At 51.6% G+C, this 69,933-nt stretch overlaps 9 protein-coding genes across 9 annotated transcripts; 2 read left to right on the top strand and 7 right to left on the bottom strand.

Moving 5' to 3' along the window:
- Window positions 1–928: 928 nt before the first annotated feature.
- MIND_01147600 (Integrase/recombinase xerD) lies at window positions 929–1,393 on the bottom strand (the record flags this gene model as incomplete). The annotated part of the gene is made up of 1 exon (XM_037368007.1): window positions 929–1,393. One exon carries the CDS (start codon window positions 1,391–1,393, stop codon window positions 929–931), a length of 465 nt encoding a protein of 154 aa, XP_037215839.1.
- A 22,437-nt stretch (window positions 1,394–23,830) lies between these two features.
- MIND_01147500 (WD40 repeat-like protein) lies at window positions 23,831–25,808 on the bottom strand (the record flags this gene model as incomplete). Its single annotated transcript, XM_037368006.1, has 10 exons — window positions 23,831–24,220; window positions 24,272–24,409; window positions 24,467–24,554; window positions 24,602–24,661; window positions 24,707–24,978; window positions 25,030–25,211; window positions 25,259–25,267; window positions 25,318–25,369; window positions 25,417–25,427; window positions 25,667–25,808. The coding sequence occupies 10 exons, from the start codon at window positions 25,806–25,808 to the stop codon at window positions 23,831–23,833; spliced, it is 1,344 nt and encodes a 447-aa protein (XP_037215838.1).
- Window positions 25,809–30,031: 4,223 nt separating this feature from the next.
- MIND_01147400 (uncharacterized protein) lies at window positions 30,032–31,370 on the bottom strand (the record flags this gene model as incomplete). Its single annotated transcript, XM_037368005.1, has 6 exons — window positions 30,032–30,151; window positions 30,196–30,345; window positions 30,408–30,558; window positions 30,605–30,759; window positions 31,120–31,153; window positions 31,198–31,370. The coding sequence occupies 6 exons, from the start codon at window positions 31,368–31,370 to the stop codon at window positions 30,032–30,034; spliced, it is 783 nt and encodes a 260-aa protein (XP_037215837.1).
- A 156-nt stretch (window positions 31,371–31,526) lies between these two features.
- On the bottom strand, window positions 31,527–32,443 carry MIND_01147300 (uncharacterized protein; the record flags this gene model as incomplete). The annotated part of the gene is made up of 5 exons (XM_037368004.1): window positions 31,527–31,778; window positions 31,824–31,856; window positions 31,905–32,146; window positions 32,205–32,307; window positions 32,357–32,443. 5 exons carry the CDS (start codon window positions 32,441–32,443, stop codon window positions 31,527–31,529), a joined length of 717 nt encoding a protein of 238 aa, XP_037215836.1.
- Window positions 32,444–32,510: 67 nt separating this feature from the next.
- MIND_01147200 (uncharacterized protein) lies at window positions 32,511–35,413 on the bottom strand (the record flags this gene model as incomplete). The annotated part of the gene is made up of 7 exons (XM_037368003.1): window positions 32,511–33,044; window positions 33,094–33,199; window positions 33,247–33,410; window positions 33,458–33,704; window positions 33,754–33,980; window positions 34,027–35,163; window positions 35,213–35,413. 7 exons carry the CDS (start codon window positions 35,411–35,413, stop codon window positions 32,511–32,513), a joined length of 2,616 nt encoding a protein of 871 aa, XP_037215835.1.
- A 546-nt stretch (window positions 35,414–35,959) lies between these two features.
- MIND_01147100 (uncharacterized protein) lies at window positions 35,960–37,858 on the bottom strand (the record flags this gene model as incomplete). Its single annotated transcript, XM_037368002.1, has 4 exons — window positions 35,960–36,425; window positions 36,494–36,859; window positions 36,903–37,042; window positions 37,103–37,858. The coding sequence occupies 4 exons, from the start codon at window positions 37,856–37,858 to the stop codon at window positions 35,960–35,962; spliced, it is 1,728 nt and encodes a 575-aa protein (XP_037215834.1).
- A 3,478-nt stretch (window positions 37,859–41,336) lies between these two features.
- Window positions 41,337–41,833, top strand: MIND_01147000 (uncharacterized protein; the record flags this gene model as incomplete). Its single annotated transcript, XM_037368001.1, has 2 exons — window positions 41,337–41,477; window positions 41,525–41,833. 2 exons carry the CDS (start codon window positions 41,337–41,339, stop codon window positions 41,831–41,833), a joined length of 450 nt encoding a protein of 149 aa, XP_037215833.1.
- Window positions 41,834–42,022: 189 nt separating this feature from the next.
- On the bottom strand, window positions 42,023–42,901 carry MIND_01146900 (uncharacterized protein; the record flags this gene model as incomplete). The annotated part of the gene is made up of 3 exons (XM_037368000.1): window positions 42,023–42,552; window positions 42,611–42,663; window positions 42,714–42,901. The coding sequence occupies 3 exons, from the start codon at window positions 42,899–42,901 to the stop codon at window positions 42,023–42,025; spliced, it is 771 nt and encodes a 256-aa protein (XP_037215832.1).
- Window positions 42,902–44,533: 1,632 nt separating this feature from the next.
- Window positions 44,534–45,088, top strand: MIND_01146800 (uncharacterized protein; the record flags this gene model as incomplete). The annotated part of the gene is made up of 3 exons (XM_037367999.1): window positions 44,534–44,839; window positions 44,895–45,021; window positions 45,072–45,088. 3 exons carry the CDS (start codon window positions 44,534–44,536, stop codon window positions 45,086–45,088), a joined length of 450 nt encoding a protein of 149 aa, XP_037215831.1.
- Window positions 45,089–69,933: the final 24,845 nt, after the last annotated feature.

The raw sequence follows: 69,933 nt of genomic DNA, 5'->3' as shown, positions 1-69,933 counted from the left end.
GCAAGCGACCACTCCAGTGCTCGTTCGGTGAGGGGTCGCGGGACACGGGGTGAGAAGACTTGGAGGAAATCATCCAGGTAGTGGCGGATCGCGGCGGGGAGATGGCGCTGGAGAATCCAGTGTAGCGCCTCGGCGAAGAGGTTGAATATGTATGGCGCAGATCGGCAGCCAAAACCGAGGACGATGTCATAGTAGAATGCATCGTCCCACATGAACCCCAGAAGGTGCCAGTCCTCGGGACGGACAGGAATGTGGCGGAAAGCGGATTCGAGGTCAAGTTTGACCATGAGGCGAGCCGCGGCCGGCTTCTATGACATCGGCGATCGCGCGGTCGATCATGTCGTAGCGGATGTTGGCCTCGGCATCGGGGATGCCATCGTTCACGGAGCGTCCGTGCGGCCACGAGAGGTGGTGGATGCGACGCACCTTCGAGGCGCGCTTGCGGGTGACGGCTCCAAGCGGGGAGCAGCGGAAGTTGTCGAAAGGGGGATCAGCGAACGGGCCGGCTGTCCGCCCGTTGGCGACTTGCGCGGCAATGTCTTCGGAAAGAGCATTCGTGACGAGAGGGGAGCTGAAGGCTGTCTTCAGGTTGGTGCACTGTTGTGCTGCTGACTTGTCACCCGTAAATCCAAGATTGGCACCATGTCGTATTATGTGTAGTAAGGAGCGTACAAACTGTTTGTCTGGATAATCACGTAGGTAAAAAGCCCAGGCTTCCTCGTTGAGGACGGAGGAGATTGTAGGCGTGTCATGATTGCCCGGTGGTGCTGTGTTTGCGCGGATCAGTGTTAGGACGGGCGGGCGGTGGATGTCTAGGAGGGAAGAGATTGCCGTGTGGGAGTGGAGGCAGTGGAGAGTCTGGCGTGGGATCATCTGCGGGGTGGCTGCGACGTGCAACCAACGTGCCGTTGCACGTCGTGCCAGATCCCTATTTGTGTTGTGTGAGTGGGTGCTCCTTGCCACAGCCAGGCGAAGAGCAGATATGGGGCCGGCCCCATGCACATGGAGACGCGCATTTACCCAGGTTGTAGTTGCGGCAAGGATCCGTCGAGCTTGGCGGCTTCTTTGACGTGGCCTTGGCGCTGACCGAGATCGGCTTCCGGTGCGGGTACACGTGGGAGCTGAGAAGTCCAATTTCAGGCTCCGCCCATCCTTCGTATGACCCCTCCAGCATCTCGTTCCGCCGCCGATTGAAGTAGAGCGTATGGTACTCAAGGACCGCCGCCCATTCATACTCTGTTGCCAGCGTGCTGATGTGCGTAAGGTAGCGGTAGAAGTACGCCCGTTGCTCCCACACGCGGGGGGGGTGTGCCGTGAGGATGGCGAAGAAAGTGTGGAGAGGGAAGAGGACGGAGTTGAGGTTTTTGTATGATTTGTGTTTGGAGACATTCATTTCGAATGTTCCTGCCGCGCTGAGACTGTAAGTCGCCTCTGAATCCTTCACTCTGCTATCCAGCTTGTACAGATCCGATGCCTTGAGCTCATGTGAAATGACCGCCGTGATGCATGCCGACTCGATATCGGGGAAGAGGGATCGGAGGGACGGTGACGCACCTGTCGGGCGCGTTGAGCGGCGCGAGGGGTGCGATAAACTGTGGCGCAGGCTGCTGGGCCACGGGAATTACTGGTGGTGGTGGGACCGGGGCCGGGGCCGGGGGCCGGGGCCGGGGCCGGGGCCGGGGCCGGGGCCGGGGCTTGGTCTGGCGGAGCATTCCTCACGGATTGCTGGATTGCCATAAGGACCGCGGCAAGCTGCGCTTCCAGCCCAGATAGCCGCTCCTCGGTTGTGGGGCACTGGTGGGCTGTTTGCGCCACCACTGGGGCCGGCATTACCGCTTCCGGAGGCTTCGCCGTCTGCCATCGTGAGAAGCTGAGTGGGACGCGGGGTAAGGGGGGTCCCAGGAGTCTCGGGTCTTTCGGAGAAGATGGGGGAAGGAGTACGGCTAGGTCGAGTGGCGAATCGTCCTCGGACGCGATAAGGCTCACGTCGGTTAGCCGTGGCAGCGGTTTACGGTTGTAAAGAATTTAAATGACACGAATTGTTCTGCGAGCGCAGTGTGAGACGAGGAGAAAGTATGATAGCTGAGACTGACTTACCTGCGAGCGCAGTGTGAGACGATGAGTCTCGACAGCGCCGCAGGCGGCTTATATACTATGCGGAGGGGGTCCGAGCACTGTGCTTGGGACTCCAAGCGCTGGCGCGCTTGGGCGGCGTCACGCTTGCCTGCTAACCCGGGTCAATCCACCCCACCACTAATTGACCCGCCATCAGCTTTCAATCAACAACCTCGGGACCATCAATCTTCTATTTCTTCTGCTACGTCAACTCTCGGTAAGTGCTGTGCTTTTATTTAGTCAAGGTTGCTGACCAACGAAAAGAACCTATCCAAGAGCAGCCTCCTTTGTTCACTCCTCATGTTATGCAAGACTTCGACAACACCCTTCCTTTGTTTCACCCCCCAGACACGTCTGCCTTGGGGAACTCAGATTCCAAGAGGGACAAGCAGCCTCAGCCGAGAAGTGCGAAAGGAAAGGGCAAACAGAAAGCTGTTGAGCCCGGTAAGCTTGAACTTTCAGCTCTGAATATCGTGTTGAATCTTGCGTAGGTTCTTCAGGGAATGGAGTCATGAGTGTCACAATCTTTCCTCCAAAGCTACCCGCAGACCAAGTTGAACAATTCGTCACGCCTGAGGTATTAAAGCCCTGACATCCTTGTCTTTTCCGCACTGATTTTACTCAGCACGTACTAAGAATCATCTACCAAGAATCGTTGGAGCAATTCATCACCTCTCGTCTGCCCCCACGCGGCCCAGTTCTTCCGCCTGCTTCGTCTCTTGCCTCTTCTTCTTCGCAATCAGCTCCAGAGCCAGGAACATCAAGTGTTCTTTCTGAACAACAACTTCCCAGCCATTCACACTCCTCCCTCGGCACCTCCTGGTCAAGCACTAGGGGCTCTTTGACCGAATCTAGTTATGAAACCAAGTACAGTGGTGACCTGGCAGACGGCGACAATAACCAACTGAAGTCTGAAGACGAAGCCAACAACGCCTTTACCGTTGAGCCAAACCTCTCGTCTCTTGCTGGCATTGAGCAGCGTTTTCCTGCTGTGGTTCCCGCGCTGCGTGATCTCCAACAGACCACTCTCCGGAATTTGTTCAGCTACGGTATATACCCCGCCCAGGAGGATCGTCATGCGAAGATGCTGGCGGACTATTTGATGCGGCTTTGGCAACTGGAGAAGCGCATCAGCCCGTTGGCTCTGGGTGCGTTTATCCCCCGCTGTCAGAGACGCAGCTCCTCAGATCATTGATTAGCGCCTTGGTTGATTGTCAGAGAGCAAATTTTCTCTGAGGTCTGTGCTTCTTCTTGCCAGGCCTTGCATTGACGTTACGTTGCACAGCTTGCCAGATCTGAAGCAGTTGGGCGGGACTTGGGGAGAAGTCGAGTGGCCTCCGAAGTCGACCGCTACTTACTGACCTTGCCGGACCATGCTGTTGATCCAAACACAGGAGAAGAGTACACTCGTAACTCTCGATTCAGTTACGATGCGTCTACGAACGAGGCCATCAACCCCGCAACGTCCGAAGAATACCAGCCCCATGAACTGCAAGAGTGGTGACAGCAAGAAGCTCAAAGACTGCTTCAGAACGACCTCTTCCATTACAGCGCAGAGTCATTGGTGAGTCAACGCTGTTGAACTAACTGGCCAAATTCACAGATTGGCAGGGCAACAACTTGGAGGCAAGCAATCAATTCCGACACCCAGCAGTTGTGGCCTTCATCCTCACCATCCTCGGAACGTTTGGCCTGAATTATGACCCCTTTGGCATTTCATCCCTGATGCTAGCGGCAATCCTAACTCTGGTGCATCCATTGCCTTTGTCCCCTAACTGTTTTGAACCATTGTTGAATAGATGCGCCACCGATTAAGCTGGCATGCAACGAGGGAGCACCCAAGCTTGCACGAAGGGACTCTGGAGGTTTACAGGTATTATCTGCAGCTTGTCAACGCCGTCTATCTGTCTCCCGAGTATGGGCCATACTTTGCTGGTGTATTTCGTTCAATTGTGCAGGACGCCGAGTAAGCAGGTTTAATTTCGCTCCAGGCGTGAATAGTCCTAAACTTTATTCTAGAAAGATGGGCTTGATCTAAGTAGCTTACTCCCAAAACCTGCTTCTCCATGGACCACTCGTTGCTGCCTGTTTGTAGACCAGTTTGCTTTCAATCTAGTATCCCCAGCTATCAATTGTGTTTGTTTTCTGTTGCGAAGTTCGTGCGTTGACTCATCTGACACGTGACTGTCGCGACACGCAATTGCCACTGTGACACAACGCGGCGGTCATGGTGACTGTGACAATCGGCGCGTTGTTGATTCCTCCCACCACCTCAGACCAGCCCACTTCTCCCAGCGGTCAGTCTCCGAGCCCTCAGCTCAACCATCGCTGACGCTGCGCTAGACTGCCAGCGCCCCATGCTTGCCACGTCGCCTTCTTGTGCCCCCTCTGAATCACTCCAGCATTGTAAAATTGGGCCGAACGTTGCAAGTCATCTGTTGTGACGTTGTAGCCTTGAAAAGTTGTCGCAAATCACTGCAATGGTGGGAGGGGTGTAATTAGGACATTGAAGGGAGATCTTGACATTGGGAAGGCGCTGCAATATCCCTGTAACGTCTTACCATCATTGCAAACCATCCAGCCGCTTGAAAGAACCAAACTTCCTTGGAGCTGATTGTTGGTTGTGTTCAGTGTGTTGGCTGCTCGCAAGCTTCTTATTGAGCCCCGCAACTCTGTGACAAACTCACAAGCAGCCAATAGCATCTACAAAACTTCTAAACTATCAGGAGCCTGTTTTGTAGTCGCCACCATCCAGCAAGGCTTGCTTAGTTATGTTGTGGCTTGTAACTGTGTAAGGGCAACCCTGGAGACTCCGACGAAAGCCTAGCAGGGGAGGATCCAAAGCGTGAATAAAAGCTACAGGAAATACACGGAGGGACCGACCTAGCAGGGGAGGATCCAAAGAGAAGAAACTCTAAGGGTCCGCCTGCTAGGGCGCCAACTATATACTGGTCGTCTGTAACTGCCGACGTAGAGCGCAGAAGGCCTGAGCGGCGTCGCAGGCTCTGTCCCAAGGTGATCGTTGGGAGGGTCTTGACGGATCGGTGATTGTGCGGGCGAAGGAGGCTGTGGACGATGGTCGGGGTGGGTCGGAGCGTCCGAGGGGGCGGCCGGTCGGATGCGCCTCAGATGCGCTCGGAAGGTCCGAAGGAGGCCGAAGCGGGGGTTCCCCTGACATCACCCCCCCCTTTGAATGCGGCGTCCCGACGCATAGTTCGGAAGGGCAAGGAGTCGAAGGTCACTGAGGCGATGTGCCGTGGTTTACCTGGGTACCTCCGATAGAAGTCCGCAATTTTGTCTGGCGCAAAGACACGGTCGAACCAAACCCACGAGTCGTGTGAAGCATCGTAGCCTTTCCACCTGACGAAATAGTTAAGACGCTTATACCTTATCCTAGCATCCAAGATTTCCTCAACTTCCCATTCGGGGACTCCGTCCTCTAGTTCGGGGGGCGGTTCGTCGTAACCGGGTTGTCCATTGAAGGGGTCGTCCTGAGCGAGCTCAAGCTTAACAACGGGGAAGACGGGGTAGAGCTTGGAGTAACGCGGGGGGAGGTCGAGCTTGTAGGCACCTTTGCTAACCTCTGCGAGCACCTTGAACGGTCCGAGGCGCTTGTGGGAGAACTTCTCGGAGGGCCGAGTTGTTCTGATGTCAGAGGCATCTAACCAAACCTTATCACCAACTTGAATATTCGGAGCGTCCGATCGTCTCCGATCATAGTACCGTTTATACTCGTCTTTGGCTTTGACGAGTGCGGCCTTCGCTTCGGAGACGCTGTTCGCTATCCGATCGCGAAACTCGTTCACCGACTCCAACTCTGAGCGGGTGCCCGGCTCGAAACCCATTCGGGGGAGCCGGCCAGTGTCCATCATAAAGGGTACCTGTTGAGTGGAGGAGTGAACGTGGTTGTTATAGGCGAACTCAGCGGCAGGAATAAGCTCGTCCCAGTCGTCTTGTTGGTAGTTGGTGAAGATCCGGATGTACTGCTCGAGCTCCTGATTAACGTGTTCAGTTTGTCCGTCGGTCTGCGGGTGGTAAGCCGTAGAGGTAGCCGGCTTGACGCCAATTAAGCGCCAGAGTTCGCGCGTAAAGTCAGCGATGAACTGCGAACCGCGGTCCGAAATGTACTTCTCGGGGGTTCCGTGGTGTCTCCAGACGTTCCGATAGTACAAGCAGGCAGCTCCGACCGCGTCTATTGTCATATGGCACTCAGTGAAGTGGGCGCGCTTCCCGAGGGCGTCAACCACTACCATAACCGCGTCATACCCATAGGCCTCGGGGAGCTCGACGATGAAGTCCACAGTGACGGTGTGCCAGCGCTCTGGGGGGACTTCGGTCGGATGTAGCTCTCCATGCGGAAGCCTTCGGAGGGCCTTCGTACGACAGCATAAGTCGCAGGTCGCGACGTAGCGTCCGATATTGTAAGGGGAGCATGTGATGTGACAGCTGTGACTGATCACGTGACTGGTCCGTGCGCAGATAGCCCTGTACTTAAGTAGTTGGCCATAGGGCTGTTCCCCCGGCTTTGGTATCAACTAGGCACCTGGACCCTCATCCCCTGACAGCATACCAAAGCCTCTATATCGACTCTGGCACTCTTCTAGCCCCAGTTGATCCTCTCTATCTCCTATATTTGTCCTCACCCTACTGTGCTTGCCTTCTCTCCTCCAATGACGACTCCCGGCGTCTCTGTTGACCTGTATTCGTACTGCCTGCTTCTGCAGAGCGAAATTACTCGCCTCACCGACCGTCTCGACCGTCTTGAGTATGGTACGCCTGCTCCACCCCCTGCTCCCCCTTCCCCTGGTCCTACATTCCATGGTGTCTGGGACGGCAGTCGCTGGGTTCTTCCAACGATCCCGGCCCCTACCCCTGCCGTCATTGCTGCAGCCCACACTTCCATACCACTTGCCGAAACCTTCCCCCCTACTGCGCCCAACACTGTCACGCGCGTCTCTTGTACGCTTGTGGTGCCTGACTCGGCTGTCGGGCATATCGTGGGTCGCGGCGGCAAGGGTCTCCACCAAGCTCACGACACTTCCGGTGCTCAGTTGCGCGCGTACTCTGATCGCGCTGCGCCTGGCGAGCGCCGGGTCTCTATCCGGGGAACCGACCAGCAAATCGGTGAAGCGCTTATCGCGCTTGGGAAACGGTTCATGCGCAAGCATGTCCGTGCGAAGAAGCAACGTCAGCCACCGTCTGCTGAGGGACCTGCCCCCCCTCCTCCTGCCGCGCCTGTGCCTGTACCACGTGCCACGAAGATGGATGTCGACCGTGCCCCTCTGCACCGCTCGTCCACTGTGATCCACGCCCAGTCTCAGGTGCCCCGCGCCACCACTGCGGTTCGACCTGCCACTCATCCGAGGGCCTCGGCCGCTGGTGGGCCAGCTGGGCATTCGCGACTGTCTTCCCCCCTCTTCCCGTCTTCTCTACCCCGCCAACCTGCCACCGCCACTACCCCACCTATGCAGGCCGCGGCACCATCTCTTCCTACCCCCCAGCCTTACCCTACTCCCTTCGCACCCTCGGTGGTTATGGCCACTCCGTCGGGCGCTGACCAGCGCGTCACCTACCCCGATCGACTCTCCTATGCAGATCGACGTAGCTCACGCCCCGCCGCAGAACCGGCAGACTGCCCGACGAGGGGGCGTACCTGCGCAGTCATCGCGCGTCATAGGCGACAACCTCTATTTCCCTGGCGATCCCGAATATGAGTTCGCAGAACCCTACACTCCGCCTATCTGTCGAGGCGACGGATCTTGAGGAGGGGTTGGTGTAAGGGGAGCATGTGATGTGACAGCTGTGACTGATCACGTGACTGGTCCGTGCGCAGATAGCCCTGTACTTAAGTAGTTGGCCATAGGGCTGTTCCCCCGGCTTTGGTATCAACTAGGCATCTGGACCCTCATCCCCTGACAGATATGGCAAGACATCTGCGGCCACCAGTAGTTGCGCGAAACCAACTCCAGGGTCTTGAACCGCCCGGCATGTCCGGCGACACGCGTGTCGTGGCAGAGCTCTATAATGCGCCTCCTTAGGTCTTTGTCTTTGGGGACTACAACCTTGCCGCGGAAGTACAGGAGGTCGCCCGAGACGGCCCACTCGTCCGACCGCGATGAGCGGGGGCCCCGAACTTGACCTCGGACCTTCAAGAGTTGCCGGGCCGCAAGTGCGACGGGTTCCTCTAGGTCAGGCTCACCGGATAGCGCTTCCTTGATGTCGCGGACAAGTTCGGAGCCAGGCCCAGAGACAGTGACGGCCTCAAGCGCGCGAACGTGGAACAGTTCGGGGCGTAAGAGGGTGACATCCGAGTTGTCTTCGGAGATTCCGTGGTCAGGCCGGCGGGAGAGAGCATTGGGACGGCCCATTTGGCGACCTGGAACGTGGTGCAGTGTAAAGTCAAACCTAGAAAGGTACAACGACCATTGGGCTTGCCGACGGTTAAGGTGTTGCGCCTTTCGGAAGTATTCCAAATTTTTATGGTCAGTCCAGATCTCGACCGGATGTGCGGCACCCTCAAGGAAATGCCGATACTCCTCGAGTGCGCGGATGATCGCGAGCATCTCCTTGTCGTGAATCTCGTAGTTGCGCTGGACATCATTTAAGCTTTTGGAATAGAACGCTACAGGGTGCCACTTCCCGTCCGGGGCGGATTGTTGTGAAAGAACCGCCCCCGTCGCATAATCTGAGCTGTCTGCTTTAAGTCGGAAAGGCCGGGAGTTGTCCGGGATCGCTAAGACGGGCTCTGATACGACCGCGTCCTTAATGGCTTGAAAGGCGGCGGCTTCAGCGTCCCCCCAGGTCCATTTCTGGTCTTTCTTGGTGAGTGCGAAGAGAGGCTGCGCTAGGGCCGAGAAATCCCGAATGAACCTGCAGTAGAAATTAGCAAACCCCAAGAACTGCTGAACGTCCTTCTTGTTTTCGGGCGGAGGCCATGCGGAAACTCCGGCGACCTTAACGGGATCCATTTCGACGTGGTTGTGCGAGATAATGACCCCCAAGTACTCGATTGACGATTTCTTGAAGTCGCACTTTTCCTTGCGAAGGTACAACTTATGCATTCGGAGTCGCCGAAGGACTTCGCGGACGATCTCGCGGTGCTTGCGGAGGTCCGAATGCGCGATAAGGATGTTGTCAAGGTAGATCATAACGTCGCCTGAAAGAATGAGATCCTGGAAAATGTCATTCATCATTGTCTGGAACGTCGCAGGGGAGTTTGTCAGGCCGAAATATATCACCAAAGGTTCGAACAACCCTCGGTTAGTCCGAAAGGCCGCCTTCCACTCGTCTCCTTCTTTAATCCGGACGTTATTAAACCCCCAGCGAACCTCGAGTTTGGTGAAGTAACGGGCACCCTTGAGCCTGTTGATAAGGTCCACCTGTTTAGCCCAAAACCCACTGTATATTATCAGTGGCAACCTGCAAGCTTGCCACTGATAAGCCCCAGGCTTATCACAAATCTACTGAGGGGTGAATAATTGGTGGTGAAGGGGGTGAATAATTGTGAAGTTCAAGGCAAATTTTTCGCTAAGTCCAGTATATAGGGGGGTGAATAAAGGTGAATAATATAACATAGGCCATCTAGGCCAAGTCTCCCAGAGTCACGCTATGTGACATGTAAAAGGGAACTCTCATCACTAGACACTAGAGCTGGTAGTTTCAGTGCTTATGTGATATGGTTATATACTGTAACATAGAGGTATACATATGACAAAATTTCCAGAAAAGGCAATTATTACCGTGTGAGGATACAATCATCACACAATGTCACAGATCGTCACAAACCAAAGTTGTCTATATTGTCTATATCAACAACCTTCATTAAGTAACCTATAGTGGTAGCTAAATAGTTATGCCAGTACTTGCCTTTTACTATCAGATCTATAACTCATAAGCCCTTATGTCCATAACTACTTAATGGAAATAAATGATTTAAGTACTATTAGGAAGATTATCAAGAGTATAATCAATAGTCTTTGGCTCCTGATCATCATCATATGATAACATCACTGTAATTACTATTTAGTCATATAAAAGGGAATATCTGGTACTCGAACATTATGAGGTAGATGACCTATATTCCCAGAGACTCTAAACTAAGACTTTAGTGTGTCCACTTGCAGTCCCAAGTGAATTTAACACTGAGAAGGCAAGGTATTCCCTCATCAGCGGTATTTGATCTCCATCAACCCTGAAAGATAACCATGGATATTTAGCTAGCCTGGGTGGATAAGGCTGGGAGGGAGCTCATTTGATGGGTATGCCATCCTACCATGATATTGTCCATCTACCCCACTCATCATGTACCATCACATTAATCTATTGACTGCCAAGTATCACTGAATATAGAGTTAAGGAGTATTTTGCTGATATCTTGGGCCCCTATGCATGGAATTGCATGATGCAAGTTGATATACTTCCACCGGATGGTCTACTATAATCCTACCCATTGGCAACCATGCAGCAAGTGTTAGAGTCAGCCAATTCCTAGAGACCCTTGGTGCTATTTAACTCAGGATTGGGATATGCTAGAGGGACAGGGGCACCACTTTCTAAGAGGTGGACCATACCCCTACTGGTCTATATGCTTCGATCTCGCAGATTCATAAAGGCCATGACATGGTAAACTCATCATCTTTGAAATAGATAACACTGATAATGGTACTGTGAGGGATCCAGAATAGCTATGAGGTTGATTTAAGTGCTGGACAGGTTCATTTGAAGGTCCATACCATCCTATGTTCAAGTCTTGTATCATACTTGAAATTAATTTCTGACCAGTTGTAATAGCGAAGACACTCTCTTTTGCTCTATGGGTACCTACCCTCTCTTCAGCTACCTTCGGTAACACATACCAGAACGACAACTAATTACAGTACAGGGTCCTAGTAGATATCCAGACACCCCCATACATGCATCTCAATGTCCAGTACTCAGTCTATAGACCCCACTATTTATGTAAACCAGTTTCACATATAACTGGTCTTTGAATGTCCATCCAAATTCATCCTCCATAAGCATTCAGAGATCAATCAAAGTATGTGGGGATCTGCATATACCTTACTGACTCAACTTGACATATTTTGATCCATAATCAACTAGCAGATCATGACTGTATCCTCAATATCATGTGCAACAGTAGTTATATATATGTATAATGGAGAAGAACAAGCAATTTCACGGATAAAGGATCATGGGGAGCATACCACCTCCTAGGGGGACCCTCTTTATGCTCCCTACCTTCATCTCATCAGTGATCCTGTACCTCTAAGTAAATTATTGGGAGATCGGAACAACAGGATATATGCCATATATACAGGTATGTAGGGTGTCTAAAAATATGTGTGTCTTGCAGAGCTATAATAGATGTCTAACAGACCATAACACAACTTAGATCATGGTTATCCATACATTCCTCACCCAGATATCGAGGCATCATTGTGCTTCATCAAATTTAAAAGAGAAAAACCCACAGAAAAATAATATAACAGTATATTTCAAAGGTATGAGACTATGGTCATATAAGACCATATCAAGACAATATGACCACCTACCTACTAAAGCAACAATCATCTGAATACATACAGAAATAGCAGAAATATAGCTGGATTAAGAAGTCTGATGCACAATCATTAGATAGTATGGATATAGTAATAAGATCATATTGACAGGGATATTGACCCTACCAGTCAGGTATACTTAGTAGAACTTCAATCAGCTCTGTAGCCACTCTAGTTGTTGAGATATCATTTTATCAGTGATAGATCAGCTAGTGATTGGCTAGTCTGGACACAACCAATCAGATGCCACTATAGGTTACTTAATGAAGGTTGTTTATATAGACAATATAGACAACTTTGGTTTTTGTGACGATCTGTGACATTCTGTAATAGTTGCGTTGTCAAATTGCGGAAATTTCCTTTTTGGAAACTTGTCATATATATCAGGTTATGTTACAGTATATAACCGCATGATACGGTCACTGAAACTACCAGCTCTAGTGTCTAGTGATGAGAGTTCCCTTTTACATGTCACATAGCGTGACTCTGGGAGACTTGGCCTAGATGGCCTATGTTATATTATTCACCTTTATTCACCCCCCTATATACTGGACTTAGCGAAAAATTTGCCTTGAACTTCACAATTATTCACCCCCTTCACCAGCAATTATTCACCCCTCAGTAGATTTGTGATAAGCCTGGGGCTTATCAGTGGCAAGCGTGCAGGTTGCCACTGATAATATACAGTGGGTTTTGGGCTAAACAGGTGATAAGGTCGTTAATCAACGGGAGGGGGTACCGGTTCTTAATCGTCATTGCGTTGAGGGCGCAGTAGTCCTGGACAAACCGAAGTCCTCTGTCCTTTTTCTTAACGAAGGAGACGGGGGAGGCCATTGGAGATTTCGAAGGGCGAATACGGCCTGTGGCAAGTCCTTCCTCGATGAACTCGTCGAGTTCGCGCTGTTCGAGGGGAGAGATCGGATACACCTGTGCAATTAGCGGGCTTCGCATCGGGAACGAGTTCAATAGCGTGGTCCCAAGCCCTTCGCTCTGGTAACGTGTCGAAGGACTCCTTGTCGAAGACGTCTTGGAACTCCTTAGCCCAGTCCGGAATCTCCGAAGGCGGGGGGGCCGAAGTTGCGGGCGAAGGCCTCTGCGAGGCGTTGGGACACTGTGCTCCCAGCGCGGATCTCCTCTATTGGGCGGAAGGAGGTGTAGAAGATGCGGTCGCCGTCTTCAAGGTGCTCGTCGTCGTCGAGGTCTGGTGAGGGCTCCGGAGGGTCCGAAGCAGCTCCGAAGTTCGTCGTCAGCATCGTCTGGGCCAGCAATGTCGATAGCGCAAACGGTGGGAAAGGCGCCCGCAAGCAAGCGCGATTTGAGAAGTCGGAGGCGCCGAACCTCAGTGCGTTCGGTCCGTTCCTTGTCGCGGCAAGTGGAGCAGCTTCGGGGGCAGCGACTCATTTTCACCTCTTTCGTTTCCCAGTTGATCTCGGGGTTATGCTTTTTGAGCCAGGAGTATCCGAGTATCAAGTCCTGTTTCCCAAGGTGGGTTACAGCTAGCTGGACGCGTTCGGAGTGTCCGTTGTACCGTAGAACAAGGTCCGCGATTTGGCGAATAGACCCAGCGTCATTGGGAGTGCCGTCGACGTTATAGACCGGAATGGGTACTGAGAGGTTTCGGACCGGCACATTATTACGGTTGACGTATTCTGTGTCGATGAAGTCCGAAGTCGCTCCGCAGTCGACCAGACCCTTGAGGGAGAGCTTGAGCGCGTTCGCGGTGGACTCAAGTTTGAGGGGAAGGTGGAGCCAGGAGCGGCAGAGATGGTATAACTGCCAGGTAGCTTTTTCTCCCAGGCAAGTCGGCAAATCCGAACGGGGGTTTCGGAGGGGGCAGAGGGTGCGTCTTTCGTTTCAGGCTCGTTGTAGGGCGAGGGAGTTGATTCATCATACAAACAAGTGAAACGATTTATGGACGCGAACGAGGGCACACACCAGTCACTCGTCGCGGGGGACAAAATCCTCTGCCGGAGCCTCCGAATGCGCCTCCGCTAAGGCCGCAGTATCAGACAACCGGGCGAGCAGCTCTCCCAGCATCTCGTCGCCAAGTTGCTGGATTACCTCGTCGAGGATGTCCACATGGCGAACATCGGCGGGGAGCGGACAATCCCGAGCCAAATGATTGGGGTCGCCGCATCTGAAGCAGGCTCGACAAGGGGCACCCCGAGCCCTAGTACGATCCAGCTCCATAGGGACGGGAGCCGGAGGTACCGGGACGGGGGCGCGGGCCGCGGGTGGCGCAGGCGGGGCGGGGCCACCGGGCGGATGGGGAACGGAGTTGCCGAACGAGCGATAGGGAAGGCGTCGCGCGGAGCTCCCGAAGCGGTCCGCGGGACAGCCGTTCCCTTGATGAGCTTCGCTCGCACCAGGGCTTCGTATTGGCGGAAAGCCCGAGTGCGCCAACCCAGATAGTCACAGAGGTCTGGGGGGTCGTTCGAAGAGGTGATACCGTTGTTGATCAAGGGGTCAAGTCCGTGGCGGTACTTGGTTACCTTAACCAACGCGTCTTCGAAGCCAGCGAGGTCCATTAAGTCCTCGAAGTCGTCGGTATATCCGTAGACGTCCCGCGTTCCCATGTGATAACCCGCGCTCTCCAGCTTAGCGAGCGCAAGGTCCTGTTCGTTCTCCTCAACGAACTGAAGGCGAAACTCGGAGAGGAACTCACACGGCAAATTGAAAATTTTCTTTCCCAGTAAAAACATGAATTAATTTTACATATTTTTATCTACATTTCTCAGCGAAAGAAATACTGAATTTTAATTGCATGGAAACAGATATGAAAACAATGACTTTTTGCTTGCGTTTCAGACAGAAAGAAAGCTGACCTTTCCCTGGTCATGAAAGATCATTTAAAAGACGGGCTTTCATCGCTTCTTTCTGTTTATATAAAAAGGACACCTTTGTGTAAAAACAAAAAGATCACTTGAAATTGCCCCTTTTTGTGTTCCTTTTTGAGCAGCACAAAGAACTGATTTCAATGATGCAGAAAGACGCTCAGAAAGATGTTCTTTCTCTTTCTCTTTTGTTGCAATGCAAAGATGTTCTTTGTTCCTGGAAAAAAGAGAAAGAGAAAGAGCATCTTTCTGAGCGTCTTTCTAACATCGCAAAAGATAACCTTTTTGGAGATGCAGAAAGTGAGAGAGAAATAAGATATTTATTTTATACCCTAGGGTATACCCTAGGATATACCCTAGGGTATACCCCGAAGCTCAGCTAGGGTTATCTTCTATGTACGTAAAGTGCACTCCCAAATATAGTACTAGTATCTAACTCCTGGTTAACCTTGCCTCAGAATGTCGCTGTTTGGAACGTCCTCCTATCTTGGCCGCCGCTACGCTACTGTTATCAGAGAGCGCATGACCATCAGTCACGTCACACCAATCCCCGTTTTCTTCCCAAGCCTCCACCACCGTTCGGGCGCGCTCTGCGCCTTCGGTGGTAGGCCTTATTTCTGGTCACTTTTGGGCGCGCTCTGCGCCAACAAACCGCTGGCACACATCGTAATGTTGGCTTCTGGTGAGTTGTTTTTAACATTTTGCCGTTTTGTTTTTTCGCTGATGGGGCTTTGCGGGCCCAGCTCGATGAGTCGCCTATTCGAAAACTTGCTGTCAATCGAGAAATTGGGTGAGTTCTCATCTCTCTCGCAAGTTTCAACATGGGAGCTCAATCGTCATATCCCAGCTCCCTAATCTGACGGCCCTGGGTAAACGGCTCGCGCGACGCTGTGGCCGAGAATTGGGAGTAAACTCTGACCTACATCATTATACAACTTGGCTTTACAAAGTGCAAAATGCTCCTGCTGGACCGCTTCTTCTTCGTGTCCTCTATTCTCGCATCATTTGGGATGGCGTTTTTGCTTCTCAGTGCCGCTTAAAATCGTCCATCCTTGTGAAGGTCGAGGAGGAATAAATCAGGTATGCGCTTCAGTTTGAGCATCACACAAAATCTAACCCATCAGCGTCTTCCCCCAAGTCTTCATTGACGGTCATCATCACTGGGTCAGCCAGACACCAGCAAACTGCACCCTACTCCCGCGATTTTCAGACTTCTGGTAATGTATACGTCTACAAGCTTGATGCTGTTCCCATAGCGTCGTTGGGAGGTAGAATGGCCGCCCAGCGCTGTCTTGTCGTCATTAATTGCGATGAAAGATAATAGTCTGTCTTGGATTGCTTATGTCATTCAGTACGATGCCCTAGAATCACGTAATCCACTGTTGATCCTGCGACGGTACTGAACTCAGAACTGTACGTCGACGTCGACCAGGACGAGCCTAGAATCACGTTGCACGTCCTACGAATATCAATAGCTCAATAATATCATCTCTTACTCATCCCATAATCGCACGGGTTCCAACCGGCGCGGAGAAGTCCCAGGGAGATATTAGTCAGGAATTGGTCAGCCGCTCGCGCAGCGCGCCAGCGCTGGCGATTGGGATCTGACAAGCTCCCTCTCGGGCGGACTTGTTCGCATAAATTCATCATATTGCGTTTACAACTGGCAAGCTGAGCGTACATGTTTTCTTACAAACGAAATAACGATCTCGCGATCAAGCGGGATTTCCAAAGATCAAGAGAATCGTAGGCCCGCATCTAGCCAAAGACAACTGATGCGCGACAACTAGATATAATCCGAACTCTACTTGTACTTAAGACATGTGGGGAATGGTCCAGTACCCTCGCACCACTGCTCGAGAATATTTGCACAACGCTTGTTCCACCATAGTATAATGGCCAACACTGTCCTTGTCGTCTATGTGAGCTCCACCAAAGAAACTGAGGTCTGTGGCTAGAGAATCTAATACAATGTTTGGTCAACCAAAAATGAGGTATGAAAATGATCGCACTGTTTTCTGCGTCAGGGCGTTGGGCAGCAGCCACGTTGAGTTGGGTTGTACCGAACGCGTAGTTGCCCTCTGTTGCGTATGATGGGACGTTGAGCAGCGAGGCAGCTTGACGCAAAGGTTCAGTTACGACATCGGGGCCAAGCTCCAGAGAGTACATGGCAGCTGAGGTGAATGCCTTGATGGACTCAGTACATTGGACCAACACAATAACAAGAAAACGAACCCTAACATAATCTTGTTTTTCGAGAGCCGCAGCAACTTGATCACGCGCGTCATTGACTGACTTGGCAATCGGGCTTCGTTCGAAAGCTATACCGCCAACAAGTGTCTGTTGGCCATCGATAATTTGAACCGCTGGGCGCTGCAAGGTGCGTTCGGTGCTAGGTCCCAGAAAATGGTTACGTTGGATAAGTGTAGCGTCGCTGATATCGAGAGGAATGAGCTCTCTGTAGACAGAGGTCAATTAAATGGGTAAAACAGCAAAGCGCGCATTGAAACTTACTTGCCGACGACCCAAGCCATGGGAACGTCATCGCGAGGGAGCTGAGTTCCAGCAGAACTGCGAGACGCAATAAGGTCGCCACTTTTGAGTCTGAGCCATCCTAGAACAGATGAAGAACAGGTAGCCAATGGCAGAAAGCAAAGGCTGACCTGATTCCACCAACTCTGATTCAGTTTTGTTTGGAATGGTGAGAGTACGCTCCCATGCCCAAGTCTTTTCTAGTCCCGCCTGAGACGTGTCTTGATGATAGATGTAGACGTCAGCGAAGGTACCATCCTTGAGCTTGATAGCAAAAGGATGGCCCGGGGGCCAACGACAGATTGGGGTATTCCTTGCCGCGACCAGGGAGGGCCAAGGGAATCAGGGGAGAATGCGGCAGAGAGTTGGCGGAGAAGACGGGCATGGTTGGATGGCGGGCGAATCGAACGAGGGGGCGAATTTAAGTCGTTCTGGCGATGACGTAGGTCAGAATTTAATCGCAACTCTCGGCCCTAGCGTCGCTCCTAAGTGTTCCATGTTTGCGATCGTCAGGAAAGGTCAGGCAGGAAGCGTTGCGCCAATTCAGATGCTTGGCAAGCATTTCGATGTGTTTGTGGTCCATCGGCATTGAAGGGAGCTAGCTTTTCTTTTCTAGCGCGTTGAGCCCAAGTTAGGGTCAGCGGACTGTCTGAGACGGCAAAAAGAGCATCGTACGAGCTCCTGTTACAGCTTGGACGACTTCCGTCTTCCATACCTCGCGTATTTTGTTGACGCAGAGCGCGGTCAACAAAACGCAAGACTTGCCACACCACCGATAGCGCAGAGCGCGCCCAACAGTGGTGGTGGTGGTGGTCTTGGGAAGAAAAAGTGTGACGTGACTGATTTTGTCACCCCGGATCATAAACCGCGGCCATCCTTCGAGTGCGCTTCCATTGCCGCGCTTTCAACTTTCTTCCCTCGTTTGGGGTCGTCCTCAAGGATGCGGCGACCTGCTGGAAATCATTATCGCGAAAACCGAGCTGGGAAGAACGTCCCTCTCAACACACATCCAGGATGCCCGCCATTTCCGCTTCCCTGATTAGCTGTTTAGCTTTGCACGCGTGGTACAACCTGGCGAGTCCCGTCGACAGCTGAGCACAACTGGCACTCGTTATTTAGTGGTACTGCAGTGTAAGATACGGATAATTATCAACGATGCCTTTTTTATAACCCCCAATCATTGCCATCCTTGCTGAATCATCGCCGCCCGCCGAGGGTTCATTTCCGCTGGTAGTGGCAGTTGGCCAGGCAGGGGGGACCCTGGTCGATGCCGCGTCGGTGTCCTCCGAGTGTTGCTGCCTGTTGTGGTCTGCTGGCTTTGCGATTCATAGAGATGGATCAATATCTGGCTGTTCCTCTTCGTTGTCGTCGTGGAAGCGGAATTGCATCTCGTCGTCTCTTTTGTCCTTGCGCTTGATCAGAGGCCACTTCTGCCACCACTTCGGCGCTTGACATGCAATGTCTTGTTCAGAGGAGGAATCTGTCACCTTGAGCCGGGCGTCGACGACGGTCACACAGAGAGCAATACTTTTAGAGCTCCTTCAAGTCCAAAAGATCCCTGGGAGAAGAACCAGAACCAACTAGAAAGAGGTGGTCGCGCCTGTGATGCCAAATGAAGGGTACACTTCAACAGACTCGAACAGCACAGCTTCAACCAGTTACGGGCTGAAAGGGTTGAGTTCGCCATTGGGAGTGTAATAGTCCAAGGCTTTCTTCTTGGAGAAGTTCGTCGGAAGAGAGATGGAGTGTGAGTGTTATGACTGGAGTTTTGGTAGATAACGCGAGTTGTAAACGCTCAGGAGCATCTTTCACGCGAATAAGATCGTCATCTTCTGTTAGGAAGATATTGTCAAGGACCTGAACGAGTAATGGATAATTTTGGGAAATGCAAGCTTGCGCACACCCGTACACGCGGCTTCAGATTTGCCGTATTCGCCTTCGTTACCGTCATCATCCTCCAAAGCATAATCGTAGTCATGCCCATCGCCGAAGACATCGTATATCTCTTGCCATGACTCGGAACTATGTCAACATGAGAAAATGTACAGGAACCTCTAGGTGGAGTAAAAAAACCTTGCATCTATCTATGAGCACGGGCCGTCTTCCTACGGGCTTGTTGTTGCTTTCTTCTGCGCTCGTCGCGTTCTTGGTCATTCATTGCGTCTGCCGGGTCGTCTGTTGGTGAATCGTCATCATCGGTATCTTGCCCACGATTGCCCGCAGGATGAACAGTGGATTACGTGATTCTAGGGCATCGTAGTGAATGACATAAGCAATCCAAGTACACGCGGAGGGAAGACTATCGGACGAGAAAGATTGGAGGCGAATTCGAAATAGAGGAGGACTGGCGACGTGAGACGACAAGAAAATGCATGTGGTCGATATCTTTGGGGGGATTCCTGGGCCAAGTGTGGATGGGATTGCGGAGCATGTTGTAATGTCGTTCAAAGTCGCATTGTTACTAGAAGAGATATGAGCTTATACTTATGGATTAGTTTTAGTTACCTCGGCTTGCTTAGATGACGAGAAGAGAGCAAAGAAAAGAGAGTCCAACACAACACGAGAGAGTGCAAGAACGTGTCGCTGCTGGTTCGTCCAGATCGAAGTTAAGGAGCAGATTAGCCACGAGTTAACACGCTGCGCTATGCGCGCACACGTTTACTTCTATCCCAGACACACAGTAACGAAGCGCAAAGCGCGCTCTCGTTCATCCCAGGTTGGCGGCTGTTATCAGAGAGCGCATGACCATCAGTCACGTCACACCAATCCCCTTTTTCTTCCCAAGCCTCCACCACCGTTGGGCGCGTTCTGCGCCTTCGATGGTAGGCCTTATTTCTGGTCACTGTTGGGCGCGCTCTGCGCCAACAAACCGCTGGCACACATCGTAATGTTGGCTTCTGGTGAGTCGTTCTTGATATTTTGCCGTTTTGTTTTTTTCGCTGATGGTACTTTGCGGGCCCAGCTCGAGTCGCCTATTCGAAAAAACTTGCCGTCGATCGAGACATTTCGTATCTCTCTCTCTCGCAAGATTCAACGCCCAGCTCCCTAATCTGACGGCTAAACGGTCCGCAATAAGGGGCGACGTAGCGGCCGAGAATTGGGAGTAAACTCTAGCCTACGTCATCACGCAAACCTGCGGCCTTACCTGATACTCCCTCGAGGTAGAGCTGGTGAAATGAGGCAAGTTTTCCATTTCTGCCACTCGCTTGTTGCTCATTTCTATGTCCTAGGCTGGCTGAGCTCAGGCGGTTTATTGTTTGACTTAAAGCCTGGTGCTTCTGCAGGATTAGGCGAATCTCGAACTACGCTTGCGTTCCGTTTGCGCCTCGCGATTTCTAGATCTTAAAATTGAAACCGACAGAATCGAAGATCTGCCCGCCAAATCTCCCGCATGGTTCACAACCACTCCACCCACCGTTCCGCCTCCTGCGATGTCCCAACGGTCCATTGGCCGCGGTTCTGAAAAATCGATCTGGAACATTATCCTGCTGCTCAATCACTAGCCGAGCGTTCTCGCAGCGACAACTATCGATTTTTTCCTTCCCGAAGTCGAAGCCTCGTACCTCCGTCGCCTGGTGCTCAACCACATCAAAAGTAGTGCGACCCACCTAATAGTTACGTCCCTCGAAATAGCGAATCCGACGCAGCAGCTGCAGTACGAGAGCGCAGGTCTCAGAAATACAAGGAGCGTCTTGAATGCGCATTCTGCTTGTATCTCGAAAAGGTTTACAAGGGGCTTGTGGAACTGTTGACAATCCCAAATTCGGAGCCCTTCCTTCTGAATGGCGGAGAGATGGTGGAGAGAAGGAAACGTTCAAGACTTTAGGGTTTTTGGCTTGTTAGGACCGCCGACAATGAAGCGTTGCAAGACGTGAATCTTCTTGTAGCGCAGTTGAGGACGTAGGTCAGCGACAGCCCAGATACCCATGAGGCAGTCGGATGCCTTGTTTCGAAAGAGTTGGCTACCCCGCTCATTCGGGCCACCCGTTTCCAACTCTGGTAGTAAGAGAAAATGTCGTCTTCAGGGTGTTGTCTTTTGGCAGCGGTCCGACAGTCATTGTGAACCTCTTCAGCTGCGCGAGCAGTGGCGAGGTAGAGATCGAGTGAATGGTGGAAATGAAGGATCAGAGATGTCGGGAATATCGTGGGGAGGGTAGCGAAGGGCTTCAATGTCGTCGGGAGACATCCCACCGTTGTCAAGAGTTGCAGCTTCGACGGCTGTTTGGAAAGCAACCACGCGTTGGAGCTCTGCTAGCTGCGGCTCGACACCCGGGAACAGATTCATCTTCATCGGTTTGAGGCCCTTCGGCTCTCACAGGCTCGTTCTCGTGCTTGAAATCTTCGTGAGCCAAGCTCCCGGCATCTAGACTGTCGTCTTCTTGCTGGCTTGGATTTCCCATGTCGAAAGCGGGTGAAAGCTACGATGCACGAGATGAGGAAAATAGGTCGTGTGGACACGACTGCAGTTCAATGGAGCTACAAGAGATACTTGCCCAAATGAAGGTATTGGCGCTAGAGTTCGAAGTCTCGAGAATCCACCTGACTTGGACCTCTTATGATCAGGCTTTTGCGTTTACTCACCCCAAGCGCGCATTGGCCCTTCTTCAGCAGCAACCTCAGATTGGCTTTGCCGTCTACGTTGGCTTCGCTGCTAGCGGTATTATTTCCTCAAGCTCATTACAACAACTTCTCGATACCGCGAAAGCACCAGTCGCCTATTCGCCGACGTCGCAGCCTTCTGCATTGAATACTCGACTCATTAATCAGCATCTCATTGCACCGATATCTACTCATCCGGTGTTCTCTCCTCCGACCCTAGCGCTTCCAACGACGGCTTACACTCCCACGTCTCCGTATTATTACAGAACTCCACCGACACAAGGGCTGTATTCATACTTGCCGCCTGCTCAACAATATGGTCAACCTCCGATAATTCTACCAAGTCAGCTGCCAGCTCAGGCCTCCGATTTCACGTTGAAGAGCGGAGACGCCGAGAAGGAGGTCACTCCTGATCTTCTGCTGTCTGAACAGAAATTCTGACTACAATCGTAGCGAGCGTCCCACGTCATCGACTTTTCTGAGTTGAACTCCAGTGCAATTGATGGTTCCAGATCCCTCTCAGCTCACAATCGCGCTGCGATAGAATATTTGGTTGGAGTTTCGATGTCTTGTCAATTATGTTATCTGAAACCTTTCCTTCAGCGAAGCAAGATAGCCTTCTGACGCCCAGATGAGATTTTGTAGCTCAATTGTTTGCCTGTGTATGTAATATGCAAATACTAGTAACTCGTATTATACCAAGTATAAGTCCAACCAACCTTCTTCAGCGCCGATCAAACGCTCTATCCTCTAACTATGCCGCCTCTGAGCTCGGTGAAGGATGCTATCATTTGCTGACAACGAGGAGCCAACTGGGCAAAAATTAGACTCCTCCTCCTTGTTGTGTTCGCAATCTGTTCCTCTTCACTGTCGCCTTTGGCTTATGACTTTGACTCCCCTGCACTCATTCGCATTATCAACCGATACTTTTCTTCTCTGTTCACGAACATTACAAACAACAAATACAAATGTGCTGGATTGTCGAGGTAGCTTGCTGGCAAGAGAAAAACGGTCAAGTTACAGAATGATTTGTCGCGAATGAAAGGTGGTGGCCAACGCCAAATCTTCGGAAGACCCTGGAATAATGCTCCGAGTCGAGGATGGCATTGGGCAAGATACGAGAGCCCGCAGATCGTGTTTTCATCCCCCAATAGAGGCATGTCCCCAAGGCAAACGCAATACCGCATTTGCGGAAAGCCGGCAGTCGCTTGTCACAACTGAAGGTGCCGCGGAGGCCCGGTGCAAGAAATGACGGTAGCTGGAAATCGGAGCAAAGCACTGCGGGTGAAGGGGAGAGGAGGATTGCGTTCCAAAGGACGATATTCTTCGGCGAGGAGTTATGAGATCGCCGCAAATGCAAACGGCGGTCGCAAAAAGGAGGTACGTAAGAGAAAGCGCATAGAATTATCGGCGGACATGTACAGTGTCGTGGCATAGGTAGATGAAAGTCTCGTCGATTTTCAGAACCTGGAAAAGTCTCAGGCTGCAATGGGACAAGTTCACGAGAGCATTGACATGGGCATTTCCCAAGCCCATTCTCATGACTTTCGTCGAGCTCCTTATCCTTAGCCTTAGCTCTTGTAAAGCGTGTAGAACGTTTCGCTGATCAATAGCTTTGCGTGAGCTCCTGTTACAACTTGGGCGAAAGACGACCACTCACCAAAACCCTCTGCCTATCATATCTTCCCTATGTCGCGTAGTTTGTTGACGCAGAGCGCGCCCAACAGTGGTGGTGGTCCGACGGTGGTCTTGGGAAGAAAAGTGCGACGTAGCTGACCTCGTGACCGCGGATCAGAGTATATCTTCACCACAAACGGGAGCGCGCTTTGCGCTTCGTTGCAACTCATTTGGAGGGGATGCGAACGGTTGGTATTGCCTCCCGTAACTGTCGACCGCGCTCTGCGTCCACAAACCGCTGGCGAAGGCAGCAATCCTCTCATCAATGCCGCACTCAAAATGCAGGCTGGAGGAGCTTTTTTACTACGAACTGCAAGGCAACTCTTAACTGGAATCTAAGTTGGTCTCCTGTTCTCGGCCCCGGACCATTCCCAGTTCTACCATCGAGCTCAATGACTGACGAATAAGTGATAATCTACCATTAGAACTTAGTCTCGCCGAGGCTGCCCAGCGTAAAATGGATGAACACTTCAAATCTGATCTAGTTGAATACATCGAGGCTCGCTGATAGCCCTACATGCGGATAACGGTCGCGTACGACTTTCCCCGCACCGGCTCCTTAGCTGCTGTCTGCTTAGGTTGGCTTTCCTTCCTGTATTGTCGGTGGTGTGTGGCGTGCGCCCTTCCCCACACCGTTTGTTCGGCCGCCGTCTCCTTGGCCTGAGTTTCCTTGTATTGTCCGCGGTGTGCTGTCGCCTGGCCTCCGGCTGGCATCAAAGGCATGATGAAGTTCTGCATAAAGAATATCATGAATCCCAACACCATCAGAGGCCAAAATATCCGTTCCATGAACAGATTCCACCCTACTGCCCGTAACCGTTTGTAGACGATAATGTCTTCTTTGCCTTCTGTCATACGACTTTGGGCAGCAAAAATGGTGGAAATCTCTTCAATCTCGGCAACCTTGGGGAGGACGTCAGACAATTGTGGGAGTTCATTGAGATAACTACTCACTGCAACGGCCTGGACCCATTCGCCATCTGTGCTGACTTGAACCTTCTGCTGCCTTTCACCTGTTTGATAGTCAAATATATATATATCACCGTGGTCGCTTCCAGATACGATCGTGGTGCCACGATCGGCCCAACGGAACTGCAAGGGTCGCAGCCACTCGCGTCGGTGAGGAACATCAAGGGTTTGAGTGCGAACGTTATCACGATATCGGTAGATGGCTGGTCCGGATTGCATGTCTCCAAGCCCAAACACGCCCTGGTCCACGTTTGGAGCAAGGAATCCACTAAACGCGGCGCTCCAGTTCTGATCAATTAGCAAGTAACAACTTACATTCCGGCCCCCGCATCCCAACTGCTTCGAACGGTACCATCTTCCCCGTTCAACGTCCAACTATTCAGAAAGTCAGTTGTAGACCATCTTCTGAAATTGGCGTACACGCGGCCAGGGCTTTCAGAGATATAGACGTATATGAGCCGGTCCGGCTCTTGCATGTTCCTGTGGAAATCGATAGCCCCCGGGCTCTCAAGTTCGATGTCGAAAATCAACTCGGCTGTCCAGCGCACTTGCTCTTTCGGCGCGCTGATAGACCAAGATTGAACGCGGTTGCGTCGAGTTCCCAAGGCTAAACGATTGTTGACGGAATCGTAAGCGAGGCAGGTGATTTCGGCGGATAGCTCCAGTGCCATTGTGAATACTTCTTCAAATTTCTGTCAAGGACTCTTGAGTCGGTCAAGTTAATGGAATCACCGCGAACGCACCCCTTGGTAGCAACGCCAAGCACAAACAAAACCTTTCTGGGTCCCAAACCACAGAATTTCCTCAACTTGGTCTTTTTGACGAACCCATAGAAGAGAGGACGTAATACCACGTTCTCCAGGCGGCGCAGGCCGAGAATATTCGGTCCTGGAGGAAGTATCCCACACACGAGTTCCTTCCCACCCTAAGGCACGTCAATTTACCGTTCGAAAGGAGCGCTGCTATCGGCACCTGCAGTTGCTAAGTATTTGCCGTCTCGAGGCCTAGAATCCCTCCGCTATGTTTGATACTGCCGTGTTTGGTGTAAGGCGTGCGGGCGAGGAAAGGCGGAAACATGAGGATCTAGGGACGATGCTTCACGAGTGCACCAGCGCAAGGATGCCTCCTACCTTTTCTTGTGCTGAAAGGCAACTTGAAAGAAACGTCGTCCGGTGTCACCACCACGTGTGAGCACGTGGTGTGAGCACGTGGTGTGAGCACGTGGTGGTGACTTTTTTTTTTTTTTTTTTTGAATCACATTTATATACCGCGTACAAGTATGCGTGTGCTACTAAGGCGCGGTGCTCGGAGAGCAAGGGCCGGGTTGGGTTGAGTGTCATTTGTTGCCCTGCGGGGGTTGATATATTGGTTTCCGTGTACGAATTTGAGCAGCGTCTGATTCGCTGACGTCCCGTGAGTTATTTGGCGAGCGTAGAGCATGAAGGTCATAGGGGGGGCCATAATTGGGCGGGTTGGCAGTGAGGTTCGTGTGTAAGAGGGCTATCCCGCCGCTCTTGAACATCTTCAGGTCGTCCTTCCATCCATCTAACCATGGTCCTCGATGCCGCCCGCATCGTCTTCATCGTCAGATAATTCCGCCTCCGGCTCGTCTTCCAGCGTGGGAAGGGTCGTTTCTTCGCGTGGTCTTCCGGTCTTCGTGAATGCCCCGGATTCCTCGAGGAATTTGGACAGCGCTGCTATCCCCGACGGTGTGCCGAGGATTTCCGTCATTGCTATATCTCTTGATGCCTTCTTTAGATGGTATCGATGTTGGCTGTAGCGCGTGCATTCGCGCAAGATATGTGTACGTGTCTGCAACTCTGCCCCGCAGGGGCAGTGAACGCTCTCGTCCGGGACAAATCGACTGTAGTACTCGCCTGTATATCCATGACCTGTGCGGCATTGGATTAAACGACCAAAGACCTCCCGTTTTCTGGCGAGTGCCTTGAAGTGTTTCGTAGGCTTCAGCGGTGGCCTGATCTTGTCAGCTAGCGCGAACCCGCCCTCTGCTTTCCTGTTCTGTTTCCACTCACCGCGCCAGTCCCTTTGCAGCTTGGCCTTCGACCGTCGGATGGCGTTGGCTCTGGTGCCTCGCAATTCCGTGCCGCGCTCTGTGCCTTCTTTCGCAAGTTCGTCTGCCCTCTCGTTGCCCCGTATGTCTTCATGTCCGGGGGCCCACGCGATCTCTGCCGTTCGGTCCATGTCGTCGTCGAGGAAAGCCGCAACCATTGTGTGGAAACGGTGGGCGACCAACTGTCCGGGTCGTGGTTTGGGATTAAAGATGGTTTTGATGGCTGATGTGTTGTCCGCGAAAAAGTGCAGGTGCTTGATAGAAGCATCTGCTTTGGCCATTGCCGTTGCCTTCGCGGCTCCAAGGAGTAGAGCCGCCATCTCCCCGTCATATACTTCCGCGTGTCCACCTAGTCCTTGCGAGTTCGCAAACATTTCCTCGTTCTCTCGGTATATTACCACTCCCGCGCCAACCCTTCTCATGCGGTGTATCTCCCTAAGTGAGCCGTCCGAATAGATAAGAAGGTGTGATGGGCGTAGTGCCAGGTCCGCCACTCGCTCAACGTGGGCTTTGGCTGCCTCTGCCTTGTTCATTCCTTGTGTTGTCGACACCTTCATCCTACCCCCGAAGGCCGACTCTGTGCGACGCCATGGTGGTGTAAGGAAGGGTGAAATTCTCTCGTCCTGTGGGCTCGTGTGCCGCGCAAGCCTTTCTAGCTGAGTCGTCTTCCGCTGGTCGGCTTTGTTCTTGTTCTGGGGTTTCATGGGCATTGGTGGGGGAGCCAATGGAGGGTTTCCGCTACGCCAAACATCAGGTAGACGTTGGATGACCGGGTTTCGGGTACTCAGCTTGTTGAACCGTATTCCTGCTCGCCGATTTGCCTGATCAAGCGCTAGGTGTATCGGGGGTATTGATGCTTCGATTTCTAGTGCGCGCACAGGAGTGGTGCGAAATGCTGCGCATATCAACCTTAGGGCTCTCCGTTGGACTTTCTCGAGCTCCTTGGCATGGCTCTTCTTGCCTGTCCACCAAACACAGCTTGCATAACACATAACTGGAATGACACATGCCTGGTATAGTTGTCGTAGGTGGCCTTGGGATAGCCCTTTGACTGTATTAGCGAGCATTGTGATCCCGTTGACCGTGTTTGCTGCCCGGGCCGCGAGTGTCTTCACATGGTGGTTGAAGAGGAGTTTGCGGTCAAGGAACACGCCGAGCCACCTCAGTGAGGTTGAGACCAGGACTGTAGTGTCGGTGCCGTCGGCGCCTGGTAGTTTGATTGAGGGGGACTTGTCCTTCCGCCGCCGTGTGTAGTGCATCAGTTCCCGCTTGGTAATATCGATGTCTAGTCCCGCTGCGTGTAGCCAGTCTTGTACTCGAATGTAGGCAAGTCGTAGCATCCTAACGTTAGTATCGAGCGAAAATGATGAGACGTACAGTTTGCCATCGTCTACATACATAATCAGAGACACGTTCGATGGGTCGTCCGGGAGGGGTATGTGTCCCACGATTGAGTTGTTGGGTTCAAATGCTTCAAGGAGCCCGCTGCTGTAGAATGCCGCTAGGATTGGCGAGACCGGTGAGCCTTGTGGGATTCCATTCTCGACTGGCTTCATCTCCCCTCGTACCCCGTCAAGGCATACTGCGGCTTGGCGGTCTTCCAGGAACGCGGCTGTCCACTTGACGTATTCAAGCGGGATTCCTTTTCGTCGTAGTTCGCTAAGTAGTCTCCTGTGGTTGACGCAGTCAAAGTACCCTTTGATGTCAAATGTTAGGGCAGACGTAACTTTACCGTTGTTCCACGCCGCCTGCACATCGTTTGTGAATGTGAGCAAGGCATCTGTGGTTGATGTGTTAGATACACCTCCAAATTGCGTGCCCGGGACCAGGTCATGACGACCAGCAAGGTAAGCCAGTCGTCTTGCAACAATTTTCTCGAGGACCTTGCCTAGGCATTCTAGGAGTTGAATTAGCCTATACGCGCGTGGGTTTGAGTAGTCTGGCTTGTTTGGCTTTCGTAGCGCCACTGCTATTGACTTCCGCCAATGTCGCGGGTGGTAGCCGTTCTTGAGGCATTTCCGCATAAGTGTGGTGATCTCTTCCTGCGTCTCTGGGTCTGCGCCCCAAGCCCACCGGAGGATCTTGTAGGAGACCTGGCTTTCCCCAGGGGCAGATGACGTGCTGGAGTCGAAAATTGCCTCGCGGACCTCTTCTGTGGTAACTTCCTGGTATTCTAAGTCGTCCTCGAGTCTATCACTCAGGTTGACATCAGGTTCTTGTTCTAATACCGGTGGAGGCTGGAACAACTCATCTCTAATTGCGTTGCATTTTTCCGTATGGGTCACCGCTGGATCCTGTCCACGGCGCGTTATTGCAGGTGTCGGGTAGTTGCGTGTCCCTTTCGACCAGTTGCGGAAGCCCCAGATATCTGCCGTCTCCGCCGTTTGTAGTTTCTCTATCGCCCACTTGGCTTTCGAGCGCTTTACGAGCCTCTTGAACACGTGGTGGTGACGCCGGACGCGATCGATGGTTCCCTTTGGACGATGACTCAAAGAACGGCGACTTGATCCCATTGTACTTAGCGTATACTAGTATATATAATGTACGTCGTGTCTCTTTCAGCCTGCAACTTTCCATGCAGCCCAATAAGGTCCTCCGCCGACCGCGACGCGCGCCATCCCCTGTGCTCTTACCCAGAGTACTGACCAACATTCCTCTGGAGTCTACTCGAGCTTCATTCATCGAGACGGGCTACCGTATGTCCCGCCAATCTTCTCGCTCTCGTTCGCCCACTCGCCGCTCGAACGGGCCGGCGCCGCGGGAGCGTTCGCCGCCTCCTCAACCAGCCCGCACCGAGTCAACTCCCCTTCCTGATCCGCCATCTCGGCCCAATGATTCCTATAACAAAGAGATGTATCAAAAGCCCCCGGGAGCACTTAGCATCCTTGGAGTCGATACATTTTGGGCCAAGATGCATCGTAACATCCCTGAAGAAGAACGAAAGACGAAGCTTCAGGAGTTTAAGGTGTGCTCCCATCACTGTTAGGTTTAAGTCACTGACTTGGATTGAGAATTGTGTACTGACCACATCGCTACAATACTTGGACCCCGCGAAAGCCCTCAGCCATCAGACTACCGATTCGCTCGACAAACTCTGGGGTCAACTTGAGAAAGAGTATCCGTGGCTGGTTCGTACGCCTGAGCGCTGGCCGGCGAAAACATTGCTACAACAGAAGTATCATAACACAACGGCGCGCCGCAAAGACGGAGCGACCAAAGCCGCACTCAATCAGTTGAAGACAGTCGTTGGATAGTGGCCAAACGCAATGCGACAAATTGTCAAACCTAGAAGTAGAAGTACATTTGTTAGACTCGATGGGAAAATAGCCTTACGCAGGAGAAACTTAATGATGGAGAAGGATGACGAGACTTTTCTGAACTTGAAGTCCCAAGAAGCTGATTACGTTCGCCACACTAAGAGTCATCACCAAATTCGACCATTTGTTGTGACTCCTTTTGATCCACACAATACCTTGTGACATGCTTACAAGGGGTCCAAAATCCTTTTCATCCAGTGCAAGTAGGTTGTAAATCTGGTAAAAAAATTTTCATACCTCACAAGTACATTGTAGTTTAGAAGAAATGTTTATTGTAATCAACAACAGGCTAGACAATTCGGTGTAATGCCCACCCCTGATACACAATGATAGTATGAAAAGTCGCAATTACATGCTCTAAGGGCCCGCAGCTTTCAGCGTCGAAGTATTCAAAATGTCGTTGGTCGCAAAATTGGCAGTAGACTGCGCCCAGCCAGCTGTGGCAGATGAAATCGAAGTAGTCGTGGATGATTCGTTCTAAGAAGAGTCAGTGAAAAGGAACGAGAGGAAAAGTTGCTTACCAAGCAGAATACGACTGGGGACGGCAAAAGCCAGTAGCAGAGTGAAGGTTTGGCCGTTGCAATGCGATCGGTGCTGGCGCAGACGACGCCAACAGTCAATGGAGTGTCCAATCTTGAGAACGGGCCGGCCCGTGGCCGGATGCGGCAATGCTACGACGTACACCGTCCCGAAGCCTTCTTGGGCGTGTACAGGACGAAGGCATCGAAGAGACCTCATCGCTCGCCGCTGGTGAATGTGGGTGATGGGTGACGGTGACGGTGACAACGGCCATCGTCAACCCGAGTGCTGAGAAAGTGGCGGCGAGTTCTGAAGCAGTCGTTGAAGGCGACCGAGATGCGTTCTTGAGCGTTTGCGGACCCGTTCTTGACATTGTCAGACTTGCCTCGAAGGATAGAGCGCCGACCTGACTTTATGTCACGGTTTAACGGGCGGAAGAGCGGGAGGCGGTTCGGTTTGCAAATCGGAGCTGGGTCGGGGCGGTAGCGAGAGTACAAAAGACGGCCAGGATGCCGGCCAAAGAGATTGTGTCGAAGGTCGGCAAGTTGCCGTTGCCGTTGCCGTTTCTAAGAAGGAGCCGACTCAAATTACAAGTCTGCTTGGATCATTAAGATGGTGTTTGCAATACTCTGCCCTTCCATTGTCCGCAGAGAATCAGTCTGCGAGATGCAGACGATTTCGGACTGCCTCGTCTCCAACCAGCATCTCATCCTGATCCTGATCTTCTTCTCCATCTTCTTCACCATCACTATGCGGTTCCCACCGCGTATTGCCACACCAGTCTGGGTCTTCCTCTTCCTCCTCATTCACCAGTTGATCCCCGAGCAGGACATCTTGCTGATCAGCAGTAGCTTCGTTGGGTACATCAAGCATGGGGACATCTTGATCCACATTCGGTGCAGCACTGCGATGGCCAACCACATTACTGTGGTATCGCATAAGCATGTCTCGATCGACAACCTTGTTTTAGTAAGCATATGCTGAACGCGAATACTTGAACTCACATGTTCACATAATAAAACCGCCAGTCTTGATCCGATGCTGCTTCAGGGCGAGCGATTGATTTCGGTAGATATTCGGTTGTGCGTCCATGGCTGAAGGCAGGAATCAAATGGCACCCACGAACAACAACTTGCGGGTCCAGGAAGCCAAAGGCAATTTCGCTTTGGTGGGGCATGTAACACAATCGAGGTAGCCGTTTCGCCTTGAAACCACACAAATATGTCATATCTCGTTGGAACCATCGCACCCAAAGGAATTCAAGGCGCTTTGGTTTGCCCGGCTGGTCCAGAAGAGACGCATATGCATGAAATATACCCAGGATTTCCCCATATCAAAAGCGGTGGGGGTCTACGGAATCCTGCGCGTGAACCATGAAGAACTTTCGTGTACGTGGGTTCAACATGTCTTGATCCCTTCGAACATCGTATGTCGTATAATTCACCCGCATTGTCGCGTGAGTGTAGAGTAATTCCTTCTCGATGACAACCTTGATTAGATCGTCTTGGCTAAACGGCATGTCATCGCTCTCTTCCAAGTCGAGTAGGCGACAGCGCAAATGAGCCTTCAAATTAAGAACAAAATTCTACTGGATATTAGCGTTGATCCCAAAATTTTCAAGAAACCCTACTTTCAAGGCGGGGTCATCTTGCTTATCAATCTCCTAGCCAGAACTCATTAGATAGGAATAACCTGGGTTATGCAGACGAACCATGCGAGCCAAAAGCAGGCCCGTCACCACCAGAATCAGAGTCTGTATCGAACTCGAGATCGGAAAGACGCCAGAAGGATCTTCGAGAATCCGATATATAATGGTGTTGTTCTGGTGGCACGTAGGCGCCATAGGAAGAATGGGGTTTCGGGCGCAAGCTGGACTGTAGTTTCCGCCGGCGACCAGCTTGTTGATTGGTGTTGGAAGTGCCTTGGTTGGTGTGGACTGTTCCTTCCGTTGCGCTAGTTGTCGTGGTCTTCTCTCGATCCTTGTACCACTTGCGCCGTTCCCACATCGCACGGATCAAACGTCGACGATGCTCATGTTTCGCGATTTGCCGGACATGATCACGTTTATTTGTCCTTCGGTAGAGCAGTTTCACGAGCCGATGAGCTAACTCTCCCTAGAAATGAGAGTAAGTCAACAGTGCTCGGGAAATGTATCATACATACATTTTGGGTTGAGGTGGAGTCTGTGGTTCCGAATCGCAGAATGGAATCCGGGTAGTCGGGCAATGAGTGCAATTTGTAAGTGATCATGTTGAATGGTTTTTCTATTTTTTCTCGAGGTCGCGTAGATGTGGTAACGAGTACGGGACTGGGATCTTCAAGGGATGTTGATGCCGTAGTAGCTGACACGTCTGGTGTAGTGGAGGGTGCGGGTGCAGGCGGGGGTACAGGCGCAGGCGGGGGGGGCAGGCGGGGGTACAGGCAGGGATACAGGCGGGGGTACGGGTGCGGATTTGGTTGTGAATTTGGATGTAGTTTTGGATTTGGGTTTGGGTTTGGGTTTGGGTTTGGGTTTGGGTTTGGGTTTGGACTGGGCGTCGTTGACTGAAGCGGTGGGCTGGGATTCCGGCACAGGAGCCTGCTGGTCAAGTGTTGCCGCTTTCTTGGCTGCTTTCTTTGTTCGTTGCCGCTCCTCTCGAGGCAGCTCGTATGTTTTTACACTTGCAGTTTCACGGGCGAAGCGTCGAATGGAGGTAAGCAAATCCTTAGTAGCAGTTCGGAAGATTTCGACAGTGGAGGTCGTATGCATGCGTAGTTTGGCATATCCATGCCACACTGCTAGCTCGAAGCACAGTTGATCGATAAGACGTTGGTGATCAGGAAATAATCCCTCGATGACGGGGAGTATACACTATCGAGATGTCATTGGTCGTTGGCACCCGGGGAAAAGTCGAAAGCACCTGTAAAACATCCTCGAAGTTTCTCGCAGCTGCATATTTCATTGCAGAAACATTGCTGCCGAAGGAACGTATCACCGACCGCCCAAATGTTCCTACTTGGCGGAATCTAACAAGACTTAGAGAACAGCCCTGCAATAAGGAGATGGCGCTTACCGTGAATCAAATTCTCCGACGTTCTTGAAGGTTTGCAGCATGCAAATCAGATGAGTGAGGATTGCCTTGACCACTCCCAATTCGACTTCATGCAGGAGGTCTGGGACGAACATTGTATAAAAGTTGAAGGTTGTTGTCTCAGTGTTGAGTTTGGAGAACGCATTCTATCACCAGGTGAATGGTAACTCAAGAACAGAATAAAGATACATACCCGAACCGGAACCCAAGACTTGGCTTGGAGCATCCTGTTGATGGAAGAGCCCGCAACAGCAGAACCATTCTCAAAGATAGCTCTGCGCGCATCCTCGATGGTTGATCTCCGAGGGTGGTCATCAACACGAATGACTTCTCGTCGCTTCATATCATTGACTGTGCCAGTCTCGGCGATTTGGTGTTTCTGAATGAAGCAACGAGGGCATGGACAGCCACCCATGCTTCGGATAGTAGCAAGTAGAACTCTGCCAAATATTATTTAGGATCATAAGGGTGTTGTGGTAAGGCACCGACTTTTCAGGATAATCCGCGCCATAGATGAAAAAGCGAGGGAAGACCAGACGGACAATGCCGTCCCAACATTTGATTTTGATACCGTTCTTGTACGCGTCCATGAAGTCGTCATCGAGCAAAAGGTCCCAGATGCGATGCATTAGGTCACGCTTAAGGTGAGTGAAGACCTCGTCGGGCATATCACAGCTGTAATGTTGGCGGTATGCATCATGTATCGCGTCGGGAAGCTGTGCAACCATGAGTAAACAACTGGAGGACAAGATTTTAACGCACACTCGGGAAATACACTTGATGGAAACCTGCGTTCGAAGACGGTTTACCTCTGAAATCTTTGGGATGATTGCCGAAGAATGTATAACCGGGCCAGAGCGAAGCCGTGCCAAATTGAGCGAGATGGGTGGCGTCAGACCATTCCATGAGAGCAACGACAATACTCTCCACAGGATCATCTGGTGATTGAGGGGGTGGAGGTTGCGGGATCGCGTCGTATGCTTCCAGCATCGCCGCTGATGAATAGACCTCTCCAAATACCTCTTCATGACCAGCAGGAAGATTTGGCAGTCCCCAAATATTGGAATCGAGTTCAGCGTCAGCATGAGGGAGCGGGATATCATCTGTTGTGGGGATGAATCGCAAAGAGAATGGGGTCGTATGAAATTTCTGGAAGAGAGGACCTTGAAGAACTTCCTTGATAGGATCGAGAAGTGGACGGTAATGAATATCTGTGATCATGAATTCCGGGGCTGCCGATTCTTTCTGCTCTCGACCCACACAAGGCAGCTTCAGAGCAACACTACCCTGTTTCCATTTCTCAGTTATACCCAAAGGCTCGATCCCTTTCTTATCGAGATCGTCAAGGAACTTTTTTGTTGAAAACGGCATGGGAAGTTCACGCAGATCGACCCCGTCCGATTGAGCCTCCTCGTTAGGCTGTAAAACATTTTGCACAAGTCGGTCAAAGGCGCCGATGGATCCCGCGTGATCTTCCTCGATATGGTACTTGATCATGTGTGCAACTGACGCGTTGGGGAAAGGGTAGAACCACGGCTCTTTCGGCAACGGGAAGTTGTCTAGTCCCACTACAGCTGGGTTTTCGACTTTGTAAAGTTCTTGGGATGTGATGTGCGAGTCAGGGTCATGGGTTGGACGTTGGGGATAAACCTTATAAAGTCCAAAAGCATCGATTTCAGTGCGAATCCACTTCTGCGGCTGGGGCTCTGGATCAGGGATTGACGAGAGTTGGGAATCAATCTCCATCGTGGTCTCCATGGGTAGGGGTCGAATGACCCCGCGAATTCTTGGTGGTGGGGGGGGAGCAGCATCCTTCAACTTGGCTGGAGCACGACGACGACGATTTGGAAGACCACTTGGGCGAAGGACAGGAGCCTCGCTCTCCTGCACTACCATCTGCTGTCCAATTGTCAGTCAAGGTAGTCATACTCAAACTGTCTCCACATACTGGGACTTCGACAGCCCCGACTGGGTCTGCATGTAACGGAGGGGCTTGTGCTGCGTTTCGAAGATGTTGATGGATATGCGCCACAGATTGAATGTGCAAGGCTTTGAAGCCTGGACAGGTTCGGTCATGAACAGCTTTTGCCTCGCCCAGATTGCGAAGCGGTTTGTGGCAAAGTTCGCATGCAAATTTCGATTTGGGCATAGCTCTTTGCCCGCAAAGACAGTAGTAATCCAAAATGAACTTCTTTCTCGCAAGTTAGATGTTACTTCTTCACTCTTGTAGAGACTGCATACCGGAGAACTTGAACTTAGAATGTCAATTTCAAGTAGAATTGACTATTGGTTGCGGAATAATGAGCCAAGTTCACCCTGTGGCCACTGGTTGTGAGAGTTGTGGTTCCAGACCAGTGGCCACCTGATGTAGCGGTCAACAGGCGCAAGCAACGACCAGGAGAAGTTGACTGGGATGATGGCAATACGCAGTGGTGTCACAGTGTGACCACGTCCGAAAAAAGATTCTAGTCAAACGAAGATTGCTACAGACAGCCAAGTATCTGAGAGTGTGCGAATATCAAACATCATTGTATCACAATAATTTCAGCTATGCGAACAAGGCAGAATGCAGACAGAATGACTGCGTCAACGCAACTCATTCCAACCTCGATACCTCTGGCCCACTAAAACACACAACCACATCTTCGATGTTCTGATGCGGATATATAGGTCATGAGATGGTCAAGATGGACCACTATGCTCCGGCGGAGATGCGGAGATCTAACTGAGAGCAGCTCCTTGGTCGTATGCAGATCTTGTCGCCAACCCCAGGTCTACCAAGACAAGGAACCGAGAAATCGCTGAGAATTGAGTCAGTCGAGGGTTCATGTTGATGTCTCGCCCAAGCGGCACGACCACCAGTAGCACCCTGCGAAGTATATTGATGAGCGAGCAAGCTGGTGCTGCTATCCGCTTTGCTCAAGCGATGACTTGCATAGCTCCGGTTGCAGTTATAGAAGGATGTAATGCTAGCGGTAGACTCGCGATAGCGATGACCACGAGAAGTTTGTGATTGTTGAGCTGGTGCTTTGAAGTAGAAACTAGATGCATCGCTGGCCGCACGTTTGCGACGAGGGTCCCGCGCCAACAACGAGAAGGTGTCATCAACGTTCATAGAAAGCGAGATCGACAGATCTTCAGAGGATGGTTGTTCGCGGAGACTGAGCATAGGCAAGCCATACTCGAAAGGATCATTTACTCCAGGGTTGGTCACGTGTCCACAACAGACCCAATGCTGAAGACCGAATCATGATGTCCATGGTAAGCTCGAGTGTTGCGCGCAGCAGGAGGTGGTGGATAAAACGTCGGGCGATTAGCATGGAACTCGAAACCTCTGCGGACCTCATCAAACGAGTCGAATCCGGTAGAGCTGATGCCAGAGGCGGGTCTTGAACGAGTTCGAGCACGCATGCTGGTCATCGAAGCGCGTGAATTTCCGATGGCGGAGCGACGTAAACTGCAGTCTGAGTTGACCCGTGGGCGGGGTTGGGCAGCAATTTCTCCGGCATGGGCAAGAATGGACTTGAGTACGGATTCAGGGAATGAGCGCGACTGTGAGAGGGTGGTGGAAGAATGTTTGACAAGGTAAGCGGCTCTTTTTGCATCTTTGATGCTGTTCCTCTTCAGGGAACTGATACCCAAGCTTGAAACCAATGTTGAGTTCACCGGTCAATGGGCCATTTTGTGGCAAAAGGCCAATATCGCTTCCCAGGCTATCAGAGCCGCGCAAGAGTGTTGGTTCCTTGAGATCGATGATTGGGGAAGGATATTCTGGGTACTGACGCCTTCACTGGCTGTCATAGTCGGCGCCGTGATGTCCATCAAACGTGTAGCGGACCGAGGGGATCGCTGGTCTTCGGTTTTCTGAAGACGACGGTGCCGAGGAAGTCTGGTCGATGATGAACTGCATAGGGGGTTCCGGAGGCGCGTCAATTGCAAGTAGATTGTGCAGGTCGATATTGGCCGGCGTTTTGAACGCATTCTCTAGTTGTTCGACGGAACTGCGCCTATCTGATGCCCCAGGCTCATTCAGCTTCTGGAGCTCACCCGTGAAATCAAACGACTTTTTTCGCATCCTCCTCCGAGGCAGCGCCATCATCGATATCGGCATGATTACCATCGTCTTCAACCAGCTCAACATTGAACATGGGCAGCTGTAGTTGAGGGGGCGACGAGGAGATGCGAGGCGAGGGAGGCAGAGGCGGCAAGTCACCAGGCGGAAGCCCAGAACGAGAGCGTGTCGATTTAGCACGTGATGCCGATAAGATAACTTGCAACTCGTTTGGAAAATCCGGTCAGATGTATCCAGTTCCTGCTCTTGGTGATCAGAGGTATGCGATCCTCCCAAAGCGCCTGCAATACCGAGCACTCGCTTTGCGCCAAGTGCGAGGAGCATTCCATTGTTGTTGCCTTTGCTGCTCCGCGGATTGCGAGTGTGACGGGTAAAGACGGGAGGCAAAACGCGACTGGTTTTGGGCTCTCGGGTGACGAGCGGGAGCCAAACGTTAGCGACGACGGTGCTCGCATGTCCATCTTGCTGTCCACAGAAGATGGAGGCGGAGAGGGCGATGATGATGAAACAGGTTGGGTTCATGAGCGCCGCAAACGCAAAGAGTGGAAACAGGAGCTGGATCCGGCTCTGGCGAGGGCGTCATTGTTCTGTGGTGAGATCTCTTGAACGTGGCGTCAGAAGCTATCGGTGCAGGTGGCGTTGACTTGAGAGCAGTGGGCCACGGAGCAATGTGTTGGCCGATCAGTCGTCGTTGAGATGCTTTAGGCACTAGTTGTCGTTTGGGCGAGAGGGCAGCCCGTTCAGCATATGGTCGAAGGGAACTGACTGATCCCGCGCTGGGTCGCAAGACTTTGGATTCGTTCTTGCCAACGGGACTCTCTTCAACAGGCGGCACAATAGCGTTGCGAGCAGGCGAAGGAGTAGCATCCAACTCAAGGAATGTAATCGATTGAGCAAGATCGTGTTCAAAACACCTCCTGACTTCGAGTTAGTCATGATTAAGAAAATAAAGTAAAATTTTCACCCGTGGAAGAGCGGTTGTTTTCAAAAAAAACTCCACGGGGGACGAGGACGGGATGTCCCATCTATTATATCATCCCAAACCGGACGCGGCCTTGGTCTTCGACGTTTAAACGGTGTTGCAGACACAACCAGGAAATCCTCCGTCTCCACATCCTCATAATCCTCGCCTCCATGTCCATTGGTAGTGGCTTCCTCAACGGTAAGCATAGGCGGTTGATTGTTGATGCTTTCCAACGCAGACAAACGACATGAAAAACTGGGGAAACATCGCTCAATGGAGCGCGCTTCCGTCCCTCGAGTGAGTGCTGGCTGCCCCAACGTGAGTCCCTCTTGTCCTTTTTTGTCCTGAACGTTGGGACACACCTAGAGTCTCTAGTAGACCGTGAAAGCGTCGGCTTGGATGTGGCTGAGTCAAAGCATGTCACGGTGACTGACACCTGTGAGGAACAAGTGCATGGATTCAATCAATCATCAACTACATTTTTTGTCCAAAAAAGTACGCTACTGTGTCTATCTTGTTGTTGGCTTCGGCTTTGGCTGGGAGTTATCTTTAGCTCTGCGAGAAGGGAGGCTTCCCCTGGCTAAAGATATCAACGTGAGCGTACATCAAGCTGTTTGGAAAACAATAGACTTGCCCGAGAGCGGCAATGATCGCCTTTAGCCAAGCTTTAAACGGAGGACCATGAACTTCATCATTCATGATTGCATTGATTGCTGCCACAAACCACTCGTGAATGAGTTCGTACATTCCATGCCGTTGAAAGCGGACAGCGATCCCAGTCTTTTTTGTACACCTTCCAAGAAGTTGTATGCCTACGACGGGTAAGCACTAGGAAAGAATGTGAAATGAGTCAAGACAAACGGTTAGGAAACCAAATATCACGATGTTGAGGGGAAAGGTTTCAACTCGCTTGAAGATCTCCATGTTGCGATAATAGACAGATTGATGACTGGCCATCGCCCATATTATGTTCCCAACAACGGGATTCGTGAACCGCCCCGTTTCGGGAAGTTTCGCGGTAGCTCTATCTAGGAATGTACCATGGACGGTGTCGTTGTCAACTTGAACGTCAGTCGCCGTCTGAGTTGTGTCTGCAACTTGTTGTGGTTGGCCTGGATCCTCGTAAGCATGCATTTGTTTGCAACATCGATTATCATACTGAAGTCGGGCAGAGGCGTATCGTGGGCATAATGCAAGTCCTCGATAAGCCAATCCGCCGTCTTTACCTCCTCGTCGGTGTACGTGAGTTGACCAGTTGGAGGGTGGGGTACCTTGCTCATTGGCCAAACTCGTTCAAGGCCCTTTTTCCGCACGGAGTTGCGTGAGTTGTGTCTTCCAGTGTGGAGCTAAGTAGCAACCAGTCAACTAGGTGAGTGAAGCGGAAAGATTACACCACCAACCGCGGAGCAAAGGCTACTCTCAAGTGCGGGTGTTATATCTATCAAGGTCAGTCAATATGTGTCTCTACACAAAAGCAGAATTTAACCGTCGTCCGTGAGAATGATGCCTTGATTAGCCAAATATTCGCGGGTGACCTGAAGGATTCGCTTGTAGTCAGTCGTTCCCCAGTAGTCCTTCACTGCTATAAGATGGATCGCAGTTTCGAAACACTCGTCGGCGAACTGTTTGACTTTTAACTCAGCCGATTCGGGAATCCCCACCCGGGTTGATTTGGACTTTGAGCTGGTAGCGAGGGAAGGACTGCCAGTCGTGCCTTTGCCTGCGGCAATGATGGTGGCGTGGTTCGCTGGACGACCGCGCTTGCGCCGCTGCACTCCTCCCTCTATTCTTGAATTCAGCAAAGCATACGTCAAGGAACGCAGAACGCACCGCTGGCAGAGTGAGTATCTGAAGACTGGGAAAAGACTGGGTTATCTTCAAGTTGGGTTGCTTGAGCGCCAGCCTGCCGCTACATTCGATGGTAAATATAGCGTGAAAAGTAGCGGCGAATAGGTACCGGTGCTGCGACCTGGTCCAGCAATTCCGTAACAGAAATTTGAAGTTGAGGTGCTTGACTGGTCGTCTTGAAAGTGGTGTCGCCACCTATGGAGAGCACGGACTGGTCACCACCTACGGAGAGCATAGACTGGTCGTCATTCGCGTTGCCGGTGACAGCCTCCAGTTGCGCTTCAGGTTGCTCGACACGAGTGGGGAATTGGTGAGTGGCGTCCGGGTTGACGCCAAGCTGGCGCATCGCGCGTTCATAGCCTTCGTCAAGCCCGAGTTGATAGCCAGTGGACATTCCGTCTGCAAAAGCAGTGTCTACTTCTTGAATAAATGTTAGCATTTACTAGGTACTAGACTACACAACAAAGAAATGGGACGAACCGATACGTTTCTGGGCCTCCAGTGGCACTGAGGCAAAAGATTGATCTACAACGCTTGCATGAGGCAGGGATTGAGAAGCTTCGTTGAAGTCGGTGTAGCTGTAGCTGTAGCTGTTGGAGCTCCCATCGTAGTAACTCTCGGCGCCGCCAAAGGAGTCCGACATGTCGCCATCGAATGCGCTGGCGCCAGTCTGTGAAGGACTGCCAGTGGCCTGGGGGGGAGGCGATAGGTTGAAATAATGTGTGAGCAAGCGTGCCTCGTCGTTTGGGCCGTTTGGATCCATGGGCTCATCCAAGTTCGTCATGGTACTGTTGAGAGCTGAGCGAAAACTTGAATGAAGAAGTAGAAAGAAGTTGGAGAACTTAAAATTCATGTTTAATTGTCAAATTTTGATCACGGCGGCCACCTACCGAGATCTCCCATGCTGGCCGTCAATCGGATTTTGAGCGTAGAGTTCTTGAGGTTCAGGGTCGGCTCAGCTCAGTGCTCCGTTGCCATATCGCAATAGAGCTGGCGATTCGAATTGCACTGGCTCTAGTAAGAGCACCTTTCAGACCACGCCATGGATCTGGAGGGTGCGATTCGCCATCGGATTGGACTTGTCGAGTATGAGGGTGCAAAGTGATGATGACAAAGCGGAAGACAAACGCGTTTGATCTGACTCTCTCGAATGTCACAGCTTTCGTCTTTTGACTTGTAACATCACCCATGACTGAGCTTGGATCATCTCCTACTCCCTCTTCGCTCATGAAAGAGCCTTGCACCGATCTTCAGAATGACGGCCCGGGCACGCGCAACTTGGACTCCGCAGAGAATCAGGCGTTAACACCTCTGCCTCCAAACGAGCTTGTAAGCCTTGCTGTGTCCACGTCGGCTAGCGCACTGAATAGCAATAGAAGCTGCGCTATCAGAACTGGACTCTCCTCGTTCCAAGTTCCCCTCTAGCAGCGCAACAGCTCATCCACACGTTGCGGGCCCACCGAGAAGCATGCATTGCAGAGCACGCAATGGCTCAACGCCGTCTCCACGAAATGGTCTCCGCTATGAATTTTCTCCGGTCCTTGATAGACGAACGGACTCGAAGCATCCGGGATGCAGAACACGACATCGGTGAAGCACATCTAGCCCTCCATGCGCACGGCGTTGCGTTGGGCAATGATGGTTGCAGTTTGTGTCGTAATGGCAAGGATGCCCTCATAGCCTGACCGGGGTGGGACGTTGCTAGTTGATTAGTCGATGGGTCTCTCAGTGTATGTACTAAGTATCGGATTCGAATTTATCGAACTTAAAGACGCGAATGCAAACGCTGAGCAGACTGAACTTGGATGAGAATTAGGTAGAAACAAGTACGATCCAAACAATTTCTAATACTTCATGGAGCGAACAGACGATGATTAGTAGCTCATATCAGCGGCGTCCAACAGGCTTGTGTCCACCCACCCAGACCGCATAGAAATATCACGCTGGTCCGAGTCATCCAACTTCTCCTCAACTTCGTCGATGACATCAATGAGGTTCTGGAGGTCCTTGACAAGAGAGACGATCTTCAATTTAGCTTTTGAAACGCCCTTTTCGCTCTGTTCCATTCGGCGCTGTCGTTCCCTCTTCTCGGACGACAACTCTTTGCGAATCGCCACGAGCTGAGCCAACATGTGTTCTCGCCCTTTTCTAGCCTCGAAAATCTTCGCTCTAAGGCCAGCTTCTTTGTCTTTCTGCTGGTCCATAAGTTCTTCTCCCTCGGCCAACTGCTCCTTGAGCTCGGTCATCTCGGCATTGAGCTTGACATTCGCAGCGAGGCTTTCCACGGCGTTCTCTTGAAGTACGTGCTTGGTCATAAGAAGACGCTCAACTTCTGTTTCAAGACGAGCATGGTCAATCTTCAATGCATGATACCCGTTGAGAAGGGCCTGCTGCTGTTGGAGGTCTGCTCATGGTGTTCAGAACCGTTCAGAAGAGAGAGAGAGCAAAGGGAAAGTATGCACCTGTGCGACCGTTATTATTGGCCCTGATGAAAGGGTTGTTGTCGACAGCCTGCCTGGGATTGGATGTCGGCGAAAGACACAAATAATTAGACGGCACACTTACAAGCGCAAAGGCCCCAATGGCGAGGAGGCGATGTTGCTTGACTGGGACCCGTCTGTTGCGGAGGTAAACAAGCTCTGGTCTGCACCGGAGGGAGTTCCTGGACTGGGTGTTTGGATAGACGGAGCGCGTTTCTTGAAGCCAGGAAAGGCAGCGGAGTCAACACTATCGGGAGAGGAGGTAGGAGCCATTGATGGAGAGGCGAACCGGGTATCCCGTTAAATAGCCTATGGACGATCTCTGTTCCCAAAGTTCGAATTGCTTGATGAGGTCTTGTAATTGATTGGCGCTCTGGATTATCAAAACACACAGAGAGAGAGAGACGTAAGCACAAACTCTTAACCATTACCCCCGAGCGCCACTTCGGTCATGGATGCAGCAAAATTGAAAACGCCCAGGCCTGAGGAAGGTTGGTACATTTGCCTTCAGCTTGATACTGTTTAAATGTTGACATCACAAACCTCGTAGCATGCAACGAGCTTCACGACAGCACAGACCACCAAGGCGGACGTGAGGGAAGCACCACCGAGCTTGTCGAGTTAAAGATACAGATGGAGCAGCTGGTGGTTGCCAATGCGACGTTGGCTCGGGACAGGGACCAGATCGAAAATCGCCTCCAACTCGCTACGCAGGCTCGATTTCAGCTCCAGTCCGAGGTTTCGCGCGTTGTATTTGAGCTTCAAAAGGCGCAGCTCTCCATCCAGCTGAAGGACATGCAAGTTAACGTAGGCGAAGTCTCCGCCCTTGTCGTCCAATGATGAAGCTCTACAGGAACTTCGCGGCTGGAACAACCATTTGACCCGAACGCGAGACGAGGCCCAAAAGGAGGCAGTGAACCTCAAAGTCGAGGTCGCTGTGTTGCAAGGTAGATTGCTTCATGCAGAGGAGGAGTTGTCGCTTGTGGGGAATTTTTTGCGGAAGATGCTCAACCGTACGATGGCCGATAAGCTTCAAGTTTCGAGCCGAGTTTCTTGACTTGACACCGTGCTATGCTAAATTCATCAATACAACCAGTAGTTTCACTTTCAGCTTTCCGTGACGACTCTTCAAACTCCGAGTCCGGCTGAGATCAGAGACATTCTTGACTGGCTTGACTTCTTTTACTTTGCGCTGGGCTGTCGACGCCGTCACCTTTTCCCCTTCACCACGACTGCCAGTATTATGGTTGAAGATGGACCTATGGAAGTCAATAAGGACATTTTTCAATGACTGGGGTCGATTATCGTTGAGCGGACTGGACGAGGGTACAAGTCTGGTTCGGTCACCGTTCTTCGTCCGACTCGATCTTCGGATCATATGCTGGCCATCATCCTCGTGCTGCTCTCGCCTAAACCGCTGTCGACGTTGACCATGAACACAAGCAACAGTTTGGCAACAGTGCACAGTACACAATGAGAGAAGACGATACGACCTCACGGCAAGTTGTTCTTCTTTGTTGCGATTTGCTCTGGTAATAATACTTGAGGATCGATACTTAGGGTGGCCATGTTCGCTGACGCTTTCTTGGCTCGGTTTTCGAAGCCTCTCCCGCTAAGGTTACCCACAAAGCACGCATTGTGGCCCAACCGTTTACTGCTTCAGCTTCGAAGTCCGAACGCAAAACAAGGCCTTCTCGTTCGCCACCCAGCTTAGAAAAGTTCGTTGATTGCTGGCGGGGAGGTTAGTTTTGCTCGTAAGTCATCGCCACCAGTTTTTGGATATGATCATGGTCGGGTTGTATTGTAGTCCGAACTTCAAGAAACGAAGCCGAAGATACTGTCGTCGAGAGCAAGCTATGAGAGTTATGTTATAGCCCACTTCCATCTGAACTCGAACATTGTCGCATGGGTTCAAGAACTTCTTCAAGACCATCGCCATACCCTGCCCGCCAAACGCTATCCCAGCAGTCGCACGACACCGTCACCGACTCACCTCGAGATGACCTTAATCACACGTTATGGGTCCAACTCTGCACTCAATGCATTTTGATTTCAACGTCGATGGTTGCATCAACGTCGATGATGTGGCCTCTCGAAGACAAGGAGAAGAACCGGGGTCCACCCAATCCGCGTTCCCTTCCGCCAAACCTCGAGCGACCTCACGACGAACTTGAAGGATCTCAACATTCCCGCAATATCTTTCATCATGTGGTGAGCATAGACTCTCTTTTCTGTGGGGCTTGACTGATCAAGGGTCTGGACCTAGAGAGTCTCTGCGAATCAGCAGGCCAAGATCCCAGCGACACCCAAGCTAGCTCGTCCGCAAGCTGTCCCTGTGGCAGAACCTTCACTCTTCCTTGACGCTCCTCCTGCTCATCCTTCACGGTTGATCGGTATTGCAGGCGCTTTGGGAGGATCGCATACCTCTGATCACCAAGAGCAGGAACTGGATGCATCTGACCGGATTTTCCAAACGAGTTGCAAGTTATCTTATCGGCATCACGTGCTAAATCGACACGCTCTCGTTCTGGGCTTCCGCCTGGTGACTTGCCGCCTCTGCCTCCCTCGCCTCGCATCTCCTCGTCGCCCCCTCAACTACAGCTGCCCATGTTCAATGTTGAGCTGGTTGAAGACGATGGTAATCATGCCGATATCGATGATGGCGCTGCCTCGGAGGAGGATGCGAAAAAAGTCGTTTGATTTCACGGGTGAGCTCCAGAAGCTGAATGAGCCTGGGGCATCAGATAGGCGCAGTTCCGTCGAACAACTAGAGAATGCGTTCAAAACGCCGGCCAATATCGACCTGCACAATCTACTTGCAATTGACGCGCCTCCGGAACCCCCTATGCAGTTCATCATCGACCAGACTTCCTCGGCACCGTCGTCTTCAGAAAACCGAAGACCAGCGATCCCCTCGGTCCGCTACACGTTTGATGGACATCACGGCGCCGACTATGACAGCCAGTGAAGGCGTCAGTACCCAGAATATCCTTCCCCAATCATCGATCTCAAGGAACCAACACTCTTGCGCGGCTCTGATAGCCTGGGAAGCGATATTGGCCTTTTGCCACAAAATGGCCCATTGACCGGTGAACTCAACATTGGTTTCAAGCTTGGGTATCAGTTCCCTGAAGAGGAACAGCATCAAAGATGCAAAAAGAGCCGCTTACCTTGTCAAACATTCTTCCACCACCCTCTCACAGTCGCGCTCATTCCCTGAATCCGTACTCAAGTCCATTCTTGCCCATGCCGGAGAAATTGCTGCCCAACCCCGCCCACGGGTCAACTCAGACTGCAGTTTACGTCGCTCCGCCATCGGAAATTCACGCGCTTCGATGACCAGCATGCGTGCTCGAACTCGTTCAAGACCCGCCTCTGGCATCAGCTCTACCGGATTCGACTCGTTTGATGAGGTCCGCAGAGGTTTCGAGTTCCATGCTAATCGCCCGGCGTTTTATCCACCACCTCCTGCTGCGCGCAACACTCGAGCTTACCATGGACATCATGATTCGGTCTTCAGCATTGGGTCTGTTGTGGACACGTGACCAACCCTGGAGTAAATGATCCTTTCGAGTATGGCTTGCCTATGCTCAGTCTCCGCGAACAACCATCCTCTGAAGATCTGTCGATCTCGCTTTCTATGAACGTTGATGACACCTTCTCGTTGTTGGCGGGGACCCTCGTCGCAAACGTGCGGCCAGCGATGCATCTAGTTTCTACTTCAAAGCACCAGCTCAACAATCACAAACTTCTCGTGGTCATCGCTATCGCGAGTCTACCGCTAGCATTACATCCTTCTATAACTGCAACCGGAGCTATGCAAGTCATCGCTTGAGCAAAGCGGATAGCAGCACCAGCTTGCTCGCTCATCAATATACTTCGCAGGGTGCTACTGGTGGTCGTGCCGCTTGGGCGAGACATCAACATGAACCCTCGACTGACTCAATTCTCAGCGATTTCTCGGTTCCTTGTCTTGGTAGACCTGGGGTTGGCGACAAGATCTGCATACGACCAAGGAGCTGCTCTCAGTTAGATCTCCGCATCTCCGCCGGAGCATAGTGGTCCATCTTGACCATCTAATGGTTGAGTAGGGTCATCAATGGTGGACTCATTGTTTGACAAGACTGGCCACCGTTCGTCGATGTCATCCCACTCGATCTTCGGATAAGATGATCTCATCCTCCTAATGGCCATCTACTCCCGCCTAATCAGTTCCCGCCAATGTCGATGTTGAGCATGAACATGAGCAGCAGCACACCAATAAAGGAGAACGATACAATGATAACGGTAAGTTCGTTTTCCTTCTTTTTTGCTCAGATAATAATGCTTTGGATTCAGATGCTTGGTGGTGGACATGTTCGCCGCCGCTTTATTGGCTCAGTTTTCAAAACCTTCCTGCGTCCGAGTTGAAAACGCAAACATGCTACTCTACAGGAGGAAGACAGGGTTGCACACAAAGCACGTATGGCTCAACCGTCTATTGCTTTGACTTCTTCTTCAAAGTTTGGAGTGGAGGGCATGATCAGAGTGAAACAAGGCCTCCTAGTTCGTCACAGCTTGGAGGACGGCGTTAATTTGGTGACGGGAGATTGGTTATGCTCGTGAGTCATCTCTACTTTTATCTGGATACAATCTGAAAGGTTCTGTAGTCCGACAAGCTCCAGTATTCTCCAGACCATCTCCGAACTCTCGACCTCGCTCATCAACTATCACAACTTCAAGTTCTGGTGCCGAAACACCTCCATTGTCCTTGGCAGAATACTCGTCCATGTCCGAGGGCTCGACATCTCGGAGCTCAATTCTTGCTTGGTGAATATGACACATCCTGTACCAAATCCGACTCATCAAGAGCACGTGCTCGCGGGAATGGCCATAGGCGTCGTATGTCGGCTGCCCAGAGTCGCGCATCAAGAGCATCAGTCTACGAAGAGTCAGCCAGCCCAGCTGTATCTCGATGGGCTGGGATGACGAACGCGGCATGATTGCCGCGCAAGTATTATGCCCTCAGAAGCGAGCGGAGGATGAGCAAGTGAACTTGGCTGGACACGCCTTTCTCGCTGTTTGCCCTCCAATGTACGTCTCTTCTTCTTGATCTTCGTGAACCATTTCATCAACGCCTTCTGGCATTTGACCTGCCGAAGAACCACGAGGGGATGCAAGCTCTATTGCAACACTCTGTGGAGAGTTACAGTCCGCTTCCGTATGAACTTGGGCATCCTCGGGTGCGTTCAAGAACATCTTCGAGGCCATCGCCGCACCCTTCCCGTCCAGTGCTTTCACAGCAGTCGCTGAAAACTCTCACGAACTTCCCTCAACCATCTCCAGATGGCTCAATCGCGCTTTTATGAGCCCAGCTCTGCAATCAATCGATTTTGATCCCAACGACTTGATGGCCCAACAATTCCGCCATATCCTTCATCATGTCGTGAGTGTCTACTCTTTATCTCTGTGGGGTTTGACTGATCAACCCACTAGACCTAACGAATCTCTGCGCATCAGCAGGCCAAGACCTCGGGGACGCCCGACGCCAGCTCGTAGGCAAGCCGTCCCTGCGGCGTAATCCCTCGCAATTCGTCTTGACGTTCCTCAAACTCATCCTTCACGCTTTATTCACGTTCACGTTAACGCCCCCTCACATTCACGTTGATGACTATTTAAAACACGAACACCGTTAAACACCTTTTGGGTACATATTTTGCTCTCTGGTCTGATTTTACGTTTCTCTTTTTTGACTCTGCTATCTATTTCTTGCGCTGTCCCTGCTGTGTGTACCTTGCTATGTTTTGAGGGCGCCGCAGTTGTCTATACACCATCCCCTCTTCACGTTCTCCCCACAATGTCTTAACACTGACGCTACCAAAATCACACCCAGTTATGCATCTGTAACCATGCTTCATGATCATACCTCAGTGCTTCTTGACCACTGCAATCGGGTCTGAGGGGAAGGACATCTTTCGATGTCTGGTTGCAGCATTTGCTGAAGTTGCGCCTCAGAAGTGGGACTTGAACATCGGTTGACGTCTCAGGCTATTGATCATTCTTCGTCTTGACTATCATGAGCAACTTGAAATGCGACGGTGCTTAAAAAGCTTTTGGAACAAGCAAGTGGCTCTTGCTTTTGTCCCCGACTACTAATCGCATCTCAACAACCCTTGCTTCAATGTCTTCTCATTCAACCCCCACAATCGGTGCTGCGTCGCCAGGCGTTGGGTTTACTTGGCAGCCTTCCAGCTCTCCGCTGGTGCCGTCCCCGTCTGTTCTTCGTGGTGACTAAATGATTCTTGTACTTACACATGCCCAGCTCTCAGCGTAATATGTCTCGAATTGAATCAGACCAAGAAGTTCTGGTCCTGAAAGGTTAGTCTTCCAACGCTAGGCTGTAACCGCACATACATCTATTGGCAGGCAGAGCTTATGAGCGACTCAAGGATAGCCACGACCGCGTGGTCTCCGAGAAGGTGGCGCTGCAAAGTGAAATCACCAACCTCAGATACGCCCAGCATCGTCTTGCCGCGGATATCAAGGATATTACTGCTGAAAGAGACGACCTTGTGACGATTTGCCGTCGCCGCGAGACTGAGGTCGCCAAGCTAGAGGATCGTGCCATGCAAAGGGAGGAGCGTATTGCCCGGATGAAGAAGTCGCTGTCCGACGTTACTGCCGAACGCGAGGAAGCGCTTCGCCAACACGGCCTTGTCCTTCGTCTACTTTGTGGTGTCAAGCACGAGGATGCATCCAAGGGATTGCTCCTCATGAAAGCCAGATCGGAGCTTTCTCGCGCCAAAGCCCGCGCCCAACAGTTGATCGTCCAACTCCGAGGTCTCATCCAAGCGAAGATCGATGCGAAAGTCGACGAGGATGAGGCGGAGGAGGAAGAGGAGGAGGAGGAGGAGGACGGTGTAATTGAGCTTTCTTCTGATCATCCGGATGTGAGCATGGGGTGAACTGAGACTACGCTGAAATCCGCCCTCTCAGAGTCGCTTTCTAAATACATTATTGGCTGAGCTCATCCATGAACACGAAACAATGTCTACAGAATGGTTTGAACTGGAGGCATTACTACATGAGCATTTTGTATTACTTGAGCAAGCTCATCACGCTCCAAAACTCGCACGTGCTGTCCGTGACGTTTGTGACAGACGCGTTTTGTTTACTCCACCAACGGTATCCTGGTATGAGTAGGTTTTACTCAGCGCTTATGTGGTCTCACATGGTTGCGCAGCGCGTCTTCCAGCCTCCTCAATGCTCCCTTCTACGCCAGCCTCTTGTAGCCCGCCGCCTGTCCCGAATGTGTCCCTGCGTTGCGTGCCTCCTCGAGAGGCCGGCTCCGCCGAGCTCTCCGTGGGACTGACTAGTAGGGATGGTCGGCGCGACGACAATTGCGCCTCGGAGAGCCAAAGGAGCGCACAGGTGTGTGTATGTGTGTGTCTAAGAACCACGTGCTTACTCAGGATTTGCGGGCACAGGCCATGGGCGGTCTCAAGCGTAAACAAAGCTCCGACGTCCCGGTGCCTGCGTACAAAAACGTGTACCAGGGCAATTGTCTTCTGGCTGATCTGCTGCCTGAGTACAAAGAGGAGCATATGCAACACCGCGGCGGGCTTGCGGCCTCAGCTCAGCCCTACGAGGACGAGCCCTTGCACAACCCATTTAACGATCTGCTGGCCCTGATTGGCCCGCGTCGTTCACTCAGGCTAGCCAACCTACCGCCTTCTCCTCGCGCCTCAAGCCCAGACCTCCTCACACCCGTCCTTAAACGACCTCGCGTTACCAACAAGCCTAGTCCCGCTTGTTCACACCCCACGCTTGAACTCGGCCTCGAATCTGAGACAAATTTGGCCTCAGACCGCCTCCCGTTACCCAGCCTTCCTGCCGCGCTCAACGGGGTGGAAAGAAGGCCTCTTCCTAAGCGTAGCAAGAAGGACGATCGCTATCTCCTTCCCAACAGCCGCAGCCTGATACAACCTGACGGCGGCTGGAAACTTCTGACGGCCTCCCCTTCACTGACGGAGTCAACGATGGCGCCTACGTTCTCACCGAGTACATCAGCGACTGCAGAAGATAGCCCAAGCCTGAGCACCGCCTCGACAAAGAGGAGTAGAAGAGGCGCTGGCAGCAAACGCAACAGATCTCATCGCAGAGGCCCCAAAACAGCCAAAAGCGCTTCTAGAGAGGCGGCCAGACTTTGGTCAAGAGGCCAATGGCTGCAGTCCCAATCTTTCTCACTCTCTTCTGACTCCTCTGTGGCCTCCAGCGGGTTGCAGGGCGTTCTGCCGCCTCTTTTAAGCAGGGCTCTGCTGCTGCGGCTCTGGCATTCGACTGAAGTCAAGGGAGAGGCGCTACACAAGCACATTCGATTGTTTTATCCCTCCTACTATCACAAGGAAGACATGTGAGTTAGCAACTTTTATCTAGCGACCTCTTCTGAACTTCTCCAGCGTATCACAAGAACGTCCGACATTTTATGTTGATCACGATGATGTCATCTTCATGTATCGTTCATCGCGAATTCCTTGGTTCTTGGAACAGGATTCAATGCAGCAAATTGAAGCAGCCCATGACCTGTTGGTAGGCTGTGATCTGGCTGACCCCGCGTTACGCGCGGAGTGTCAGGATGGTAGACGGGGGCCTCATATGGCCATAATAATTGGACACCACCAACAGTCTGCAAAGGTGCTTGTGTTGTTTGTGAACCCTTTTTATGAGGACTGACCAAGCCAAAGGCCCCGTTTCTCACCGAGTGGCATCACAGGCATGAAGATCGTGTCTCTAGCTTCCTCTCGTTGCCTATCATCCAGAGACTTATGTGCGCCTGCCATTTTCTGGCCCTGCCACTGCGTGCTGACTGTCGCTACTAGAGGGCTAGTGGAGGACGTGGTAACCAAAGTGTTTCCTGGCGTAGCTGCGCGATTCAAAAAAGAATCAGCTTGGCATAAACGCAAGCATGGCATCAGTCCGCTCTTTGGACTGTTTTGGTGTTTTTGTTTAAACGCCTGGTTTCCTGGCCAATCCCGCATCTCATGCGACCCCCATGCAGATAGCAAAAACCAGATAGGAGTTTGTGTGCTGTTCATATACGTGCTGGCCAACGGTGGGTGCTACTAAAGCACCTCAGGAGTGGCTGGACCTGCGGATGGTTTCACAGGTACCTGGCATCCGCATCCGCAGGTTTTCATACCTGGGGATGGAGGTACCTGTTTTCCCATGGATGGTAGGGGATGGAGGTCTTGATGCAGAAGGTCACAGGTACCTATACTTTATGCACTTATACTCACTTATACTGCTTTTGGTCCTGTCTAATCAATTGATAGTGCAGAAAATATCATTTATGGAAGCTTATGAACACTTTACAACAGACAATCACTGTCTTCATATATGATCCAATAAATATTACCCCCCACCATCCGCAGGTACCTGTGAGAGGTACCTGTATCCGCGGATGGAGGTACCTTATGTCCTACTACCAGTCAGGGATGGAGGTATTAATTTTTAACCAGAAAAAACCTGCAGGTGAGTGGAGGTACCTCACCTGTGCCAGTCGTGAGGAGCTTTAGGTGCTACTGCAGTTCTTGGCTCGCTTGACTAAGCAACCTTCAGCTCATTTCAACGACGATCTAAGGACCTGGTTGGTTATTTGGGAAGAGGGCCTGGTAGTGCAGTTGCCTCCCTGGACGCTGGCGGTTTACCCTTCTGCTCTCTTTTGGCATTTCAATATTGACGTGGATAGTAAGCGTGAACCTTATCATCAAGGCTGCTAGCTAACCTATCTTCAGGCATCCAGTTTGTAACCACTCAAGGAGACGTCCGCCCTACTCTGCAAAATTCTAAGCCTTTGTCAGACGGTGATGAATGCGGACGTGGGAGCATGGTTTTCTTTAACCAAGCCTCCATGAGCACAGGCCCTTTACTGGGCTTTGACACCATTGCAGAAGCAAAGAGGGCAGGTTTTTCTGGTCAAGTAGACATAAGTGAGACTATCAGCGAAGCCTTTACAAGACTGGGTAACTACGTTCCTATGGGTAGGCAAGAACGGTGTAATGACTATTCAGTATAATGTCTTCATATAAAGGGGTCCGTTGATTATAGTCGCATAGTCAATGCTAGTTGTTGGCTTTGCAACCTCACTTCAGTCATTAGGCTTGAAGAGGCCATGGAAAAGACGCCTAATTCTTGCGTTTTTGGCCCCTGGCACGTGACAACTCCGAGTCTTCTTGCGAATCTTGATATTCCCCCGTTCATATAAGGTGATTCCTGATGCCCTTGAGCTTCTATCTCTTCTTCCTCACGCCCCGTTATGACCGACGCGAATCCAAATCTCTGCACACAATCCTTCACAGCCGAAACCCAATCATTCTACCAAGAGATACTTGACCACCTTGGCTTTCGCCTCCCTCTCACCACAAACAATAACGCCAACTTAATTTCCCCAAAAGAGCCGCTATCACCCCGTCAAAACATCCCACAATCTTCCCTTCAGACAGTCACATTGGGCAAACGAAAAGCAGGGCCGCCTAGAAATGCGTATGCCTCTGAGTTCTCCCTTGGATGCGGACTAACGGTTGTTGTGATTAGACTGTATCGAGGCGCCTTTCACCAACTGATTGACGCCGCAAAATTCATTCCTCGCGGTGCAGACGCCTTTTGGAACATGAAACGGGTCCTAGCATACGGATGCCTCAAATCATTCACCGAAGCAGGCCCAGCCCGTCTCCAAGCCCTTCCACTCAAGTATCACTCTTACTCACAGGCCCGTCGCTCTTGTTGACAAAAGAACAGCGAACGGGCTCAAGCTGAACACCACAGCGCTACTTTCGACACAGCCATGTCAACACTCCGTCTTGATCTTCTTCCTGCTTTACAACAAATCTACAATGAATCCACAACGAATCTACAATGAATCCATGACTAATCCAGCTGTCTGGCAAGCACTCTGTGACCGGGTACACCTCACATCCTTGCTTTCTTGGGCGGTTCTGACTGCTTTCTTCAGATGTCTAAGGCTGCACGGGATGCGCGCATGCAAGATACCAACACCTTCAAAAATAATCTGCGGATACTCCTCCCTATCCCTGGTGTAGACTACTTCTGCCCACCAATTGAGCCAGGCTTCACTAAAGCTCGGCGCGGCCTTGCACACCCTCAACTACGCATGTTAATCATGCATGGAAAGATCGGAGCCTATTTCCACCGCTGACATATGGGCCTCAGGACAAGTACGTCTGTTGGCCCAAGATTGACTTGCTCTAGCTAATGTTTCATCTCTCCTGCTTCCAGCTCTCCGCCGATCTTGTGGTGAGTTGCCATGTTCACTGGCGTCCTCGTCACTGATTAGTTTTGAATTATAGCCCAGAAGCTCAGGCGTCAGCTGCTTTCCCCCTCATTTGTGCTCTGCCTCACTACATCCTAGAATTCATGACAAAATAGTTGCTGGCGTGTATCAACCGTCCTCGAAGTACTTCCCATCTTTCTGCTACCCTGAAGGCAAATGGAATCCCAGAGCATACCAAGAGAATCTTTTCACCAGCGCCGCTATTTGGCGGGTGCGTAAGGCTTAGTTTACTTTGTTATGTTCTCATCTCTCCAAGGGACTCAGACTCTTATTCATTTCTCGCAGCGAGGCAAGCAACGCAGCTGACGATGAAATTTCTCCTGGTTCTCTCGCTGCGATCCACAACACACGTAGGGTCACTGCGCATATGGTTGCTTATGTTGTCGTTCAGGTGCGTTGAGTCTTTCTCGTCCTTCTTTGCAACCAGTAAACGCCATTAGATTCGAGTCTCTATCAGCAGCATTCCTCAATGGGCGAGCAAAGAAACGAATAAATACAAATTCACCGACTTGTATCAAAAGGTCTTGAATGCGTTCTTGGATGACCATAATCCAGACTTGCCTGAATGGGGAACAAAAACGTTGGACTGGCTGACTGAGTATAGCTTCTCCTCTGGCTTGCACCGACTAATTACTGACTATGGACTCTCAGACGTGTATTTGGCAACGCAACTGAGGACTTTGCAGAGGATGAAGATGGGGATGCTAGCAAAGATGAAGCACTTGTCCAACGCCGCAACATGGCTTCTCAAAGGCTGCCTCAAGACTGCTCTGAGTAGCCCAAACAATCTAAACTGCGTGGGTTCCTCCTTGTGACGCGTATATACACTAAAGGACACTCCAAATCGACTACGCTTAGATAATAACTGATGTACTTACAAATACCGGCGCGCGTGATGCAAGTCACGCGCGCTATAACTTGACTCGTATCTTCATCCATCTCTTCGACTCGTATCGTCTCTCTGTTCCTCTTCTCGCTTGTGGCTTCGACGGCAGAGCTGAGAAGCTCTCTAAACCTCTCACGGCTGAAGCTATCGCGCGAGTGATCATGGACTCGACGGGAACCACGGATCCTCGCGTTGAACCTAACCGAAATACGGAAGTACAAGCGGGGAACAACGATGGCCCCTCCCCTCCGGACTCCGGAGCGGAAGAAGAAGAGTTGTGGGGCCCCAAAACCACTCAAGTTCCTGATCCTGATCCCGCCTCGTCTTCGGATAGCGACATAGCGCAGGAGGTCTGCCTGGGTCCGGACGTGCCTCCCGACATCCTTCCTCGGCTACAGCGAATACTCAGGAAGCACGCCAGTGCTTTCGGACTAGGAGGAAGGTTGGGACACGTGACTGAAAAAGCACCCGTACCTACGAAGGGACGGCACCGTTCCAGTTTCTCTACCCATGTATGCGACTTCCCCGGAGAAAAGGAGGGTGATCGACAAACAGATGGACCTGTGGATTGAAAGGGATGTGATAGAACCGTCGATAAGCCCGTGGGGAGCTCCATGCGTAGTGTGGTATTCAGAAACGGCAAACCTCGACTAGCGGTCGACTACTGCAAGTTAAACGCGTCCACCATCCCAGACGAGTACCCGATACCCAGGCAGTCCGATATTGTACAGGCTCTCTCGGGGTCGCAAGTGCTGTCCTCCTTCGACGCTCTTGCTGGATTTAACCAAGTGGATATGGACGACGATGCCAGGCCCAAAACGGCTTTTCGATCACATAGAGGTCTTTGGCAGTTCAAACGGATGCCGTTTGGACTGCGAAATGGGCCTTCTATCTTCCAGCGCATCATGCAAGGCGTCTTATCACCATTCCTATGGTTATTCGCACTCGTATACGTGGACGACATAGTCGTCTTCTCGAAGAACTGGGAAGAGCATCTACTACATCTGGACAAGGTGCTGGGCGCAATCAAGGAATCCGGATTGACACTTAAGCCGAAAAAGTGCTTCATAGGTTATACCTCGATACTGCTACTGGGACAGAAAGTCTCACGTCTGGGCCTGTCTACGCACAAGGAGAAAGTCGCCGCCATTCAAGAATTGAGAAGGCTGTCGTCGGTAGCGGAACTACAGAAGTTTTTGGGGATGGTCAACTACTTTTCGACTTACATTCCTCATTACGCGTTTATCGTGAAACCTCTGTTCGCGTTGTTGGCGAAAGGAGTGAAATGGGAATGGGGGCGCCGAGCACGAGAAAGCCTTCTTGGATTCCAAGGATGCTCTCAGCTTCGCGCCAGTTCTAGGACATCCAGTGCAGGGGAGCCCATATCGTCTGTACACGGACGCCTCGGACGTGGCTATAGGCGCCAGCCTCCAACAGATACAAGACATCCAAATGAAGGACTTGAAAGGCTCGCCGGCCTACGATCGTTTCAAGAAGGCGTGGGAAGCGGGGGAAGCGGTGCCACGCTTGTACCCCGTTTTCGTGAAGGAGTTGGAGGAAGACGTGGGGAAGTCAGCCGCATGGGCCGACGACTTCGACGACTCGATAGTCAAGGTCGAGCGTGTCATATGCTACTGGAGCCGTACTCTCAAGTCAGCGGAGCGCAATTACAGCGCTACCGAGCGGGAAGCTCTCGGAGCCAAAGAGGTGTTAGTGCGGTTTCAGCCATTCATAGAAGGCGAGACGGTGGTGTTGGTGACGGATCACGCCGCGCTTCAATGGGCCCGAAGTTTACGAAAATATGAATCGTAGGCTGGCGGCCTGGGGGGCACTACCTATTGCTGATTCTACGCAAAAGATGCTGGCAATTGCTTACCAGGCTAATGCAAAAGATGTCAGGCCCCTTGTATTTGCTGATTTTCTCAATGGAACTGATGCATATGACTAATGTTTTGATATATTATGTCAGATAAATCACCTTTTCTTCAGGCCGATGACTCGATATGTAATATTAGAGACTTGATAGGACAGAAACAAGGAAATAAATAATGGCTTAAGTAAGATTGATCTAACATAATTCAGCTATCAAAAGCAGTGATGGCAATCAAAAATCGTTCCACATTAGTCAAAATACTTTATTGCCATCAATCCCATCAATGATATCATCCCCCAGGTGCTAAAAACACAGTAACACTTCTTTAAATAATATATCCTAGGTCCTTGCCATCATCTTTTGTATTAGCCTGGTAGGCAGTGGCCATCATCTTTCGCATAGATGGAGCTATATGAGCTGTGGGGGGCGGTGTTCGCTGCATATCCAGGATTGAAGATTGTGCACAGACCAGGGAGGATTCATTCGAATGTGGACCCCTTATCGAGGTTGCCTAGAGTCCACTCTCATGAATCCCCCATTCGCGACGAGGATCAAGCCATCATTCCGGACGAAGGCAAACAGGAAAGGGCTCAGCGACTGGAGGAGCGGGGTCTCTTCGCGCCAGCGGAAAGAGCCACCTTCGGCGGCAGGATGGTGGGAGGAAGTCTTGGAAAGAGCTACTTACGCCACGACTAGGAAGCAGAGCAAGGCCGCTGGAGTCCAGCGGCCTTCTCGGGCGGAAGCGGTGGAGGAACCTAAGCCGGCTGGATCCCAGTCGGAGCCGTCATTGCCATTCCAAGAAGAGGACCATTGGACCTACCCCGCCGGTGTGAAGCCGCCAACAAGCAGCTCTGACGAGGATTGGAACCAGAAAGCGCACCTGCTGGTTAGCCTATCCCCAGACTTCGCTGCCGAGTTTGCGGAGGGATATCGCAAGGACGGCTATTTCCGAGACAAGATAGCGCAGGACATCTCGCACGCAGACTTACTCCTTACCCCTTCTAAATTCCGCAAGGGAAGAGACGGACTGCTTTACTTTGTGGACGCGGACTGGAATACCCGTCTTTGCGTCCCGCGAAGTAAGGTCCCTTTCATTCTGAAATGGGTCCACGAATCTCCTCATGAGACGGCCCACGCGGGTCCAGCGAAGTTGATCACCCGTCTCCGCGAATTGTTCTTTTGGCCGTCGATGTCTGTAGACGCGGAAAAGTTCACGCGGTCTTGTGATGTGTGTCAGAAGATCAAGACCGACCATCGTCGCAAAAATGGGCGGACTCCGCCCAGCGCATATCCCTGCAGCTCCGTGGGCCACTGTATCAATGGACATGATAACGGGGTTACCACCGTCGGGTACAGAAAGGTTCAACGCGATACTAGTGTTCGTGGATAAACTGACTAAATACGCGATTTTCGTGCCCACGCATACCACACTATCACAAGAAGGCTTCGCCAAGCTGTTCATCGACCATGTGGTTAATCGCTTTGGGATGCCCGAGCGAATAATCGCGGACCAAGACAAGCGATGGGCGACGGCTTTCTGGAAGTCCGTTGCCTTGCAGTACGGTAGTCATCTGGCTCTATCCTCGGCCCATCATCCTCAAACTGATGGACAAACGGAAGTTTTGAACGCCTACATCGAGCAGATGCTGCGCGCCTAACGTCGCCGGAGACCGGTCGGCCTGGGCCAAGTGGCTAGGCGAGGTTAACTTCGTGTATAACAACACAGTGCACGCGTCTACCAGTTACTCCCCTAATTTCCTGCTGATGGGCTACTCCCCTCGTTCTTCCGCTGGGACTCTACTTCCCGCTACGGATCCTGTGGCTCGTCCTTTCCTTCCTAGCCAGAAAGGCGAAGACTTCATAGAAACTCTGGAGGCGTTCAGGCAGAAGGCTCGTGACGCCATCGCGCTAGCTCAGGAAAGACAAGCCAAGTCCTACAACAAAGGTCGACGTCCAGTAGAGCCTATAGCCGAAGGCGATATGGTCCTAGTGAATCCGCATTCTCTAGAGCTTGTGGACGTGGAAGGAACGGGGCAGAAGTTGGTCCAGCGTACTATCGGGCCATTCGAAGTGCTGGAGAAGATAAACCCGTTAGTCTACCGACTCCGTCTTCCAGATTCCTACCCCATGCACCCTGTGTTCAACGTAGAGCATCTACGTAGATATCACGGATCGCCAGAAGAGTTCGGGGAGCGAACGACCCTGCCTGACACTCGGGAGTACCTACAGCCATCGGAGGAGTATGCAGTGGAAGCTATCCTAGGACATCGTCTTGTCAAGCGAAGGAAGGGCGGACATCGCATGTTCCTGGTTCGATGGGAAGGATATGGTCCCGCCGATGACTCCTGGGTCTCCGAGTACGATTTGCACAATGCCCCGGCACTGAAACGAGAATATTTACGCGTACACAAGCTGGATTAGTCAGCACGCAGGCTAGCTTATAAGGTGACTGATGTGACCCGTGCCATCAAACACTCCTTCTTCTTGACCACCATCTTGGTCAATTCGGCAGCGAGGCTGGTGATCCGCCACGCTGCTTGGATCCAGACGCATTCTTCTTATTCCTTAACTACTATACGATGGCTTCCACGCCCAAGGACGACGCTAAGGTCCTCGCCCCTCCGAACGAGAAGGCGCTTCCTACCTCGATATGCTTCACCACCAAACGTCTATCACCTTGGGTCGATTACTCAGACACCGTCTTCCTCAACTGCCAACTATCCGAACCCTTACGGCTCGCTCCCGCAAGACGAAGGTTGATCTCCTCTCGAGATCAGCTTTTCGAGATTTGGTCCCCGAACTCCCGACGATTCCCCTTTATGCCCGGGGTACCCATTGGTCGCATGCTGAAGCCGGATGCTGGCGTCAAGCGTTACGACGGGCATTGGGGAAGATTCGACGCGTGCCTTAGCCCTCAGTACCAATACGCTAAAGAGGACCTTCTGGAAGCCTTCGTTCGTGTGCCCACTTCAGTCAAAGAAGGGGAATTCGGTTGGCCGGCCCACCTACCTCTCACCCAGTGCTGGGAAGAGACCGCTCCAGAGCAAGGGCGCGTCTCCCTAGCTGCTCGTACCAACCTATCCAACTACTTGGGGGAGTTAATTTCCTCTTCCCTCGCAGTCGAATCTTCGGTCCGCGCTTCGAAATCCTGGATCCCAGGAGTATCCAAGGAGCCCTTCAAGATCACGGGTGTCTACGATCTACTCAACACTCTTCGCTACCCCGATTCGTGGGAAGAGATGCTCGATACCTATGTGGAGGTCCAGAGACTGCTCCGCTTCAAACGTGCCTGGATTGACATGGCCAATACGCTGATCCAGGAGGAAAAACGCGGCGCCAATCGTCCTCCTTGCCCAGTTAACGACAACCTAATGGGCTTTTGGGCTAATGGTCTCGATGTCAAGCTCACGCATACCCTCCGGTTAGCTGGAGTACCGTGCTTCATACTGGCTACCATTCCCCCGGATTTACTTCCCAAAGTCAAGGACGCCCCTCGTTCAAACGGGTTCTTCAGCGGCTCGGAGACGGAGTACTTCATCGTTCGTTCCCCTTACGCCGCCGTTCCTAGACGTAACCAGGAGGCCCTCGCCCCAAACTCGCTCCCTCACGATGGACTTAGGTTCGGAATCCGGCCTATATCTAATGAGAAATGGGAGCTTTTCGCCTCGAGTTCCTTCTCGGAAGATTCCTTGAGAGGTTCGTCGAATGCAGGAGCCGCGGCGCCTCCGCGCCGACTCCCCCGGATTCCGGAGGACAAGCCCAAGCCGATCCCTAACGACAAGTCCGGGTGGGAAAATTGGTCGCTGAGGTCGGACGCCTGGACAACGCCGAATGCTGGATGGGGAGAAAGCGAGATGGCACCTTCCGCCAGCGACTGGGACGTCTCTTCCCTTCCCCCAGAACTCACTAGCTTTCCCGTGGAAAGGGAGAAGCCAGTCACGCAGCGGGATTTGCCTGAAGTGCAAAGAAGGAAAGCCTTATTGTCGGCGCATTCGGTCCCTCGGGTCGAAACTCAAGACGAGAACGGCAACCGTGTCCCAGTACCGCCTGAAAACCCGATGCGAGACCGCTTCGCTCCCAAGCCCTTGAAGTACAAAACGGTTCATCTGGATCGGATGCCATGGATTGTGCCTCCCGCGGTACTTAAAATGTCGAAGGGATCGGGGAAGATGGCTCGCTTCGTACTTGGAATAAGCGAGCTCGGCGAGAAGCGAATGGAGCTTTCGGGCAGGGGAAACAGAATTGCCTCCGGCAAGAACAACTTCTGGTGGGACCGTGAGAATCGACGTGTCCTCGTCCTCTACGACCAAAACCCTCTACCCGGCACGGTGCAAGTCGGCCGGTACGGGATGCCGGCTCCTCGCATTCCGTATGAAACGCGTGACGAACATGGAGGATGGAAACCGGTCAGGCCGTCGTTCTGGATTTACCCCACGACCGAACCACTAGCAAACTTTCCGGAAGGAAGCATCGCTCCCGTTCCTCCCGCCGAGGATCTGCCTTGGAAGCCAGGGCGTCCGCCGGCGGGAGGCCCGAATGGAGGGGATAACGGCGGCCCGCCCGGTCCGCCTCCGTCAAGCGAGGGACCTCCTGATCCAACGCCCGATTCAACGAAGAACAGCAAGGGCAAAGAGAAGGCTAAGGGGAATCCGGTAGCAATGGAAGAGGACGACGTATCTGACGATGGGTTATTGCGTGATGAAGACATGCCCGCTCCTCCGGCTCCGAGCTACCGAATACTCGCGTTGCCCTACATCGACGGGCCTAACTACGAGACGGCCGAGGAGGTTTGGAATCTGGACGTCATCAGAAGGTTGCGTGGCAAGGCTCACTTGCTCCAGATCACCCTGTCCGGTCAGCATATCATTCTGGAGTTCGCGGACATCTCGGCTGGTAGAGCGGGTATGAGCTTCCTCGGGTTGGAATGGTGGGATATGGATCTCAACTACCTACAACCTCGAGAGTTCTCGAGGATCCAGCTCTTCGCGCGTAGCTCGTATCACCAACTGGATTCCAGCCGGAATGTTACGAGAGCCGAAGGCTGGCCAGCCCCAGGGCAAGCTTCCTCATCCTCCTCCGTACGCGGCGATGCGCCCGGCAACGACCTCGGGTTCGCAAACGGAACCCGTGAAGACGCCTATCCCTGCGGACGCGGCGACACACGAAGCGTTGCCCCGAATGGACTCCTCTCCATCTCTCTCGGGAGGCCCCGACGTGCCGTTATACGAAGCAATAGACGTGGAGCCTGTTGGCTTAGTTCCGGAACTAGCGAGGAACGGCAAGCCTAAGGTGTGGAAGTTGGATCGTAACCGGGTCATCCGTGACCTGCCAAAAAGAGAAGTTGCGGCGACTCCGCTGAGCGACGCGATGGAGGTGGACGAACCTCCGCCAGAGTCCCAGTTCAGTAGTCGTTGGGCGCAGAGCATGTACGACATTGCCTTTCCGGAAGATGCTCTGGAATCCAGAGTATCTACATCAGGCTGGTCGGAGCCGAGAATCGAGCAAGACGGTCTATCATGTGCAGAAAGGTCCCTGCTGGACAGAGTGGGTCCACCGACGACGAGCGCCCCGCCCAACGGGAACAGCCTCTTGAGTCGTCTGGGGTCGCCGGTAAACAGGCGCTTTCTGCCCTGGCGTCCCCTCGCAACGCCCTAGAAATACCGGAAACAAGAAGGCGCTTCGGCTCGCAGCCGGGATCGGAAGTCGCGGACGCCCAGGACCCCCACGTCCAGCCCCCTTCAACAGAAGCGCCGAGTCAGGCACAGCCACCGGGCACGGCTGGATCCCAGACGGCTCCGGTTACGGGGAGTGCGGGGTCGGGACCGAGAAAGGGGCCGTCAAGACGCAACCGCGACGAGAGGAGGCGTATCGAGCGGGAAATTCACCTAGGCAGATGGGACCCAGTGACCAACTTGCCGATAGTGCCTAATGCCGGGGCCAGCTCATCCGCATCAACCGCCGTGCTGCCAGCACCGAGTATTTCAGACCCAGCTGCCGGCTTAGTAGCTCAAGTGGCCGTACCTCCGCCTCCTACCACTGCTCTTCCAATGCCTCAGCCTGCTCCTCCGGCTCAGCCAATAGCAGTTGACCTATCACTCGCCGGCTCAGCCAATAGCAGTTGACCTATCACTGCCACCGCCGGCGTTCATGCTGCAAGGATATGCCGCTTCGATATTCGGGCAACATGCGAGCAGTGCGGTCGATGAAGAAGTGACGGACATGGATCTGGAGGAATAGGACGAAGGTAGTCGCTAGAAGTGTGGGGGGCTCTGTGACGCGTATATACACTAAAGGACACTCCAAATCGACTACGCTTAGATAATAACTGATGTACTTACAAATACCGGCGCGCGCGTGATGCAAGTCACGCGTGCTATAACTTGACTCGTATCTTCATCCATCTCTTAGACTCGTATCGTCTCTCTGTTCCTCTTCTCGCTTGTGGCTTCGACGGCAGAGCTGAGAAGCTCTCTAAACCTCTCCGTCCGACCGTACGCTTACGGTCTCCGACCTCGAGGTCGCTGGTATCCAGCTACCTCGAGGTCTCTTATCTTTTTGGTGTTCCTCAAGCTCTCCTAGACCCTCTCGAAACCCGCTGCATCACACTCCTCCTCTTGTTATCGTCTCGGATAATACCGTTCAAGGATGTCTTTCAACACAAATCAGTTGTTGCCATGGCTCTTGCTCACCCTTCTCGCGTTACCCTCACCCTTCTCGCGTTACCCTTGCCCTGACTTGTCTTCCAAAGGCAAAGATTTGCGCTCTCTCATGGTTTACTCCGAACTGACAGGTTTCATAGATCCATGACCCTCACTCATTCTTCTAGCGCTACATCACTACATCAGTGTGAGCACTGGCGTTCACACATGTTTCCTTTTGGGCTGACTACACCAAGTTCACGTTGATCCAAGAATCTCGCTCACTCTTTTAGTTATATTAGACTTGGCTCCCTCCCTAACCATCGGGTGTAAGTAACCGGCATGCGCTCACGCTTGCTTCAATTCAGACTGACAAGTTTGAATAGATCTACCCTTCTTGCATTACACAAACTGCGTTCCCTTCCCAAAGGGAAGTATTTAGGCTCAAGACTCATTCCAGACTGACAACTCCACATAGATCCTCCAACGTAAAGCTCTCACTCGCCCCGCCTCCGCCTCTTGTGTTACCCCAAACTCAAATGGACTTCTCTTCGGTAGGTAAGGATTCGCGGCCTGACGATTCACCCAGAATTGACAGGTTTGTAGATCTATAACCCTCATGAATCCAGCGCCACACACCTACATTACCACATGGGACATAAGCGCCAGTGCTCACACCAAGACACGCTCTTGCTTTCCATTCCTCTCACTGGCGGTATTCCATACACACTGTTACTAGCGCAAATAATACAATAGCTCATGCGTATGATATGACCAGATGGCCTGAAAGGGTGATAGTCGTTACGTCGCCTTGAAAAGTGAAATACCTGGCTACGAATTGTTGAAGCTTACCATCACCGAAAAGAACCTACAACTAGACCCTACGATTGTCAAGGATGGGAACATCCTTGTTGCGACTTTCAACCCCCAACAACCAGCCATCCTTCTTTGGGAAGATAACAAGACGTGGCAAGACATGTTTGAGGTTACATGACTGAAAAGGTGTTGTTGGAACCAGAAAGCATAGGAGGAGGTAATAAGTCACTTGTGAGGCGTTGTGAGTTTCGAGATCCCCTTTCATACCGCTTGTTGGTCGTTGGAGACCGTTGTTGTGCCTTACAAGGGTTTGTAGGTGTTACAAGGGTGTGACAGGTCCCGTACATCATTTTTCCCAATTTGGTGATGGAGGAATAAGTTCTCGGGTCTAATGGTAGATTATCGCTTACTTACTAGCGCCCAGGCCATTGGAAAGTGGCTCATGACTGGACGCTGTCGGGCATTGAGGTCGATGGTAGAACTGGGGATGTGAGCGAGTCTGGTTTCAAAAGCAAGATCTGGGGCCAGTGTACTGACTTAGATTCCAGTTCAAGTTTAGAGTTGCCTTGCAGTTCGTAGTAAGAAAAAGCTCCTCCGAGCCCGGTCGACAGTTACTGGAAGCAGGACCGACCCGTTCGCGTCCGCTCCAAATGAGTTGCAACGAAGCGCAAAGCGCGCCTCCCGTTTGCTCCGATGGCGGTGGTTTGGAGAGTCACGAGATCAGCCACATCACACTTTTCTTCCTAAGACCACCACCACCACCACTGTTGGGCGCGCTTTGCGCTATCGGCGGTGTGGCAAGTCTTGCATTTGTTGACCGCGCTCTGCGTCAACAAAATACGCGAGGTATGGAGGACGGAAGTCGTCCAAGCTGTAACAGGAGCTCATACGATGCTCTTTTCGCCGTCTCAGACAGTCCGCTGACCCTAACTTGGGCTCAACGCGCTAGAAAAGAAAAGCTAGCTCCCTTCAATGCCGATGGACCACAAACACATCGAGATGCTTGCCAAGCATCTGAATTGGCGCGCGACACTTCCTGCCTGACCTTTCCTGACGATCGCAAACATGGAACGTTTAGGAGCGACGCTAGGGCTGAGAGTTGCGATTAAATTCTGACCTACGTCATCGCCAGAACGACTTAAATTCGCCCCCCTCGTTCGATTCACCCGCCATCCAACCATGCCCGTCTTCTCCGCCAACTCTCTACCGCATTCTCCCTGGTCGCGGCAAGGAATACCCCGATCTGTCGTTGGCCCCGGGCCATCCTTTTGCTATCAAGCTCAAGGATGGTACCTTCGATGACGTCTACATCTATCATCAAGACACGTCTCAGGCGGGACTAGAAAAGACTTGGGCATGGGAGCGTACTCTCACCATTCCAAACAAAACTGAATCAGAGTTGGTGGAATCAGGTCAGCCTTTGCTTTCTGCCATTGGCTCCCTGTTCTTTATCTGTTCTAGGATGGCTCAGACTCAAAAGTGGCGACCTTATTGCGTCTCGCAGTTCTGCTGGAACTCAGCTCCCTCACGATGACGTTCCCATGGCTTGGGTCGTCGGCAAGTAAGTTTCAATGCGCGCTTTGCTGTTTTACCCATTTAATTGACCTCATCTACAGAGAGCTCATTGCTCTCGCTATCAGCGACGCTACACTTATCCAACGTAATCATTCCCTGGGACCTAGCACCGAACGCACCTTGCGGCGCCCCGAACAAAGCCCGATTGCCAAGTACCCTGGGCACCTCCTCGCCATGAAGTCCAAACTAGCGTGGTTGTGCCGACTGCCTCAGTCAATCCGGATCAAGTTGCCGCGGCTCTCGAAAAACATGTTAGCGTTCGTTTTTTTGTTATTGCGTTCCTCCAATTTACTCGGCTGTTTTTCTGACGGAAATAGACAACATAATTTGGCACGCATTCCCATTGCCGAGTAGTTGTATAGACGTTGAAACTTAGCGTGCGAACCTACTTCGTGTACCGTACAGTAGTAGAAGTAACAACCCTTGAAATTTAGACTCTACCCTCGCCCTCGTCACTGTGTGAATCCTCCGTCGTTGCTGTTCGAATTTTTGCGACTGCGGTCTGACTGCTGTGCGCTATTGTCGCTGTCATCGTCCTTGCGCAAGAATAGACCTGCTTTTATAACCTCAAATGGCGTTGGAACCATGCGAGGATAATTGCTTGGCTTAAAGTTTGGGTTCCGCTTTCCGCGCGTCAGCGTGCGATGCAGACGGTTGCCTTTCAACAATCCAAGAAACGGTGGAGTCCTCGTTTGTTCGTCCTGCCCAGGACGAACAATCTTTGATGTAGAACCTTGCGACAACTCTGTAGACAGACTCTGTAGACAGGTCGCCCGTACCAGGTGCGATGGCGGAAAGGGCGTCAGATTGGATAAAGCTCCGATCTCGCTGCGTTTTGGAAGAAATTGGATCTCTAAAGCAACAGATGAAGTTAATGGAAGGGATGTCTACGGGTTGAAGTTATGTACTGACTCATCGTCAGTCAATCCAAGAAACGGTGGAGTCCTCGTTTGCCCAGGACGAACAATCTTTGATGTAGAACCTTGCGACAACTCTGTAGACAGGTCGCCCGTACCAGGTGCGATGGCGGAAAGGGCGTCAGATTGGATAACACTCCGATCTCGCTGCGTTTTGGAAGAAATTGGATCTCTAAAGCAACAGATGAAGTTAATGGAAGGGATGTCTACGGGTTGAAGTTATGTACTGACTCATCGTCAGTCAACAAAGTGTCCAAGATGCCATTAATGGACAAGTCGAGAGCAGCAAGCTTGTGAAAGTAGTATTCAAAGCATAGCATGCACACGGGCTCAGTGCACCAATCGCGGTCCACTTCGCTGCCATCGATGTTTCGTGCTTGCATTTGGATGTTGAACTGCGTGAGCGACAATCTTTTGAGCTTCGGTTCTATATCTGGGAGTCGGCCTCCCCAGCCGCGGCGACAGCGCCCTCCGCGTGGGCAGACGAGAGAAGACAGCGTGAACCTCCTTCGGTCGCCAGAGGGTTAATAGACGTATGAACCATCTGCTCTTTCGCTTACCTGGAAAGGTTTTCCTCCTCATCGTCTTCGTCGGTATCAATTTCGCCTGTCTTTCTGGAGCAAGTTAGAAGATGGCTCACTCTAGATCTGAAAATTATCTTCGCTTACCTTGGACGGTCGTCCTTCCTTTCATCATCCCCAACGGTTCCCTCATCATCATCGCCAGAATCAGTCGCACCCATTCTAGAGGAAGTTAGAATATCTCTAATCGGAGAATTGGACGGGCCTTATTGGCGCGGAGCTGATGATTCTGCCTTCCTCGATTTGTTTGCGGCGGATTTGGCGGGCGGGTTTGGAATTGGATGGTGCGGGGATAATAGTCCTGCCTTGAGTCTCTTGTTCTTTGAGGCTTTGGCGGGTGAGTTTGGATGGTGTGGGACCAATAACCCTTCTCTCGGTCTCTTCCTTTACGCGGCTTTTGCGGGTGGGCCTCGGGGGTAGCGGAGAGTCGATGTCACTTTCGCTCTCATAGTCGATGATTACTTTAGGTTCCTTTCGTTTGATATTGTGAGTTAACTTCCTGTAGAAGGATGATTAGCAGCATATAATCCACCAAAAACCACGCACCATGCGTTGTCCCTCGGTTCATACCATTTGTATTCGTTATCGCCGACTCTTTTTCTTTTAATTCGCGTAGGGGCAAGCGGCATCTTCGAACCTGCGGGGTGCTTTTTCTCGTTATTCAGCTCCCCATCGACTATGCCGACTTGTGCAGGGGCAAGCGCCGTCCTCGAGCCCGAAGCGCGCTTTTTCTCATCGTCGGAACCTGAAGCGCGCCTTTTCTTGTCATTCAATTTCTCATGACCCTCTTCCTGTCCCTCGATCTCCGTTCGTTTTTCGTTTGGGAGGCATAGCTATCTATTCGTAGTATTAGCTGAGGTTAAAAGTGCGAGCGCATGCGTCACATTTGCGTCGTCCGAGTCACACCCTCTCCTTGTCACGCGCTTTGCAGCCTTTTGCCGATCTCTTGCGTACATCTATCCCAAGCTCAGCTGTATAATCATGGACAGCCAGAGCGTTATCTGTACACTTTTCACCACCTGTATCAGAGAAGGACTTGCGCATAAGAACCGGTAATTAAACTGCATCGTTCCAGAAAAGGCACGCGCCCGAGGGCTTTAAAATCGAAGGGCAAGCGCGACGATCCGCCAGAATCCAGATCTATGTAACTTGAAGCCAACGCCTGCACATTTTTTTGTCTGAAATTCGACTCGATTCAGACAAGAAGAAATCGGCAGCACTTGTTGAATGACAAAAAATACAGGATATGATACAGCTACTGATCACGCTTGACTACTACGGGGCAACGGTCCAAGAAATAGGAAGAATGATTGGTATGCTTATCAGCGAGACTCTTGGTTCGCCCAGTCATTCGAATCGCTGATTTCCATTCGTGGGATTTCATCAATTTGGCCCCACCTGCACGCATCCCTCGCAAGCGTGCCTGGAACCAGTGTTCGCAATTAGCATTCCACCAACCCGTGTTGAGACCGGACGGTCGGAAACTGCCTGGAGATGGCCACCATGAGATATACTTGCGTTGCGATGAGTTCTGCTCTGTAAAGCGTTGAGTTAAAATGACCTAGCCAGCAAACTAAGATTACTTGTTGGAACCGAATATACTCCACAGATGAGGTCTAACTCGTCTTCTCCCAGAGCACATTGATATAAGCCCATCTTCGCCCAGATCAAGAACCTTACAACTGAAAAAAAGGTCTTTGTCTGAGGGGCACCTGTTTAGCCCACAGAACACTGTGAGTTATCAGTGGTAACCCGCCGGGGTGCCATTGACAAGGCTCAGTATTTTCAGAACATCCCCTGAGGTGAATAATTGCTGGGGAGAGGGGTGAATAAAGTTGAGCTCTAAGGCAAAATTTGCACTAAGTCCAGTATGTAAGGGGTGAATAAAGGTGAATAATACAATATAGGTCATCCAGACCAAGTCTCCCGGAGTCACACTATGTGACAGGTGACACGGTGTCCTAAAAAGGAACTTTAGTCAATAGAGATTGGAGTTGGTAGTTTTAGTGACTATGTCATATGGTTATATACTATAACATAGAGTGATACATATGAGAAATTTCCAAAAAAAAAAATTTCCACAATCATTGCAGAATGTCACAAATTGTCACAAAATGACAGTTCTCTATTTTGACTATACAAACAACTTTCATTATGTGATGTATAGTGGCAGCTGAATAGTAGTATCAGAACTATCCAATCACTAGATGATGTTCAACTGATGGGCTTCTATTTCTATAACTACTTGATATAAATACATGATTTCAGTACTACCAGGAAGGCGTTTCAGAGTATCATTACTTGAACATGGCATTTAATCACCATCATATGATATAATCACTCTACTGACCATTTATTCACATGAAAGAGGATATGTGGGTGCTTAAAGTGATAAGACTGCTGACTTGAACCTTCAGATACCCTAAGCCAATGTTTGACTATGTCTACTTCCAATCCAAACTGAATTGGGCGCTGAAAATGCAAGGCATTCTCTCATCAGTGGCATTTGATTTCCATCAACTTTGGAAGATAGGCTTAGATCTCCAGCTGGCCTCAGTGGATAAAGCTGGAGGAGAGCTCATTTGAAAGGTATATTATCCTACTCCTATTTAGCCTAATGTTCCATATCATCTGTGACCTATTACCTTGATCTATTTAGTGCCAAGTATGTGTAAACACTAAGTTAAGGA

The sequence above is a fragment of the Mycena indigotica genome, assembly GCF_014461135.1.
Source record: "Mycena indigotica strain 171206Taipei chromosome Unknown Mind.scaff0010, whole genome shotgun sequence".
Classification (NCBI taxonomy): domain Eukaryota; kingdom Fungi; phylum Basidiomycota; class Agaricomycetes; order Agaricales; family Mycenaceae; genus Mycena; species Mycena indigotica.
Note: the sequence above shows the minus strand (reverse complement) of the source record. Positions and strands in the feature narration are given on the sequence as shown.